The 70,952-nt window shown below is 34.1% G+C and overlaps 8 protein-coding genes and 1 non-coding gene across 9 annotated transcripts in view; 7 read left to right on the forward strand and 2 right to left on the reverse strand.

Annotated features, from left to right (window-relative positions):
* Positions 1 to 1,166: 1,166 nt before the first annotated feature.
* LOC125220255 (subtilisin-like protease) lies at positions 1,167 to 16,996 on the forward strand. The gene is made up of 5 exons (XM_048122414.2): positions 1,167 to 3,285; positions 4,741 to 4,827; positions 7,554 to 7,813; positions 8,889 to 8,968; positions 16,618 to 16,996. Exons 1-5 carry the CDS (start codon positions 1,167 to 1,169, stop codon positions 16,994 to 16,996), a joined length of 2,925 nt encoding a protein of 974 aa, XP_047978371.2.
* Positions 16,997 to 21,050: 4,054 nt separating this feature from the next.
* Positions 21,051 to 25,864, forward strand: LOC125222474 (uncharacterized). The gene is made up of 10 exons (XM_048125113.2): positions 21,051 to 21,599; positions 21,690 to 21,827; positions 23,026 to 23,214; positions 23,540 to 23,677; positions 23,769 to 23,890; positions 23,986 to 24,118; positions 24,211 to 24,340; positions 24,419 to 24,498; positions 24,944 to 25,075; positions 25,250 to 25,864. Exons 1-10 carry the CDS (start codon positions 21,144 to 21,146, stop codon positions 25,475 to 25,477), a joined length of 1,746 nt encoding a protein of 581 aa, XP_047981070.1. The 5' UTR covers positions 21,051 to 21,143; the 3' UTR covers positions 25,478 to 25,864.
* Positions 25,865 to 32,573: 6,709 nt separating this feature from the next.
* On the forward strand, positions 32,574 to 39,072 carry LOC148934337 (putative clathrin assembly protein At2g01600). The gene is made up of 15 exons (XM_089069051.1): positions 32,574 to 32,819; positions 33,091 to 33,160; positions 33,576 to 33,673; positions 34,681 to 34,819; positions 34,981 to 35,108; positions 35,676 to 35,768; positions 35,907 to 35,957; positions 36,063 to 36,128; positions 36,220 to 36,285; positions 36,422 to 36,502; positions 36,605 to 36,685; positions 37,058 to 37,237; positions 37,331 to 37,406; positions 37,501 to 37,619; positions 38,519 to 39,072. The coding sequence occupies exons 1-15, from the start codon at positions 32,730 to 32,732 to the stop codon at positions 38,867 to 38,869; spliced, it is 1,689 nt and encodes a 562-aa protein (XP_088925177.1). The 5' UTR covers positions 32,574 to 32,729; the 3' UTR covers positions 38,870 to 39,072.
* Positions 39,073 to 41,387: 2,315 nt separating this feature from the next.
* Positions 41,388 to 41,487, reverse strand: LOC148934338 (U6 spliceosomal RNA). Its single transcript, XR_016134832.1, has one exon. It is a non-coding gene; the product is annotated as a U6 spliceosomal RNA (small nuclear RNA).
* Positions 41,488 to 42,665: 1,178 nt separating this feature from the next.
* LOC125208951 (myosin-binding protein 2) lies at positions 42,666 to 46,262 on the forward strand. Its single transcript, XM_048108492.2, has 4 exons — positions 42,666 to 43,922; positions 44,027 to 44,224; positions 44,320 to 45,737; positions 45,832 to 46,262. The coding sequence occupies exons 1-3, from the start codon at positions 42,803 to 42,805 to the stop codon at positions 45,705 to 45,707; spliced, it is 2,706 nt and encodes a 901-aa protein (XP_047964449.1). The 5' UTR covers positions 42,666 to 42,802; the 3' UTR covers positions 45,708 to 45,737; positions 45,832 to 46,262.
* An 8,829-nt stretch (positions 46,263 to 55,091) lies between these two features.
* On the forward strand, positions 55,092 to 55,967 carry LOC125195063 (uncharacterized). Its single transcript, XM_089062273.1, has 2 exons — positions 55,092 to 55,417; positions 55,616 to 55,967. Exons 1-2 carry the CDS (start codon positions 55,092 to 55,094, stop codon positions 55,965 to 55,967), a joined length of 678 nt encoding a protein of 225 aa, XP_088918399.1.
* A 4,012-nt stretch (positions 55,968 to 59,979) lies between these two features.
* Positions 59,980 to 62,547, forward strand: LOC125206624 (cysteine-rich receptor-like protein kinase 43). Its single transcript, XM_089069056.1, has 6 exons — positions 59,980 to 60,123; positions 60,207 to 60,343; positions 60,532 to 60,742; positions 61,350 to 61,584; positions 61,673 to 61,823; positions 61,983 to 62,547. The coding sequence occupies exons 1-6, from the start codon at positions 60,060 to 60,062 to the stop codon at positions 62,364 to 62,366; spliced, it is 1,182 nt and encodes a 393-aa protein (XP_088925182.1). The 5' UTR covers positions 59,980 to 60,059; the 3' UTR covers positions 62,367 to 62,547.
* A 2,093-nt stretch (positions 62,548 to 64,640) lies between these two features.
* On the reverse strand, positions 64,641 to 66,220 carry LOC148934339 (lignin-forming anionic peroxidase-like). Its single transcript, XM_089069068.1, has 3 exons — positions 65,783 to 66,220; positions 65,365 to 65,530; positions 64,641 to 65,144 (listed from the first exon to the last, which is right to left on the reverse strand). The coding sequence occupies exons 1-3, from the start codon at positions 66,170 to 66,172 to the stop codon at positions 64,756 to 64,758; spliced, it is 945 nt and encodes a 314-aa protein (XP_088925194.1). The 5' UTR covers positions 66,173 to 66,220; the 3' UTR covers positions 64,641 to 64,755.
* A 4,415-nt stretch (positions 66,221 to 70,635) lies between these two features.
* The window catches only part of LOC148934340 (lignin-forming anionic peroxidase-like), a 1,391-nt gene continuing 1,074 nt past the window's right edge, over positions 70,636 to 70,952 (forward strand). Inside the window, exon 1 of the mRNA XM_089069066.1 lies at positions 70,636 to 70,952. This exon is cut by the window's right edge and continues 304 nt beyond it. Within this exon, the coding sequence (XP_088925192.1) occupies positions 70,689 to 70,952 (264 nt within the window). The 5' untranslated portion in view covers positions 70,636 to 70,688.

Consider the following 70,952-nt stretch of genomic DNA (forward strand, 5'->3'; position numbering starts at 1 on the left):
GCGGCCGCACAGGGGCAGGAGGTTGCCCACAACTAGGCTCCATGTCCTCAACCCGATACTCCTCGGTGCCGAAGAACGGATCGAACTCAGAGTCGGAGACGAAAGTGGATCCCACAGATCCAGGCGTCTCAACCCGGTAGTCTTCGTGGCCGGGCCACTGGGCGCCGCGGCCGCCGCTTCCTCCTCCAAACATCGGCATATCGTCGTCGACATTATTCGGGCTCGGGTATTGACTCGGATCCATTGTTGGAAGTGTGGATATTGAGAGAATATAGAAGAGAAAGTGAAAGGTTTGGTGTGTGAAAAGTGAAGAAAATGGAGTATTTATAGTGGTTTAAATTAGGGTTAAATAATTATAAAAAAAAAATATGGCTCGGGCTCGGGCTCGGGCGCGGCTCTGCAATGGGCGCCCGAGCTCACGCCCGATCGGTCGGGCTCGGGATCGGGCGCGACCGAGGGCTGCAATGGATGCCCGACCGCGCCCGAGCCCGATCTCGGCCGATCGGGCGCGCGATCGGGCATCCATTGTGGATGCTCTTACATTCTAACATAGTAACATTTATATTCAAGTAAAAATATAATTAACATTCCAAATCCTCCAAAGAAATTGCATTTGCTGTTTTTGCTTCAATTTAATGCACACATTATATATCGTACTCCCTATTTAAAATAATTAATTAGTTAAGTTTAATTATGTATTGAATTTTTATTTCATATAGTACTAATATAGTATCAAAATAATGCATTGAACAAGAGATAATTGTCTATTAAAATGGGATATATGGGGAGTACATTTTTTCTCAGAAATAGCATTAGGTTATCATGTTCAATAAAGCTAACTTTGGCGTATATGGGAAATAAGCAATAAAAGTCATACCATGCGTATTTGACTTTTAAACGATCGTTATCTACGGAAAAAAACTTATTACATCAAACAAAAATGCAAATGGGATCTTCTTAATCAGAATCTAAATAAATTCAAAACAACCGAAATGATTAATTCATATGCAATCATAATAAACCCCAAATTTCATGATTAATTCAAATGCAAGCATAATAAGACCCAAATTTCGGCAATTTACCACTTCACCGTCACAAATTTATGAGTTAACTAGTAGTATATAAATCAATAAATGATAAACAAAGAAAATAACACACATTTAACAATGGCATTTGCTTGGTGTGTAGCTCTCATTTGCATAGTCTATTTTAACCAAGTAATAAGCGCTAATCAAACCACCTTACAAACATATATCGTCCATGTAGAGTCGCTACAACTCACCGATCTCGGTTCTTTTTTGGAGGCGCCGCGCATCTTGCATCGCTACCGCAACGTGCTCACGGGTTTCGCCGCGAAGCTATCGGCCGACGACTTAGAAGCGCTTCGCGGCATCAAAGGTTTCATCTCCGCGCGGCCCGAGCAAGTGTATGAGCTCCACACCACCCACTCCCCCAATTTCTTAGGCCTCAACCAAAATGTAGGATTTTGGAAGGGATCCAACTACGGCAAAGGCGTGATAATCGGGTTGCTCGACACCGGAATCACGGCGGGCCACCCCTCGTTCCACGACCAAGGGGTCCCGCCCCCGCCCGCCAAGTGGAAGGGCAAGTGCCAGTTTGGCCCCAAGGGGTGCAATAACAAGCTGATCGGGGCAAGGGGCTTTGACGGCCGCGTGCCTGCGGACGAGTTAGGCCACGGCACGCACACGTCAGGCACGGCCGGGGGCAATTTCGTCCGCGGCGCGGCCATCTTCGGCAACGCCAACGGCACAGCGGCCGGCATTGCCCCTCTTGCACATGTTGCCATGTACAGAGTATGCAGCCCCGATAGCTGCACCGAGAGCAGCGTCCTTGCAGGACTCGAGGCCGCCATCGAAGACGGCGTCGATGTCCTGTCGCTGTCGCTGGGAGGGGATTCAGCCCCCTTCTACCGCGACAGCATCGCCATCGGCGCGTTCAGGGCCACGGAGAAGGGGATCTCCGTGGTCTGCTCGGCCGGGAACAGCGGCCCGGACCCCCGCTCCCTGTCGAACGAGGCCCCGTGGATCCTCACCGTTGGCGCCTCCACGATGGACAGGAAACTAACTGCCACCGTCGTCCTCGGCAACGGCGTCGAATTCGACGGAGAATCGGCGCATGGTTTCCCTCCCACAAGTGAAGCGGAAATCTTTTACAACAATCCAACACTCTGCGCGGAAGAAGAGTTGAAGAGTTATGGTGTGAAAGGAAAGATAGTAGTGTGTGACGAAGGGCTTATTACAAGAATAAGTAAAGGGGAGGCTGTGAAGAAGGCCGGCGGCGTGGGGATGATACTCATAAACGGCATCTCTCCAGCCTACACGCTTTCCGCGGAAAGGCATGTTCTCCCGGCATCACACATCAGCTACGCCGACGCAATCGAATTGAAATCATATCTTAATTCCACCAAACACCCCAAAGCCAAAATCATATACAAAGGAACCCAAATTGGGAAACAAATCCAAGCACCAGCGATGACATCTTTCTCATCCAGAGGCCCCAGCATTGCAAGCCCCGGAATCCTGAAACCCGACATCACCGGTCCCGGAAACAACATCCTCGCCGCCTGGAACGCCTCCATCGACGACGACACCACCACGTCCGGCTTCAACATGATCTCGGGGACCTCAATGTCGTGCCCGCATCTCAGCGGCGTGGCGGCGCTGCTGAAGAGCGCGCACCCAGAATGGTCCCCGACGGCCATAAAGTCGGCCATCATGACCACCGCGGACCGGGTGGACCGCGGGGGGAAGCCTATCAGCGACCAGAGGCTTCTCCCCGCGGACGTGTTTGCCACTGGGGCAGGGCATGTCAACCCCACCAAGGCCAATGATCCCGGGCTTATCTACGACATCCGACCAGACGACTACATCCCCTACTTGTGCGGGTTGAATTTCAGCAACGCACAAGTGGGCGCTGTTGTGCATCGCAGAGTGGATTGCGAGAGAGAATCGAGCATTCGAGAGGCGCAGCTCAACTACCCGTCGTTCTCGATCAAACTTGGATCAACGGCGCAGAAGTATACAAGAACTGTTACCAACGTTGGGAGAGCCAAGTCTGTGTACAAAGTGAGCGTGGCTGCTCCTGCCGGTGTGGATGTGAAGGTCAAACCGGGTAAGCTTCGATTTAAGAAGGTGGGTCAGAAATTGAGGTACAGTGTGATGTTTAGGCGGTCGGGGAGTGGGGGAGCCGATAATAAAATAGTTCAAGGAGAGATTAAATGGAGGTCGGGCAAACATTCTGTTAGAAGCCCTGTTGCAGTTATATTTGGATGATATGCTACATACCTTATACGAGTCTCTTATGTGAGAACCGCTCTCGTTCGATACATGTTTAACATTGTTCATTTTTATTTATATATTTACTTTGATTCTAATGCATTGAAAAATGTTATTGAAATTTTTAATTTCACAAAATTTATAAAAATCAAAGCTCGATTTGCTCGTTTCTCTATAATTTTCTTTTCCTTCATCAACACTTTATAGTTTATACCATGTGAAATAATTCTAAATATTTACAGATGACAATACTCATAAATTTGAAAACACCAAGCGCAAATAAAAGAAAATTAAACAAACAAATATTCACCGAATTCGTCATATTCTTCTAAGTTCAAAAAATTATGAAAAATAATAATATGGGTGAAGTCTTGCATTGTTGCTTGATTCGAGTGCATAACTAGGGTCTAGCCGTCTAGGGATGTAAATTGGTTACCCGATTAAAAAAACTCAAAATTTTGGCACCCGATACCCGCATCCAATATTCCATCGGATACCCAAAATGGTGTATGAGTTCGAGTATTATAGACAAAAATTTATGTGATGGAAGAAGTATGGCGGTTTTAGTTTAAAATATTCACTTTATTAACAAAAGTTGTAGTAATATTCACTAGAGCATTTTTTTATTGAAGCAATAATTATAATAATACAAGCAATTACATAATTTTACACGTATCATTTTTCGGTTTCGATTTCACGTATAATTTTAATGAAGTGGGAGTCTCGATTTCATGGATAAAAAGAATCATAAATGGATTCGTGAGATAAAAATATAATACTGAATTAGGTAAATTAAAATAAAAGTAATTGATACAATCGATTATCGAGGAATGAAACTGTTTAGGTCGTATTTACAATCACTGGTCGTTCTCTTGGAAAAGGAACTGCTATGAGATTAGATGACGAAATATTGACGAAAGCACATCAATATGTATTGTTCAATTATGAGGCCGTAAGACCATATATTGAGTAAGTTATCTTGCCTACTTTTATTTATCGTAATATATGTAATTTTTTGTTTGAAAAGGTTTATGGTATAATTTCAGGCAATATCGGGCAATAGTTGAACAATCTAATCCTCGTGTAGCACGCCATCAGCGGGAACGCATCCACATTGAAAGCTTTCCTGATTGGTATGCTCAATATGTAAGTTATATACTCCAAAAATGTAGTAATGGTGAATATACTGTTGCTTTTTTTTATTAATTTAACTTCTTTCAATAGGTCGAAAGGTTAATCATCCATGGAAAAACTCCTAACATTAAGAGATTTGAAATTAGTTGCTCGCCGCCTAATTTTATCGAAGTGAAATATAAAAAGTATATTGCAAATGGTTTTAGGTTTCACACGAAAGATTTGGAGAGTACGAAGAAAACACAAAATTGTGGGGTCCGTGTAAAAGCCACAACGTCAAGTTTTTCAAGTACTAGAGATCAAAATCCAATGTTAAGTGAGTTGGACTATTATGGAATTCTAACAGATATCATTGAGCTAGATTATGGCAGTGGACGTCGAGTTGTATTGTTTGACTGTTGATGCACTTTTTATTAGCACTAAAAATACCTGCAAGTATACATGGTGGATCTAGTATAGCTAAAGGTCAGTACCGGGATATCGAACACGGGGAATATAATTGCTACTGGCTATCATGTACTAAGCGTCAAATACTATCTAGAGAAACAAAAGTTTCGGTGTGAAATTTATAAAACTAGACATAAAGTAAAACAATAAAAGCAAAGAAGATAGAATTAGGCAAATAGAGGAATTTCAAGGATAATGATTTCACTAACTCTTTAGTTATTCTAATTAGTTCTACGTTCATCCGACTCAAGTTTTACCACGATTTTTCCCTATCATGCATCAATACTCATGTCACAATTATTGTATGAACACATAAGATAAACCAATCAAAGCTATCACCGATCAAAGATTGACAATAATCAAGATAACGGCCAATTAGTCGAACAAAAGTTCAAGAAAAATCAAGTGGAAACGAGTTCTGAACATTAAACATAAAAAGAACTACTTAAAAGTCAAATACTATCAAACCTCAAAATTCTATTGTTTAGCAATCCATAGACAGATGAACTAAAATAATAATTAAAGTACGAGACATGAAATAAACAAACAAAACCCAAGGATGAATCTTGAAGTCTTCATGCTCCTCTTGCCTTGCTTCAATCTCCAAGAATGATGGAAGAATTAGGTTATGGAGTAGAGAAAGAGGATGGAGGGTGAGCCATGAAGGCTCCCCTTTTGGGGGCTATGGAAAGGTTGAATTCTATGAATGAGGTTATGGGGTATATATAGGCTTTAGAAATATTTAAATTTGGTAATAAGTTTCCTCCAAGCATTAGGAAAGATGTAATTTCCGTTACCCATAGTAGAAGGAAAAGATTTGGCTTCACAAGATAATATATTATTTCCTTCTTCAAATTTCCGCTTAGACTGCAGCTGGCAGCTTTGCGCGACTTTGGTAGAACGGTCATAAATCTCTCCATAGAACTCCGATTGAAATGATTCTATTACCATCTTGACTCTCTTTTCAAGACGAAGAGAATGGTGTGTAGAACGCCCTGATTGGAATTTAGGATTGCTGGAAAATTGAGTTTGAAGACAGCTGTCGCGCGCCGCGTTTTTGTGGCGGGCCGCCGCGCCTTGGCCGGCGGTCGCCGCGCGTAGTCCAGAAGCTTTTGACTCTTTGTGGCGGTCGCCACGCACTTCCCGGAGGTCTCCGGGCGTGTCTTTGTCAGCCTATGAGCTCCGGCGGTCGCTGGACGCCAAGCTCCAAATTTCCTACTTTCGCGTTTTGACTCCCTTTTTAGGCTCAAATATGCACATTTCTCACAAAACATGTCAAAATACCAAAATCGATAAAATATGCAAATAATGGACATGTAATGCAACTTTGACCTTAAAAACGGGTCAAATAATGGCCTTAAAACCTTGCAAAATCCGAGTGTATCAACTGTGAATGGGTGTCAAAAGGTAAACGACTGAAGACGGATGTTGATGGATTTACATTAGCCAATTTGTCAAATGTGAAACACCACAATGAACAATTTATTCTGGCATCCCAAGCTGAGCAAGTTTTCTATATTGAGACCTACCTTTGATTCTTGCAAGGTGAGTTTTTTCAATGAAATTATTTTCAAAACGAACGATGTAATATATTCACGGGAATGATAATCTATTGTTGCTAACATAGATTATATGTTTTAATCATATACTGTAGGTTTCAATTGAATTTTATTATGCGATGTGATCAAGTTTAAAGTAATTTTTGTTTTACTCCCCAAGTATTTGATGAAATGATCTCAAGTTTCAATATATCATTTTACCAGCTATTGTCTTTACTTACTTTCACTCCAATGTATGTAGTTACATATGGCTTCTAAAGGAGGGAAGCAGATTAAAAAAAAGTGCTCGTTAACAGGAGGAAAGGAATATGTCAGCTCAAAGGTTTACATCTAGTGAAGGTAAAAAAAAAAGCTCGGCTTCTAGGTGATAGTAGGGAAGGAAAATCATTTTATTTTTCGATTAAATAGTGAAACTAAATAGAATCTGATGGATTTATTCTAACAACAATATAACATCCAGATTCAAATAATTCCACCCCTAAACGCCATTTTTGCTGCATTGTAATCTCAATAATCTCATGAAAGAATTATTAAATTCTAAATTTTCTTCCTATTTTTAGGTACTTTATCTAGTTAAATTCTAAACCCGTCATATTAGGATTTAGTAGATCCATTGCTATCTCTTGTAGTGGTTAACTTGAGAGGCCTTTCACCATTAACTAAGTTTCAATAATAGACTTATAATCACCACTCATCCGTTCCAATGATATAATATAATATTTTATTTTGGATGTCTCAAAAATATATTACATGTTAAGAACTTCATTCTAGACTAGTAATTTTTGTAATCCTTGTGAAAATTTAAATCAGCTAGATTAAGTTGATCTTTTTTGTTTAGCGTACTATACTGTTAGGTAGTTAACATATATTTTTAATATAAATTGTTATAATGATTAGCAGGGTTTATAACTAAGAAAACAATGAGCAGAAATAAAGAAGTTGTGAATATGGTCACATATTCAAACCATATCCATAGGAGTGTGCCACCATTGCCAAATTAGGATATAAGTGTTGATATCGAAGAAGAAGAAGAGGATGGTAATGGGCAATCACACACTCTAATAAGCTCCTTAATCTTTCGGAGAATAGACTAATCATATATTTTTTGTGCTTAAAGGTAGTTCATCGGGACATGAAACTATTGGAAAGAAAAGCAGAGGCCCTACCTATATGTCAGATATTTGGGGCTGCCCTCCAAACCTACCACTCATTTCTGTCGAGTATAATGAGTTTGGTCAGCCTATAGGTGGTGAAAAGAGCAAGCTTTGCCATTTCTTAGGTTCAATTGCAAGAAATGGCAGATATTGTCCATTAGATGTTAATAATTGGCGTGCCATGCCGAAGGGGAAAAAAGATGGCATGCTCAAATTCGTAAAGGTAATAAAATTTCAAAAGAGTGTAGTTTATTTAATTTATCATGCTCTTTAATCCTTCTATGCTTTTGGACTAAGTTAGATTTTTAGTTTACTACATTTGTTAAGCATTTGTTATGTTATTTAACATGTGGCTTACGTTTTGACATGCATTGACCTGACTTTTTAATGCTCACTTTTCATGGTAATCCTATTATCACATATATTTAGTGCTTAATACTTGCTGTGAAGCTGTGTGTGTTCTTGCGTGTGGTTTAAATCATTGGATCTAGTTTTGCTAAAGAGTACTTTTTTGAACAGATTATCACACTATATTATTCTCAATTCTTAATTATTATTTAAGTTCTATTTTACTTAACTCTTAAAATTAATAAGATCTATTTTTTATTCTAGACCATTGGCAATTATATATACATAGTTATAACAATAATGTATGTCATTATCTAATACACGATTCACTATCCCTATCATTGCTGAGAAATGGGTTCTGGCCTCCATCGGAGTTAAATGGAAAAGTTGGGGCATTATTTGAAAACAAGGTATTGGGCTGTCGTACCTATCGAGCATTAAATAAGGATGAAAAAGTTTTAGAAGATCAATGGATCAATTGTCTTGCTTACTGGAGAACGGAAAATGCAAAGGTTTATTCTAGTTTTTCTCTATGTAATGATATTTCATTTAAGCTATGAATCTAATCATTTTGATTTTTGACTTGCTATTAGAATATAAGTAAGAGAAACCAAAAAGCTCGAGCAAAGAAGTTAATGAATCAAAGAACAGGAAAGACGTCATTTGCACAAGTTAAAGAAAAATTAATAATGTTTTCTTTTTTCTATGTTTAATTTCATCATTATTTTTATGGCATATTAGTATCCTAACAATATACATATTCCTAGACAAAGGAACACGGATGATGCCCAACTCGTGTTCAACTTTTTAGTTCCTGTTTTGTTCCTTCGAGTGGAAACACGAGTGATGACGTATCAACTAAAATTGTATGTTTCATTACATTTTCTCATTGTATGGAATATATTATGCAATTTCATTGTGTACATTCATTCTTATAATTTTGTGAACAGGAAGCAATGGTCGACGTAGTAATCAACTTCCCAAAGGTGCCAAAGATCAAAGGACAAACCAGGTCATGTAAGGAAGATGGGTAAGGGAGTGTGTCCCACATACGAGTGGAATGGAACACCAAGAAGCACATCGGACCGTTTGCTAATAGAGTATAAAGATAAAATTGCATAACCAGAAGCCATGGTTGCGGCAAAACAAAGACCTCAAGCTTCGCAAGCAAACGTAAGGCGGCGAGATGTGACAAATTCTGAATCTCTCTCATCACAGGCTACGACTCAAGCTGATCTGGTATCTTTGTTTTTTTTCTATAGTTTTGAAATATATTACATATTAAAAATAGTTATTAATCTATTTATTTTCTTGGAGGTTGGGACATATGTTTCAATAAGGAGTTTTCTCACCTAAAAAATTGTTGCTAAGGGATATATTCATAGCATCGATCCAACTACAAGAGTTGGCGGACAAATGTTAGGATTGAATTGGTGTGAGATATGTGTCGTAGCCGTGATTGAACCCAAGGAGCAATTGATCAAGCCCTATGATAACTTTCAAGAGCTTTCCCAAATACTTGGTTATATGATTGTTTGGCCTATAGCTGTGGTATATTTTATCATTTATAACTTATAATTAACAAATGCATTTCAGTTTGATTCATAATTCACATCCGTCCTATACATGCAGGTGACACCCACTGAGTGACATCCATTGGACGTTTATATTTCTCGATCCACATTTAGATGGCAGGTACTCTAAATTTGATTAGTAATTATATTGTTTGATATACTTGGCTTGATTTATACTACAGTGGACATTTGCATTCTCTTTGTGTGTAGACTTACTATTATTGCATTCAATTTCAATTGGATATTTGTATTTTAATTCACTAGATAAGAGCTCTACATGTATTGTTTTTGCCTGGCCTTTGTATGCAGATATTACAGTATACTATTTTCTGTAGTTATTTTATAGATTTGCATTAGTGCCTATGATTAGTTTTCAGTTCTTATAATATATATTCTAATGGATGGTGACACAACGGTGAAAAAAGTGAGAACAAATGCATTGTTTATTTGGTCTAATAACCCTCTTTAAATCTTCAATTTAGTCACATCTATGAAACTTTGATAATCCTGATTCTTTGCCTTATGTTATTGACACACTTGGATTTTGCATGGTTTTAGAGGGTAGTTTTGTATGAATCTAACCATATTCTATCTATTATTAGACGTGTTTGTATCTACTTCTCTATTATGTTGGTATTTTGACCATTTGTGAAGAATGTGTAGAAAAATGTACAAAATATGTGGATATGCAGTAGCTCTGGTTCGAGACAGTTTTATGGAGATTTTGATGTTCGACTAGTCCATAAAGCATACCATTGTATTCGTCTTTGAAAGAGCTTTGCGTGGATATCCTAAACGTTTCAATCGGAGTTTGGTAGAAGAAGTTATGGCTGTTTTTTTACAAAGACTGCGCAGAGTAGTGACATAGCTGGCGACCCGCCGGGTTCGTGTGTAGACGAACCTGACGACCCGCCAGTAAAACACGGGAAAAATGCCGTAGGCAGCTGGCGACTTCGTCCAACAGTTTATTTCGCGCCCAAAGTCAACCCTGGGTATATATATACCTAGGGAACGCCTCCTACATCATTCTACACACCTCCTACCCCAAAAATACTAGTTTTTCACCTAGAAATAAGAGAAGAATGAGCAGAGGACGAGTATTCATCGCAAGATTGAAGACGAGGCCTCCAATCCGCCCAATCCAATCCTAGAAGTTCATATTTTAGTTTTATTTTTGTTGTTTTTGACTTTTGTGATAAACATGAGTAGCTAAATCCTCTGTAGAGTTCTACGGGAGAGATACAATGATTCTTATGTTTAATTGATTTCCTTTTTCTATGCCTTGGCTCATGTAGTTGTGTTGCTTTCTTTTGTGCTTGTACATTTATTTGACTGATCACTTTATAAATGCATGTGGATTTTACTACAAGAATTGAGAAGTGAGTAGTTTAATTTGAAAGACAAGGAATTGACGTCTTTGTCAATATAATCGAGAGATTTGAGCCTTTGAATGAAGCTAAGTATCATAAGAGCTATTAGGAGTTGTTGCCTTAGTTCTAGGAAGGAGTCTTCGATTCTAGGTAGCAATCTACAAATTATATGCTTCGAGAAAAGATATAGTTTTACCTTTGTGATAGCTTAATTAGGGGTGGCAAATCGTGCGTATTGTGTCGTTATCATGTCGACACGATAACAACAAACACGAACACGGCCAGGGGCGGAGCCACGGTGGGGGAGGGGGGCCCTTGGGCCCCTCACCCATTTTTAGGATTACTATATATATATTTGTATGCAGTGTTTAACATATAAACAACATAGTGCAGTTGGTCTAATTTTCAGTCACTTGCTTCCGCTGTGCTGGGTTCTAATCTCTCCAGCACCATTTTTCATATTTAATATATGCTCCTTCCATTTTTGAATCATCATTTAGTAAGGTTTATGCTTGTAGTTCATTTGCTTTTCTTTCTTCTCAGTATTTTTGTTTACTTTCTCATATTCATTTATACCTATAGTACATTTTCTTACATTAGAAATTTTTGTTAATTCTTTTTAATCTGTAATTTTGTATAAATCATTTTAAATTGTAATAGTAAGAGATGGTTTTTAAAATTTAAGAGTAGAAAATAATTTTTTGACTATAAATATTTTAAATATTAGTACATATACTATTAATAAAATCAATTTCAATGTTATTTCCTTTATTATAAAAAATTTGGAATAATAACTCTTTGATCTAATAAATATATAAAATCATACTATTTCATTAGTAAAATTGATATTATATTCTAAAAAAATGCATCATCCATTTTTCACGCTTGGCTTTTTATATTGCTTATGTCTGAGTTGTTTTCGTGTCATTAGCACTGAAAACAATCAACAAATTTTAATGCTCGTTTGGGCTCCCCACAGTAAAATTTCTGGCTCCGCCACTGAACACGACCCGTTAAGAAAACTCCAAACACGAACACGAACACGACCCGCTACCCTCAGACACGAACACGACACGAACCCATTAACGACACGAACAACTTCGGGTCAACACGACACGATAACAACACATATATGACACGACACAATAACGACACTATAATAATTATATTATAATATATAAACATTATTTATAATATTAAATTTTAAATTTTAATTTTAAAATTTTAAAATTTTAAAATAAATAAAATAATAATAATAATAATATAATATATTAATCTTATTTCTTAATGTGTAACACGAACACGACACGAAATTTTCGTGTCCTTATCGTGTCGACACGGTAAAGACACGAACCCAATAAGCTCTGACACATACCCATTAATTTCGTGCGGGTTCGTTTCGTGTTATCGTGTCGTGCCAAAAATTGTCAGCCCCAAGCTTAATAACCCTTGAGACCCTTTGTTGGCATAGTTTGGAATTTAGTTGAGCATAGGATAGTTCTTATCGATCCTGTAGGATTCTACCTTCCTCATCTTTAATCTACATCCATTATCTTTTACCTGCTTTCAACTCTCTAGGTTGTTTCCAATTGTTTCAATTATTGTTTTTGTCACACCTCAACCCTTATGACGTATGCACTTACTATAAATAAATTCAATATTGAAAATAAATAATCCACACGTATTGTAAATAAAACGCACATATTATATAATTTCAAAAACCAATATTTATCAAGTACATATTTCAAAACATTATGAACAGTAGTGGACCATCACACCACTCTATATACTATACATTTATCTATATTTAAAAAATTATGAGAAGGAGAAGGTTGTCCAAAACGCATCAGCCACCGACCCTGATAACATGTGGAGTTCCTATGACCCATGTCAATCAAAAACTTTACTAATATCTTATTCATGAAAAATATTAGTGGTTTATATGAGCCACAACTCAGTGCATATAAATTTTCACCTTTAATTTCACATCCCAAAAAAATCAAACACATTCTTTAACCAATATATATAACAATAACCAACAAATATTAAAATTAATTCCATATACATATGCATATGCCACTCTGTTCAGTTTATTATTCTGTGACAAATAAAGTCTGGTATCTGCCCGGAATTCCTCTATGACCCGAAGGTCCCTCTGTAATTGGACTCATAGGTCCATCTATGACCCGAAGGTCCCTCTAAAATTTCAGATCCATTGCAAAGCTGTCACAGATCCTCTTTAATCACATGATTCATGTACTTTCAAAACCACATGTAACATATATCAATGTCATCAACTATATATCTATATTATATTCAATCAAATAATTCCAACATAATATATAAAACATATCCATACAAATTTCACACCATATGATTTAATTACTCATTGAAATCCAACAATTAGCAATCACTCAAATATCACATATAAAATTAAAAGTGTGATTTATACATATCTGACGACAACAAGTAATCAAACACCCGAATTCTCTTTTTTATCTGCAACTTTGTATAGCAGGAGGGGTCAAAAACTATTTTTCATTCTTTTTTTCTTCCCTTAATTTTATTTCTTTCTAATTCCTCTATTCTCTCCCTCCCTTTTTGTTTCACTACGCAAATATATATGTAGACGAGTTCTCAAAGTCGGTTAAGCCGACAATGGTTACATTTTCTATACTATTTATGTAATTTCAGATCCTTATAATGACATGTCCTGCATGCAACATATATAAGAAATTAAGTTAACACGTATAGTACATATCCCAAAAAAAATATACCATCACTTTTCTACTTTTACTAATAACTTACGTGTATGCATATATTTCTTCACAAAAATACTCTCAAGCATACACACACTTTATTACACATACATATACTAATACACGTGTAGAAGAGTGATCAATTGCTAACTCATCATTTAATTATTAACCTCAATTAATTTAAGACTACATGATTTTAAAAAACGTGTGGTCTACAATTTGCCACGTGTAATTTTCGTTTTTATTACTTAAATCGAAAAAAATTTAAAAAAAACGCCAAATTAGGATTTTGGATGAAAATGTCAATATAGTGTTTCGAAAATATCAACACAATGCTTTGAGAATGTCAACACAAATTTAGGATTGACATTGTATATGCTTTATATTACATATTATCTTAATTGTATTGCCATTAGCCTATATATGAAAAATACGAAAATTCTAGATTTTTTTTTTCAAATTTTGACGTCGGAACATATGCATGTAGTATATCGTTGGAATCCTTATAAAATTATCTTTAATTTGATATATGTTATATGAATTTAAAGTTTTGGGATTTCTTTTAAAAGTTAGTTATAACTAACTTGACATTAATACCCTATTGAATTTTATTGGAATTAATCCTATAGCCTTATTGACGTTTTTTTTTGATTGTATTGACATTTTGTGGTTAATGATCTAGGCCTTTAATTTGAATATATAATAGCTATTATTGAGTTGTAGTTAGCAATTAAACATTGAGTTAGAAATATAACACTCTCCTACACTACACGTGTGTGTGTGTGTGTGTATATATATATATAATAGTTTCATGCACACACATTCACATTATTTTATATGCATACACCTAAATTAATTAACTATTTAATACTTAAGGTTACATATATTGATATAATATTTATTATTTAAATAACATTATATAAAAAATGCAATAATAAAAATATTTTAATATGCAAAATGATGCATGTTTTGGATCATGGATGTCACAGTTTTTACTTAGCTTTCAAGTAGATTTAGAAAACCAAAACTTTTCGATTCTTCTAGATACTAGTTAAGATTGGTTCATGGTACTTAGGTTAACACTCATGGTCTCTGTAGATACCATACTCTTACTTACTATTTGCTACAGTAGCCCCGTACACTTGTAGGTATATTTGTGTTTAAAATAAGTTGAGTCAGTTATGACATTAATATTTGGACCTCAGTTATTAGTACTACTACTATTTATGCACGTAGGTTTTTGGTGTAAGATCATTATGACATTGGATTTTTGCTATTTAAATTTAGCATTTTATTTGAATTAGTTGTTTATAAAAAATTTGTTGGATAGTTAATAGCAATTTAATATGATTTTTTTACATTGAAAGTGGAAATGTAGTTATATATTTAATAAATATGTAAATATAAAAATTTAAAGGATTAAATGTAATTTTTATAAATATTTATAGGATGAAAATACAAATTACGGCAATCTGTAGGTCAAAAGTATAAATCAAATATATATAGGTGGGGAGTTGTAATAATATATATACGTGGGGGTTAATTTGTAAATTCTCGTGCATTTGTATAGTGTAGTTTAAAAGAATAGTTTATGAAACTATACATTATGATGACAAGAATTTTTCTTGACACTTTTTGTGTAACGACCCACAAATTTATGATATTATTATTATTAAAATTTTTATTAAACTTAGCTTCATTATGATCAACTCTAAATTAGTGTAGTTAGGATATAATAAACATCCCCTCTCGTATCGAATAATCGACCGTCGTGCTGGTTAGGAATCAGCACAAGGCATACATGAGAAGTTACAAGGTAAAAGAATAAATTCAAATAAAAGTTTATAATGTCCGGTACACATGCGGGGAGTTCAAAATCTAATCTATTACAATGGAGTGACATGCAAATCACGGACAGCTATCTCACACAGTCGCGCCGCAACTCGAGGGAGCTTGATACGTCCACACGATTGTAAAATGCTATTCAATGAGAAATCCCTGCATGAAGAAAATAGGTTAGAAGGAAGAGAAATCATTATTAACGTATTGTAGAGAAAAAAGCCGAAATAAGAGAATTTCAAGGGACTAGAGAGAGAAATGAGATCAAAAGTAGATATTATAAAATCTTTGAGAATTTTCAAAGGCTGCAACCGGAGATGTGTAATAAATGCACATGATCAAAATCTACGGTGGCAACTATACTCATTCCTTCACAGCATTAAATGCAAATCTTTATTTAAGATTTTGCAAATAAAAGAAAGATACACCTCCACTCACAAGAATTTATTTACGTATCAAATATCTGTCATAACATAATCACTATAGGATTTTTGATAAGAAAGCCTACTGATATGCAATTATGAAACTAGTAAACCTATCCAACTTCTCCCCCTTATCACATATATATATATACCTCAAACTTTCCATTTACAGCCACCCATCACTATCATACCCCAAACATTTTCCACATAGCAACAACTTTCAGGAGACATAAGGAATAACAGTAGGTGTTCCAGATCAGCCAAGTCGTACCAACACTTTCTGGTCGTACCAACACTTTCTGCTTCCTACCTACTAAGGTAATCTCCAAACCTTTTTACCTTCTTTAATGCACATACATTCACACTTGAAACCTAGGACTTTAATAGATGCATTAGTCAACACCAGGATCCACATGACTCCTTATAACAAATATTTAGAACCTCAGACTAATGGAACATAAGGACTAAGAGTCTTAAAACAACTAACTAAAGCATAAACTGGAACTCATCTCTAGGAAGTGATCTGCCAAATCTCCTCTAGCAAGCTTCGACACTCCGTCGCTGATAATGACACCTTCACACAAAAATCCCTCACTAAAGTCGAAATGTTTACGAATTTATATAGTCAAATACCATAAATACCCGATTTTTTAAGCGAAGAAAAAAATAAAAAAAAATCTAGATAAGATAAGGGAAAGAACTCTTTCTGCTGGAGGACGGCGAACGGTGTAGGTAGGCGTAGGGCCGAGAGGGGCAGCGATGGCGTAGATTATGGCCGAGCCACCACCGGTGCATGCACCGTGGCGGCGGCGGAAATCCCGAGAGAGGAGATCTGGGGTTGTGGCGACGGTGGCAAATCGGGGAGGAGGGGGAAGATCCGGAGGCAGCGGCGGACGGCGGTGCTGGCGGGCGTGATGGTGGCCCGGCGCGCGCGCAGCGACAGCAGCGGCGATGGTGGTGTGAGCGTGGTCGAGAGAAAGAGAGAAGAAACGAGAGTGAGAGGGCCGCCGCCGGCGACGGCGGCGGACAGCGATGCTGAAAATGGTGGTGGTGACGGCGGAAGTGAGAAGAAGAGGGAGCCGCTCATTGTGTGAGGAGAATTAGGGATTTAGTGGTGAAGGAGGTTAGGTGTGATTGTTTATATGTGGGTCTTTTCTTTTATTTATTTGGACTATAGAATAATAAAACACCCCAACCCATCCCACAGAATAAGTTAAGTTCTAGTAAAGTGATTAGAAGCCCATTTTCGAAAATTTATTTAATTAGGCTCCAGTTTTTCTTAAAAGAGATCTTGGCCTACCTTTGGAGATAACTCTTTTCGGAAGAAATATTAACCTTTCATCAGCCTATGTTAAGTTTTAATTAATATTTTGTTGCATATTAACTAATTAGTGTAGTTCCCTCTTCTGGCGAAAGGAGAAAAAAAAAGAGACAGGGAGAGAAATTTGAATTTAATATCAGTAAACTAACATGTACTGAATTGATGCATTTGTGGAATTTAAAAGAAGGAATAAATAGTGTTAAGTGCATCCTTAGATTGCTACATCTTTTTATTTGAAATTTAAAATAGCCCAGCATTTATTTTCTTCTTTCATAAAAAAAAAGGGGGGGGGAACTTACAAGGAGTATAACACCGAGTAGCAAGGAGTTAACACCTAAAAATCTTGAAGACGTACAAGGTGAACTTTTCTATCCTACATACTAATGTGGATAAAAATAAAGTTATTTTCAAATGATTGTGAAAACTCGAACTCATGTTCGTTGCTCTTTTTTTCAAATAATATTGTCTTGCCATAAATGTTTTGTATGATGCCTATCTGTTGTTTATTTTGGCGTGAGGCCAAGTGATTTGTGAATCGAATTCGGGTCCAAGTAAGGGTGGTGTCCCTACTCGGACTAGTGTACACAGGAGACCTATGGCCAGAGGGCAGGTCCGGTGACCGAGGAAGGTGGCCACCTTCCCGGCACAAGAATGTTGATGTGACCGTGAGAGAACACCATCTCTACGGCACAAGATGATCAGATATGGCTAAGTACAGGAAAAGGGCCCAAATGTGAATATTTTTAGTAAGCTCGGATCTTTTCAATAAAACCCCGAGTGTTACTGTGATAATGGTTTGACAATAATTTTTAAATGTATATGTGTATGTTTCGGCAATGTGTTCACTGAGTACTTTTGTACTCAGCCCTGCATGTATTTCTAAATGTGCAGGTTGAGCAGTGGCAGGGTGAAGTGAGTGATGTTGATCCACCAAGAATAAACTCTCGGAGGTTCATGTCTCCAAACATGGAACCGAGTTCTTTTGCTTCCGCGGTGCCTTTTTAAAGGCAACGTTTCTCCTATCTAAGACTCTGATATATTCTATTTTGTTTAAGACCTCGTTAATTTGAATAGAACAATCGCTCGAGTCTACACGTTGTGTTAAGTACCGTTTCCTCCATTTCATATTGGATATTAAATCGTCAACTGTCTTTTACTTTTGTTATTTCCCCCACTTCTTTCCCCCTCTTCTTCTATCCCCCCCTTAGTCACGGTCCCCCAAGCTAGATCATCCTTAATCAGCTACGGACGTGACATTTTGAATGTAATAAAGAAGGATTTATCTTTGCACTTTGCTTGTTATCACACTTTTTTTCCTTACACGTGCAATAAGTGTCATTACACCTAAAGTGTCAAGATAATAGTTTTCTAGTTGCATTTATACATGTCATAATATGTGGATTTTCTAGTAGTGGCTCACCATTATAACTCATTAAACACTAATAATAATAATAATGTGGTTTCATTACCCTGTAACACTACTTTAACTACCTTTTTTTCTCTTTTTTCTTACTTTACCAATTGTACATTCATATTCGTGTCATTTCAAATGCACATATTTTTATTGGACAAATAGAGTACATTTATACAAAGACCTAATAAACAAAAATTTGTAGAAGAACTAAGAGCATGCACAACGGCAGCTCTTGACGTAAAGCAACTCGTGTCGTCGGCACGGCCAAGTGGGAGCTCGCCGTTGTGCTCATGCCGACGGCATTCCGAAACAACCATCAACTATAACCCCAAAAGAACTAGATTCCGTAAACAACACAGAGGAAGAATGAAAGGAATATCTTATCGAGGTAATCATATGTGTTGGGCGTAACGCCCCCTCGCGGTTGGGGTCGATTTAATACTTTTTTTAAAAAAAAAATTAATTCATAAAAAATCGGAAAAAAAATCAATTTATTCCCAAACTTCCCAAAATAGAACTGTTTATGACCGTCTTTTTTTATAAAAAAATTATTTATTTCTATTTTTTTAATCTCAAATTCATCGAAATCTTTTATAAATACCCTAATTTATCACCTAATTTTTCACATCAAACCAAACTATCTTTCAAATATTTTTTCAATGGGCCAAACCAAGCGAGATGAAGGGGATTAGACGGGTCAAACCAAATTTCCCCCGATTCTTCCACAACTATTTTATTTGGAATGTTGCACGTCGCTACAGTGGCCGACCCTTCTCGTATGTCACCATCATAACGAGCGACACATCAACAAACAATTGCACTCCTCATGTTTCATTTGAACATGCCTTCACGCCACTGTCGTCGTCGCCAGAAGAGTAACTTTATACTCTTTTTTCACAATGATTTGAAATTATATAATTTTTAATGTGCTTTTTAATTTTTAGGATTTAAATTATGAAAGTTTTAATTTTTTTAGGAATTTGTAATGCCAATTTTGGGTTTATTAATGGAGTTTTATTATTAGTGAAATGTTTTTAGTAATTGTAGTTTAAATTGAATAATAAAATAGTATTATTCATGAATAGTAAATAGCATGCTCTTGGGGAAAGATAAGAGCATGGTAGTGGGTGTCGTGACTTAGCTATGACTTAGCTAAAAGTAGAGAATAAAATATGAATAAAAGTGGGGTCAGACCCATGAACAGTGAAGAGCATGCTCTCTATGGAGAGCGTTGTTGTGCATGCTCTAATGAAACCAAATGTATTCCAAAGGTCTGAAGATGTGTTTTATTCCCTCCTTCAACCATTCAAAGAGCCCGTTTGACTCGACATGAGTTTTAAGAAAATTGTTTGACTTTATGAAGAAAAGTAAAGGGAGAAAATTAGTGGAATGTGAAACCTGGTTTTAGTATATTAGTTTTATAATGTATTTTAGTGAAAAAAATTAGTGGAATGTGAAGTCCGCATAATAAAAGTGGAATAAAATAAATAGTTCTATAATGATGGAAATTTAAAATAACAAAATGATTTTTAAAGGGATATTGGCACCTAATATCATGGAACTTTTAAAAAGTTGGGTTTTCCCACGAACTTTGAAATTAGCAAATAATATCACAAACTTTACCCCGAGTTTGTTATTTCCCACCAATGAAAAAATTCTGGCAAATAATATCATGATACTGATTTTTTTTGTAATTTCTCGACAACAACTTCAAGAGTTTCAAGATTTTCAATCTTTGAGAATAGTTTTTCTTAAAGCGCATCCTTCAAATTTGTTCTTCAATCTATTAATATAGTCCGAATTTTTTCACTGGTGGGAAATAACAAACTATGGGTAAAGTTCGTGATATTATTTGTCAATTTCAAAGTTCGTGGAAAAAATCCAACTTCTTTAAAGTGCCATAATATTAGGTGACAGTATCCCTTTTTCAAATGGTGAATGAATAGAGTACTACCTCCGTCCCGCTAATAGTTAGAGTCGAGATAAAGTAAAGTAAATATGATAATAATGTATATACGATTCTCTTCTAAATTATTCTCTATCTTACTTTACTTTCTCTTCACTTTAACTATTTATTATCATTTTCGCCAAACAATGGCAAAAAAGAAACGCCTCACTTGTAATGAGAACGGGGGGAGTATTATTTAAAAATCCACAATTCCATTTTACATGTAAATTGTAACTGAAAAGATAAAAATCAATGCCTCGAGATATTCTCCATAATTAAAATTATCAAAGTGAAATAGATAAAATTGGAATGATATCCAGGAAATTGCGCAGAACTTTCTAATTATTAGCCAAAATAAGTAGGTGAGTGAGTTTAGGGATCTGACTTCTGACTACTACGATCCACGTTTGGATATTCAACTGTGGCAATATCGTAATTAGATAGAACAGAGAGCCCAATTAAAGCCAACCACCATTATTTACTCAGACTCTTCTCATTTCCATTCTCCGATCCGCCACCGTCTGATTTCCCTCAATTCGATCGCCTCTCTCTCTACCAATGGAAGAAGACAAATCATTCTCCGAGCCAATCAGCCACTCCGACGACACCAACCACGGCTGGCAGAAGGTCACCGCCAAGAGGCAGCGGAAAAATCAGAACAACAAAGCCGCCGCCGATTCCTCCAAGCTGCCTAACGGATCCGCAATCGCGCCGGATAAAAACAGCGTTTTCAAGGGCTTGGAGAAGCACGCCGAGGACCGCCGCCGGAAATTGGAGGCGCAGCGCGCCGCCGCGGTTTATGATGACGACGACGACAATGTGAGATCGAGGAATAATCGCCGACGGGATGAGGACGAAGACGATCTCAGCAGCGATGCTGATGTTAAGAGCAATGCGGTGGAGGTGAAGAAGAAGGAGAAGCAGAAGAAGGTTAAGAAGCCTAAAGTTACTGTGGCCGAGGCTGCAGCTAAGATCGATGCCGATGACCTCGTCGCCTTTCTTTCTAGCGTTTCGGTATTTTTCTGCTCTTATTGGATCTGATTGTGTTTTCAGTTTTATTGGATTTTAGAAAAATTGACTATTTTTTTTGTGTGTATGTGATAGGAATCCTATGAAGGGCAGCAGGATATTCAGTTGATGAGGTTTGCAGATTACTTTGGGCGAGCATTTTCTGCCGTCAGCGCTGCGCAGTTCCCGTGGCTTAAGTTGTTCAGGGAGTCTCCCGTGGCGAAGATTGCCGATGTGAGTTGGTCAGGGTTTTATATTATGTGTTTTTATTATCAGTTATGCTTGAAATTCGGAGTCTTGAGACAGTCAGATGGTTTAAAAAAAGATAATACTAGCATACATTGCATGCAGCCATAAGTATGTATTCTGGTCCAATTAATTGACATATCTTTGTGGAGCTTGAAAGCAAATGCATTTGTTAACTTACAGGCTGAAAATTCGAAATTTGAGAATCATCCTGTTTTTATCACTTATATGTTAAATTGTACTATCATAGACGGAGCCAGAATTAAGAATATTCATTTGATTTTGATGACAAAGAGATCTTTAATGGCTGTATCTGCTATTTGAATTTTCAGTGCTATCATTTTCTCTTGGTTGATCTGAAAAGACTGGACCTTGTAATTGTATCATAAATGGAGAAGGGTTGATTTCCACCCCTGTCGTGGACAGAGCCACAATTTAGAATCTTCATTCGCTTAGATAACAAAGAGGTCTTCAATGGCTGTATCTTGAATTTTCAGTGCTACCATTTTTCTCTTCGTTCATCTAAAAAAACTGGAATTTGTAATTTTAGATGTACTCATTTATATGTTTAATCAGTTATGAATCTAATGCTTGGTTAAAGAATCTATTTCTATTTTCACTAATTTTTATTTTTCATTGGTGTTAGACCAAACCATGTTAGTCATGTTGATATTATACACTTGCATTTTGTAACAGTTAACTCTCTCTATTGCTGTGTGAGGGCCAGCTTGGTCATTTATAGTCCAGCATTTTTACTTGTTCATGGGTTTGCTAAGAGGACTTGTTCAGCTGTTCAATATGGTTGAAAGTTGTACCCTTTTGCAAGCAGTTGTTTGTGTCAAGGGCATGCTTGCATACTCTGTTTATGCTATTTTTTTTCTTCTTCTACTAGGATGATTTGAACCCTAAACCCTAAACCCTGCTTATATAAAAAAATTTCTGGTGGAAGGATTCAGGTGCTTTATTGAAAATTTATTTAAGCTTGTATGATGATATTCCTTTAATCACCATATCATTATTTATAATTCCTTAATTTGGTATTCCTAAGATCTTAATGATAGTATCATTTACTTGTGCTCAATGTGTTTTTATGGGCTTTTATGAATGTTTTGAGGATATAACGGATTACAGCCTTACAGGAGCCTACTAATTTTTATCTCCTCCTCCTCCAATTTTCTGCAAGCAGGTCCCGGTTTCTTACATCTCTGAAGCTGTTTACAAGGCATCAGTTGACTGGATCAATCAACGTTCTTATGAGGCACTAGGAACCTTTGTGGTCTGGTCATTAGATAGCATTCTGGCAGACTTCGCTGCTCAACAATCTGGGAATAAGGTTTCAAAGAAAGGAGTGAATGCAACATCTTCAAAGTCTCAGGTAAACTTAAAAAACTTTTTGTTGATTGCTAGAGCAACAATTTACTGAAGACTGTTTTGGCATCTCCATCCTGTATTAAATATCTAGTTTGCCTGGGATATTTTCTGGACATTGATACATTTAGTTTTCTGACCTTCTATGCATTTATACGTGCAAGCTTGGTTTTCAATTTATGATTATGCCTGTATTAGAATTTCAGGATAATTGTACTGGTAGTATCATTTTATGTCTTGTCACCTTACCTATGCTATGCAGATTATCATCAATTCAGCAGTTTTTCTCTTATCATATAGCCTGTCTATTTACGATATATTTGATATTTCAGGTTGCTATATTTTTGGTTCTAGGAATGGTATTACGCCGGAAACCCGATGTACTGATTAATCTGTTACCAACATTAAGAGAAAACTCGAAATATCAAGGGCAAGATAAGCTGCCAGTTCTAATATGGATGACAGTGCAGGTCAGTTGTTAAATAGTTATCCAGTTAAAAATGCTTTTGTCATTGTCTCCTGTGGTTCCATATTCCAAACTGAAATGGACCCTTTTTGTAGGCAAGCCAAATAGATATATCTGTTGGATTGTATCTGTGGTCACATCTGATTTTGCCAATACTTGGAGGCAAATCTGGATCTAATCCACATACTAGGGACTTGGTTTTGCAGTTAGTAGAAAGGTGTGAATCTTGAATACCCTCTCAACACTTACAGCTTATGTTGCTTCACTCTGATTTATTTTTCAAGTGATAACATCCACATGTCTGTATATCAGAATTGTAGCTGCACCTAAAGCTCGTAGCATATTAGTAAACAATGCTGTTAGAAAGGGTGAGCGCCTAATGCCACCTGTTGCTCTTGACCTGTTGTTACGTGTAACATTTCCTGCACCTCATGCCCGAGTTAAGGTAATAGAACTTACTCCGGAACTTTTTCCATAATAAATTAGTTGTTGGGTTGTGTTATCTTGTCATGTTTTTTGATAATTTCTGTGTAATAGGCTACTGAACGATTTGAGGCAGTCTACCCACTTTTAAAAGATGTTGCTCTTGCTGGTTCACCTGGAAGCAAAGCAATGAAGCAAGTGTCACTCCAGATACAATCTTTAATTGTGAAAACAGCTGGAGAAGGTAGAACTACTTTATGAATGTGTTACTGAGAGGTAATTAAGAATCTATGAAGAGGATTGACGAAATAGTGCTTTGTAGGAGTTCCTGCACTATCCGAGGAAGCAAGTAGCATCTTTATATGGTGTTTGAGGCAGAATCCTGATTGTTTCAAGCAGTGGGTAAGACTTAATTGCTTTTAAGGATTCTAATATACTCATGCAAGACTTAAGCTAGAAACTCACCGCAACAATGTTATACTCCCTCTGTCCAAGCTACTTACACCATATTCAATTTCGGGCTGTCCCAAGCTACTTGCACCATTCCCTTTTCTGCAAAAACTTTATTCTCCCTCCTGCTTTATTCTCTTCCATACTTTATTCTCTCTCCACTTGGCCTTTAACCATCAACTTCTTTTTCTTAAATCCTGTGCCCAAAAGAAATGCCTCAAATAGCTTGGGACGGAGGGAGTATGAGATAGTTTATCTTTTCTTGGAAACATGTTCTTACAGGGTTTCTTCCTTTACCATGCCCTCAATTTCCTTTGATTGTATGCTAACCACTTATATATTTTCCTCGCACTGGGCAGAGACCTGAGTCACTGATTCTACAATTTGATTTTCTCAGGAGAAGATTTATGATGATAATATAGAGGCTAGTGTTGCTGCCTTGAGGAAACTTGGTGAGAATTGGAAGGAGTTTTCTTCAAAACAATCTTCTCTTCAAGTCAGGGATACGTTGAAGAGTTTCATGCAAAAGGTTTGCAACACATTTATCTTCTGCTGAGCTGTTTTGACTTGTTATGTTTATGTGTGAGCCTTCTCAAGTTAGTCCAAATGTAATTTCTTTGACTTAGTCAAGACATTCATTGCATACGTCATTGACTAGGAAGCTGAAAGGTGTCTATCTTATTTCTATTGCTTCAATTTACAGAATGAGAAAGCCTTAAATGGCGGAGCTGATGCTAAACGCCAAACTTCATTCAAAGATGCTGATAAATACTGTAAGATAGTATCTGGAAAGCTTTCCAGTGGGCATGGCTGCTTGAAAGCTACGTTCTTTACTCTTACGGTGCTGGCTGTGGGTGCTGCCGTTGTGTTCCCAAACACTGATGAATGGGACTTCAACAAATTGCTTGCTGAAGCCCAGAAATCATTCTGATCAAACTTTTACTCCTTACTCTGAGTTGGATATATAGATTTTCTGGATCTCCCAGGTTAAAACTAATTCAAGGTGGGCAAAATAAAGTGGCGGGAGAGAGAGAGAGAGAGAGAGAGAGAGAGAGGTGTTTGTGCAATAGCAAGCCTGATGATGAGTTTTACGAAAATATAATATTCGGCGTGTAAAAGAGGGAAAGTTTGATTTGAACATATGGACTAATTTTAGTTTTGTTTCCTGGCTAGAGTTAGAGATATAGTCCTTGATGTAATCAGCACTAATCTCAGCTGTTTGCTTCATGAGCACACAGAAACCATATACTTTCCTTTTCTCCCTTTTTGGATAGAGATTTTATTCAAGTGTTTATCCAGAAGTGAGCGTTTTTTCTTCTTTTTGTGCTTATTTTGTTTCTTGCTCGATTTTTTAGCCGTGAGAGGCGAACTATGCTTTTGAATGTGGCTTCGAAGATGTAGAGAGCTCATTGGTCTTGAATTTGTTATGCTACAAATTTGTGTATGGGCAATGTTATATTTTGATTTGAACTAGTATGTGTATGAATTAGGTTTAGTAGACCTAATTTCGAAGAATGCATTTATAAACAGGAAGCGAGCAGTGTTGTATATCTAGACTAATTTTGTGGCATTGTAATTAGGTGGTGGTTGCACCCAATCCATATTGGTAGGTAGGTTGTGCAAAGCTCTGGTTTTGTTCTGATAGTACTAGTATTTTCACTCTGTAAAACACTTTTTTTTTTGTTTTTTGGGAACTACTCCCTCCGTCCGCGAATAGAAGTCCCGTTTTTCCATTTTGGTCCGTCCACGAATAGGAGTCCCGGTTCATAATTACTATAAATGGTAAAGAGGTCCCACATTCCACCAACTCATTCTACTCACATATCATTTAAAACTAATATATACAAGTGGGACCCCTATTCCACTAACTTTCTTCCACTTACTTTTCTTAACATTTCTTAAAATCCGCACCAATAAAAAATGTGACTCCTATTGTTGGACGGGGGGAGTATTCTATAGTTGTACTTCTGTTGATAGTGAAATTAAATCAAACATATTAGCTGGGGTGGGCCGATCTGTTTTAGGAAGAATAAATCTACTTTTTTGTATTCATGTTCATGGCATGTGGGGTAGTAGGAATCTTGAACATGCAGAGGAATAAAATGAAAAGGTGTTTCTAAGCTTGTTATAGTTTAAGCAAAGTAAATTCTTTCCTTATTCTTGTGGCTCAAGTTATCTAATTGATTGAAATTCTGGACTCCAGTTTGCGCATTAAAGACTTATGAACACTACTATGTTCATACGAAGAATATTATCATCACACAAATAACACACAAAAGTAATGATCTATAAATAGACACCAACAAAACAAAATGTAATGGCCAAGGGGGAATATCTGTAGAAACTATACGTATTAAGATTTAAAAATAAAAATCATGGGAAAATTATAAATTATTGAAAGTTAATATATTTACTAACCTTATACTCCCTCCGTTCCTTATTAATAGAGACATTTTTATTCGGTACGGAGTTTAAGTATAGTGTGTTAAATGGATGGTGAAAAAAGTAAGAGAAAATAAAGTAACAGAGATGAAGAGAGAAAAAGTAAAAGTAAAAGGAAGGATTACTTTTTGGCAAAATAGAAACGATTCAATTAACTTGTAACTTCCCAAAATATAAAAGACTCTATTAACATGGAACAAATAAAGTATTAAAATATGTTGAATGATGCCTGAAATGGTAAAATATGAAATATGACGAAGGAAAGTATGTCCTTCTGAATTTTTGTGTCGGTGCTGTTGATTTTCGCCATGAGTCAGTTGACAGTCGTTCGGTACGACTCCTCCAGTAAATCGTTGGAGTGTTTTTCAATGATTGCTAGTAGATGCCGAATCGAGACTTGTGCATTTTCTTCTTACTATAAATTTCATTGTGGTCGGTATTGACATGTAGGATGAGACGTTGTCTATATTCTCATCCGATTAATAAGTTCTTTAAAAGATCCATCGAACTATGGAGTGAATGAGTTGACATTGTATGGAGAATGGGTAGTAAAGATACATGTCGATTGTGTTGAAGGACAGTGTACAAGTAGTGACATTTTCCTTTGGAATTATGATTAAGAATGGTTTAGGATAGTAGATACTCCGAAGTAGGATAGCTGACATTTATAAAATGTAGTACTATGTGCAAACAAAAGAGTTTGCGATGTGTCAGATACTCCAAAATCGTTGATGTAAAAAGCAGTAAAAAATCGCACATTCTATATCACAATGTAAACCACTTTTACAGAAACAACTAGAAGGTATCTTGTAGATTATGATTTTTTTTGTGTGTATTTACTTAAAATATTTTTATATAGTATTGTAAGTAGGGATGTATTATATTCCTAATTTTTTAAATTGTTAACTCTGCTAATTCATTAACACGTTTAAATACCAAGGTATTTAAGGTCGATTTCGTAAGATACCAATGTTTAAATGTAACTATGCTAGAACATAGACTAAAATTATAAGTTTTTAGTATTTTTGCACTATAATTTTTTAATTTTTTTTATGTGACTTCAAATCTCAAAAGTAGCTAAATTTTTCATGCTACCTCCGTCTCTTAAATTTTGACACACTTTGATCCGGCATGGATTTTAAGAAATGTAATAGAAAGTGAGTTGAAAAAGTTGGTGGGATGTGGGTCCTATTTTTAAAGTATTAGTTTTATAATAAAATGTGAGTATGAATGAGTTAGTGGAATATAGGGTCCACTACCAAAAATGGTAAAAAGTGAAGTGTGTCAAAATTTGGGAGATGGACCGAAATAGTAAACTGTGTCAAAATTTGAGGTCAGAGGTAGTACTTAACAACATCCATACAGGGATATACTCAGTGGCGGATGTGGGGAGAGGGGGGGGATCGCCCCCTCCGTGCGACTATTTTCCCCTTATCGGGACGTAAAATTACCATGTCCGCCCTCCGTTTGCCTCCGGCGTCGCCCCGAACAATGAAAAAATAGCCATGTTTACACTAAGTCAAGCTAATACTCCCTCTGTCCTACTTTAGCAGTCCCATTGACTTTTCTGCCCTCTTTTTATAAAAATGATAAAAAATAGTTAAAGATGAGAAATGGTAAATTAAGAGAGAGAATAATATAGAGAAGAGTCTTATCTACATTATTGTCTCTCTTACTTTACCATTTCTCCACTTTAACTATTTTTTATCATTTTTCCAAAAAGAGGGCAGAAAAGTCAATGGGACTGCTAAAGCGGGACGAAGGGAGTACTATATATTCCGCCCCCTCCGTTTCCGGATCCTGGATCCGCCACTGGATATACTAATATGCTAACTAATTTTAAAGTGCTAACGTACATCTAATCACGTGCTGCCACGTGGTACGAAAAATGCAATATGCATTTGTAGAAGGTATAAATGAATTTTGACAGATTGCATTTTTGTTATATGCATATTGCATTTTTTATTGTTGAGTTTTGCATTTTCGATATAGGCTGTTTATTTGCATTTTATATATAGACGTATTGCATTTATATATAATTTATTTTGCATTATAGACAATTTATGTTAACATGCAAAATTCAACAATATAAAATGCAATTTGTTTCAAACAAAAATGCAATCTGCAAAAATGCATATTCACAAATGTATGTTGCATTTTTGTGTATACAATATTACATTTTTTGTGACACGTGGCAGCACATGATTGGATGTATATTAACATTCTAATTAAGGATTCACCCTAATGCTCCCCCACCCATACATATATAAGTATTGTTTCACTAGAAAATTATATTCTAATCTTTTCAGTTTTACTATACATCTCGATTTTTTGTATACAATAATCAGATATTTTTGTTACAAAATATAGATATTTTCAAATATCTATTTATATATTTTACTATATCAAACTTATTTTTTTATTCTAACAAAGTCAACATATATAATAATTTATTTTATAATTAAATTGGTCGTTAATAACTAGTTAAGTTATCAATAGATTAATACTTATATAGTAAGAGTTTATATTTAAAAATAGTCTTAAGTATTTTCAAAATAGGCGGGGCTTGTTGGCTAAGTCCATTATGACTTGGTCAATGCATCAAAATCAAACATTCACATTAACTTGTATCTCCATTACTATTCTCTCCTTCTTATCTCCTTCTATAAATAAGAGTTCCATCTCTTTGAAAAAAAATGGAATATGAATCCCAATTATATTGAGTATTAGGGGTCCTATTCTAATGCTTATAGCACTCTAATTCAAAATCAAGACTAAATCTCTACCATTGGATTTAAAAATGAGTGGATGAGATTAAAGCTCACAAATCTCAATAAATAGTAGACAAAATATCAACAAAAGGGTAATATCGTCGTTATGTTATCATATGATAATTTTCGTGGGTGTTTTTTTATATCAACATTGTGTATTACAAATATCAACAATATGACATTAGAAAATTGGTCTCAATTTGGGATTGGTATTAGTTAGCAATTGATTACATCCCTGAGTACTAGTATATTAATTTTAAATGAAATGTGAATATAATGAGTTAGTGAAATGTGAAGTCTTATATACTACACATTATTATAAAATTAAAATGAGACTTATATTCATGGACAAATGGAGTACAACATAAATATATAATCTTTTCATAAGAAGTTTATTCATTTTTCCATGCTTCTAGCAGTTTAGGTGTATAACCACGTTCATTTACTTTTCAATAAAATATAAAAATATTTTTAAATTTAAATTTAGTGCAAATGATCGAACTAAAATTATTATTAGATGTGATAGATGTTAGAAGAATTGAATTTAGAAGCAATTAACACAGTCACATACATATTTATGAAATATACTGTCATGCTATTTGCCGCAAGTAATTGAATCATCAATATTTCGTGGATTATTATTAGATGTGATAGATGTTAGAAGAATTGAATTTAGAAGCAATTAACACAGTCACATACATATTTATGAAATATACTGTCATGCTATTTGCCGCAAGTAATTGAATCATCAATATTTCCACGATATAGACAAAAGTATTGCACATTTTAGTAATGTAGAAGAATTGAATTTATAAGCAATTAACACAAAGGCACATACATATTCATGAAAGAGTAGTGATTTAGAGACATAATGTCTCTATGACATAATGTCCCTATACATACGACAAGATTGGAATATTAAAAAATATTTAGTTATCTAATATTAATAATTTTAACTTGTGTATAAAATAAATGCGTTATCAATTTTTGAAAGCAAAACGTTTTCTTTCAATAAAAAGTTTTTTGTCAAAAATTTAATATTAAATTTAAATTTTATTTATCAATACCAAATTTATAACATAATTTTCAATAAACAAATATGAAATAGTTTTAATACTCCATAGAGTTTCTTTTTATAATTTTCTTATTAATCATTATCTATAATATATTATTACAACTTTTCTTCCTATTAAATTCAAATAAACTTAATAATTCTATCTTTTTGGCATTTTCAAACCTTTTATATTCCTTTTAATTTAACGATGATAAAACTTGTAAATTTTTACAACTCTTTATATTTTAGTTATTATTATAAGAAATTGAAATTATGAATGTGCAAAAACGCATTATGCATTGGAGTTATAGTTTGGTTTATATAGGGTTTTGTGATTTATTCTAAAATAATTGTAGTCTTTCTTTTAATTTTGAGTTTAAGATATTGGAGTTAGATTGATTGTAACTTTAAAATTAAAAATTGTTAAAAATTTTAAAAGTGAAATTAATCTTATGATATTCTTAAAATAAAATAGTAAACTCAATTAGTATTAATATGTCATATATCAAATTTAGTATATTCAATGAAATAGTGAATCAAGCCTTAGAAATATTTTAGAACAAAAGAGAAAATATTAATTATATGACTTTAAAATGCTAAATACATTAGTTAAGAATATGTAACTTTTTGTTGGAGGTTCGATGCAACGTTCCAAAGGATTTAGTTGAATTACAATTTTGAAAAGTAATGAATTGAAATTAAAATCATAAACTTCATTAGTATGAAAAAGTATAATATCAAATTTTTTATTTTGCAAAGTTTATCTAATATCATAAAAAGAAAAACAGAAAATATTAAATAATATTTAAAATATTAAATAACTGAGTTAAAAACACGTGATAAATTTTAAATAACTGATTTAAAATATTTAAATAACTGTTATTGAAGTACTTTTTTATTGAGATTCAACATAACATATCAAATATTAATGAAAAATTAGTGAGATAAAGAGAGAATAAGTTATGAATAAATTTCCAAAAGAATACGTTAATTTAGTTGACGGATATGGTGAACATAGTTTTAAATTTAATACTACTATTTTATAAGATTACATAACCATTCAAAAATTTAATATATTTTAAATTATCAGTTTTATTAATTTTTCATTATTAATTAACGAAAAAAAGATGGTCAAAGTGATAAATTTTTCCTTATCCTTCTTTTCTTTCATTTTTCATATTTTCAAGCATACAAGTGAATTTTTTAAAAAAGGTTAAGACTCAAGAGTGGTAAAATTGATAGTGGGTCCCAACTACTTGCATTTATATCTTGTGTAATTAAGCATTGAGATCTTAATTAATACTCTCCTATATATAAATAATCATAAATACAAGAACAATGGAGTATATAAACATACAATAATTTTAATTAAAAATAAAATATAATACATATTTACTTCTTTAATCTCGTTATGTCCTAGTCAGTATGTCTCCAGGACATTTTTCTTTATGAAATATATTGTCATGCTATTTGCCGCGAGTTATTGAATCATCAAGATTTCCACAATATAGAAAATATTATTGCACATTACATAGCAGTTTTGAATAATTTAAGCAATACTAATATGGTGGCCAGGTACTCAGAATAAATAATAATGATAGCTAGCTAGCCAATCAAGTAATTATAGGCGAAGAAAATAATAAGCAAAAAAAACACGAAAAGATGATTTTGATGATGACACATCATCATGGGCCCACCCAACCCAAAAAGAAAAAAAAGTTCTAGAAAAGTAAAAAACAAAAAAAAACACAGCCAAACCGCTCAACATCGATTAGCAACCCATTTTTTTTTCCTCTCTGTTTTCTCTCTCAATTAACAGCAAGGGAGAGAGAGAGGCGCGAATCCGCTTGTCTGGATTTTAACATTAACACTACAAGTAGGAGAAGAAGGCGAAATTGAAGGCGATCTGAACGGAAATGGGGACACTTCAGTCATGGAGAAAAGCCTATGGCGCTCTTAAAGACCAGACCAAAGTAGGTCTTGCCCATGTCAACTCCGACTTCAAGGTCTGTAATCTCTATTTTGATTACTAATTTGATTGATGGTGGTGCTTCAGCGACGGGATTTTGTACCAAATATAGTAAGGATCGAGGAAATTGCGTGAAATTGTGGTGATCGGATTTTGGGTTTTGATTCGTTCTATTCTGTGTGTGTCTATCTATTACTGGAAATAGAGCGATGGTGAAGGAGAACTCATGTGGTTTTGATGATTTATCAAATTGATAGTATTAATTTTCTATTCGTCTCTAATTTTCTATTTTTGGTGGCTGGAAAAAGGATGTTGATGTGGCGATCGTGAAGGCTACGAATCATGTGGAGTGCCCTCCCAAGGAGAGACACCTAAGAAGTGAGTGTTTCATTTACTCGTGTCGTTAGATCCATTAATTTTTGTTGTTAAGGTTGTTGAGTTTTCTGTATTTATAGAGGGTGATTGGCCCAATTTGCATTGTTGTTGTTGATTACTTGATAGAGTATCAACTGTTTGAGAGATTTTTGTTTATAACTGTACAAGGGCTTTCATTTTGGGTTAGAGTGAAATTCTGTGGACATTTTTTAATTGGGATTGATTTTACCTAATACAAGGGTTTGGGATTTCAGGATTTAGTGAAAATTTCATTTCTGTATTGTATTATATGATGCTGAAATACAATGTTGACTGGCATTATCTGTTTAATTTTTTGAGAGGGAACCGACTCCTTCGGATTTAGTGTAGAATGAGTTCCCTTGCAATTATGGTTTTAGTGATTGGATGTTGTTTTCAGAAATTTTGGTTGCGACGTCAGCAATTCGCCCTCGTGCTGATGTTGCGTACTGCATACATGCACTTGCAAGAAGATTGGCAAAGACACATAACTGGACGGTATGGATCCTGACTATTGCTGCTTCAAATGAGACATGAATTTGAGTTTAATGTCAACTGTCAAGAGCATTACGTGACATCCTCTTTTTCCGACCACCCCAACATATTTGAGAGTATCTACCTTTTTGGCTTGCTTGTATAGACACTCATAATGTGGTTTAGAACTCACGGAAAATGTACTATTTGACCTTGAAGAAAATTGCCTCACAGTGATAATTGCATTTAGGAGTTCTATATGTCTTATGGCAATTTTACTAGTCCGCAAATTAGGTTTGGTTCGGATGTTCTATATATCTATGGTAATTCCATCTATGAATTTACAATTTGAAACCTATTTTGTGATCTTTGCTTCCCTTATCAGTTGTACTACCTGAAATTTCATGTACCCCCATGGGATACTATTTGCTTAATGTGCTGCATTACAGCTATTTTGATACTCTGGCTGGTTGTGATTGATAATTTGGTGGAATATTTATTAAATAGGGATGCAGTTTTAAATGTTGTGTACCAGTTGTATTATTGGTCATGCAGTCTGTTCTTTGCTCTTGGGATGTCAATTACTTAGTAACTAATTTGAACTTAGAAGAGGGAAGCATATCCTCTGCCTGATATGATCTTTCCAATGAGGGATGGTACGTGGCCTATTTTTCAAACACAATTATACATCTTACGTAATAATAAAATCACAATATAGAAGTTTTTATTTGGCTGACTGAACAGCAAATGAATCACAAGAAATTCCAGATTTTTAATTGCTGACTGATAACAAACCAGTTTGATCACGACTCTGTTTCCAGAAACACTAAATATGATACTTAATATTTTAAAGGTCTTGTATGTTTTTTCCTTTTCTAATTTCTATGCTATTTACTTTGTTTGCCTTTTGTTTTCTAAATGATACTTTTTATATCTTTTCTTCCATACGTTGATAATGGAGTGTAATTGTACATTTAACATATGTAATTTGTATATCTCTTTTTACGTTCTTCAGCTTCTATTTATCACAGGTTGCATTGAAAACACTAATTGTTATTCATAGAACACTGAGAGAAGGTGACCCAACATTCAGGGAAGAACTCTTGAATTTTCATCAGAGGGGCCGGGTCCTCCAATTGTCCAACTTTAAGGATGATTCTAGCCCCATTGGCAAGTGACTACTCTTTGTATATGCTGTCTAGTATTGTGAAATGCTCTTACTGTCTCATACAGTCTAGACAGTAATTCTTTTGATCGATTTAAGAAGAGCGTAGAACAAGTTAGTGATGATCTTTTCTGAAATGAAATAATGTGTCACTCTCTTTCTCCAGCTTGGGATTGCTCTGCTTGGGTGCGAACATATGCCCTCTTCTTGGAAGAAAGATTAGAATGCTTTAGGATACTTAAGTACGACATTGAAGCTGAGCGCCTTCCTCGACCGGCACAAGGTGAAGATAAGGTATGGTCATGATAGGATTTATTGATTTCTCTTCTCCATCTCAGTTAGTGGGTGTATATATTCCCTCGAATGTGCTCCTTTTTCAATTTGCAGATTTTGTCCTTCCTTTTCAAATTTCTATTTCTGCCAAAATTGCCTCGACTTGAAATAAAATTATGAGCCATGTTTAACTAATAACAAAAGCTCCCTCAGTGTGCTACTTTTTTCATTTAAATGATACAGTCCTTTCTGAACAACCATTTTGAAATGCTAACACGTAAATATTTAAAAAGAAAAGAAAGTACAGTGGAACTTTTTTCCCATTTTCAAACTAATCAGGAAAAAAGAGATGTAAGAAAATGTGTGTTGGATAACAACATATATTTGTCATATATCATTAGGATTCTTGGTATAAGTTTAAAAAACCTAGTAACTAGTTAAAGAAGAATCCACATTAAAGATATTGTTGTAGAGCTCAGCGTGTGTAAAAGTGCATTTCTATGTCTTGGTGGACCTTTGGTTATACTGGTTCATGGTATGTGGGTTCTAATGTTGCGAGGCGTGTTCTTGTTCTGATAATTTTCCCAGGGCTACAGTAAAACCAGGGACTTGGTTAGTGAAGAACTTTTGGATCAGTTGCCTTCTTTGCAGCAGCTTCTGTACCGTCTTATTGGATGTCGGGTATTCTTCGACTATCTGTTTCTATCTTTCTTCTGTTATTAACCAATTTTCTGTTCTTTACATACGTTTAAATGTTTTCATATCTGATTTTTAGCAGAGTCATGGAAATATCTCTACTAATCTTCTATAAATTGGCAGCCTGAGGGAGCAGCTGTGAACAATTATGTAATTCAGTATGCCCTGGCTCTGGTACTCTCTCTGTCATTCTCATTCCTTGGTCCTGTTGTTGAGTTGATACGCTGCACATGATTAAGAGGTTTTTGTTCTTTTCTTGCTAATATTTGTGACTTTCAGGTGCTTAAGGAAAGCTTTAAAATATATTGTGCCATAAATGATGGAATAATCAACCTTGTTGACAAGGTGAGTGAAACACTCTTCCAAGCGTACCATTTTATCAGTTACTGGGTTTTATTATTTCTTAATGAAAAAAATGATGCCTTTTGTATTTTAGTTTTTTGAGATGCCAAGACATGAAGCCATTAAAGCCCTTGATATTTACAAAAGAGCTGGCCAGCAGGTAAACTTTTACTCTACAAAATTGATGTATGAGTTATTCTTTTTTGATTGGTAATATATCGAGAGTCTCAGTAATTTTAAAATTATCGTGGATTGGAGCATGTTTGTTGTGTCATCGTGTCATGCTCATATTACAGGCCAATAGTCTTTCCGATTTCTACGAAATCTGCAAAGGGCTTGAACTTGCTAGGAATTTCCAATTCCCTGTGCTGAGAGAGGTAAGCTGTCAGTTGAGAATTTCCCGGTTTTGATTTCCTGGTTTTGTTCTTCATTGTTTTGTTAACTTCATAAAATTGTTTGCTGCATTTTGGTTTCAACAGCCTCCACAGTCCTTTTTGGTGACCATGGAAGAGTATATACGTGAAGCGCCAACAATGGTTGCTGTTCCAAATGTGGCCTTGGTTAGTTAACTTTTACTCGAATCAATCATTATTTGGTACTACCTCCGACCCCCAAAATTTGCTACACTTTGACCCGACACGGGTTTTAAGAAATGTAATGGAAAGTGAGTTGAAAAAGTTGGTGGGATGTGGGTCCTACTTTTAAAGTATTAGTTTTATAATAAAATGTGAGTAGGAATGAGTTAGTGGAATATGGGGCCCACTACCAAAAATGGTAAAAGTGAAGTGTATCAAATTTTCAGGGACGGACCAAAATAGTAAACTGTATCAAATTTTCAGGACAGAGGTAGTAGCATTTTTCTTGCTTTTGGGCATACTGAGTTTCTTGTTTGCCAAGGTAGATTCTCATTTAGAATGCTTTTACTATTTCAGGAATACCCAGAAAGGTTGATGCTGACTTACAAGGAAGAGGATGTTCCTTCACCTTCTGAAGAGACAAAAATTCCACATGAAGAACCTGCACCTGAACCAACTAATGAAGTTTCTAGCTCATCTCCTGAGGCATCAATTCCTCCATCTCTTCCAACTAAAGTGGACACTGATGATCTGCTGGTCAGGAACTGAAGTACTTGATATCTTGTATCTGAAACAATAAATGGAGGGGTGTAACTCTTACCTGTGCATTTTCCTGTTCGATCTATTTAGGGTTTGAATGCAGATACGCAAGATGCAGCTGCGATTGAGGATAGCAATGCTTTGGCTCTAGCCTTAATTCCTTCTGGTAAGCATTCAAGTCAACTCAGTTGCATTATAGGGAGTACATCTTTTGATCATCTTTGAAGACCAAAGATGATATCATGTTGTGCGTATTGCAGGCACTACACCTTTTGACTCTGATGCTTCTCAATCCACAAGTTTTGACCCTTCTGGGTGGGAACTTGCTCTGGTCACTGCTCCAAGCACCAACTTATCATCGGTTCAGGAGAGACAATTGGTATGCCATGTGTTATTATGTAGTTAACAAAATTGGATGCCTCACCCTTTGCTTCCTCCTATTTTCATCCTTGTGCCTGACTAAATGGATTGTTAGTATTTTCTGGTATAGCTGAAGTCTGCTTGTTTGAGAATCTCTTAACAAGAAGTTTGGCTGCACCTAATAGAGTCAATTGTCTTTGTGCCCTCTAAGGTGATGATGAAATGCATGTAGAATGAAACAACGAGATAACCATTATGATGCTTTTACTTGCTGGTCTTGTGTTGGGTCTTTATCTTTTTTTTTTGGGAGGGTGGGAGCCAATGGCACCAGCTTCACTTTGTTAGAGAGTATTACGGTGGGTAATCTGAAGCATGTCAGGGGTTGGTATATTATGCAAGGAATGAATAGTGTTATTGCAAGAGGGGAAATGTGGTCAAGGCCCTGCTGCAGCTGTGATTTCGTATTAAGAGTCAAGTAGAGTCTCCTGCTACAAGGACACTTAGGTTTGAAATGCTGAAGCAGCTGACTAGCTAGGATATTCATGTGGATCCTTGAGTTGATGGAGTGAAATCTCTTTTCGTTTTCAATTTTTGACCTTGAAATAGGCAAGTAAAAGTCGTAGTTATATATTAAATCTTGCAATTGCTCTCTCCCCTCGCCGTTTCAGAATAATCTGTCTAGCCCATCTTAATTTTTGGATTTGATAAGCGAAATGCTAATGGGATCAGGGTTTGTTAAATATGAGATGGATGATCATCTTTCTGCACTGTAATATTGTACTGGGATGTTTACTTGTTATAAGTGATGGACATTTAAATCTGTAATTGTACAATCTAATCTGCCATGTATACTGCCACGCTGACAGATGCTGCTGTATTATTTTGCCGAAATGATGTTTGCATTATGGACGTGTGTAGGGTGGGGGACTGGATTTGCTTACTCTCGAGAGTCTGTACGATGAAGGATCATATAGAGCATCCCAGCAGCCAGTATATGGAGCACCTGCCCCCAATCCCTTCGAAGTCAGTGACCCGTTTGCTGTTTATAACAATGTTGCGATTCCAACAGTTCCTCCAGTGGCTGGCATGACACAACATCAAGTCAACCAGTACATGCCATTTCAACTGCCGCCGCAGCAGCAGCCCACCCATTTAATGATGAGCTCACAGAATCCTTTCGGTGATACAGGGTTTGGAGCATTCCCTGCTGCGCCCGCACCTACTCATCCCCAAACTACCAACCCTTTTGGTAGCACAGACTTCCTATGAAAAGGTGCATATATGTAGAATGCCATTTACCCGGCCTTAGTTGATTTTGGTATATTTGAAATGAATGGAAGTTTGCTGCTGGTATAAATGTCCCAAGGGGAGTTACTTTTTGAGCTCAGTTGATGTATACTCGAGTGTTGTAAAGATATTTTGTGCTTGAAAATGCACTTCTTTAAATGATGCTTCATTGGTATTGGCAATCATCTATCGCATCTATTTTCTTTAAACAGATTTTACCCTATTTGTTGAGATAGAAAGTTTGTATAACATCAAGAATAAAGAGATACGAAACACTTGGTAAAAAAAAAATTCTTATTTCCCGGATGATTTCTAGAATTTTGCTTAGCTAAAATTCCACCAAAAAAGAAAAAAAAAACATTAATAAATAAAAGGTTAATGATCCAATGTATCTCAATTTTTAGCATTTTTATAGTAACATTTTTTTCTCAAACTGATTTACTCCATAGTAAATTTGGGTTGAAATAATGAACAAGTAATCATACGACGCACTGAGTCATAGTTCAATTTCAGTTAGAAACTGTGATGACGAAATTATGGATAAATAATACTCTTTGCGTTCCTCATTGTTTACTAACTTTGATGAATACAGTCGAACTCAACCTTTCCATCTCGATTTTTTCATGTAAAAGTCTAAAATTCACCAGAATAATAGCTAATAGAGGATGGTAGATGGCAGATGAACAATGTAGATGTTTTCTAGAGTAGAGGAATTTAAAAGGCAGTTACTGGTTAGGCTGGGATGAGAGTTACTGAAGTAGACATATGTACTTTTTGCGAGAAAGAGAAGGATACTCATACTATCGAACACATCATTTTCACTTGCTTCCCAAAGGACCCATTGACTTGTCTTATGTCCTATAGTAAACATCTTCATTGAAGAAGTTCCGATAGACTAATTTGTATATAAATACTTTATGTTTTCTCTTGTTCCATTGAGATATTCGCAATAGTATATTTTTCAGAATTTGAAGCTAAATTGGGATTTTGAGAAAAAACAATTACTGTAGAGACGTGATACATGGATTAAAAGTTGATGCCCAAACTCTTCATTATCATTGATTCACATGATTCATAGTTTAGACGAAATTGGAAGCGGCCGAAGGTTTTAGTATCCCCAAAGAAGTGAAGATTGCTGAATGGGTATGTTTTGCTCGTCTCATTATTTTACTTGCTTGGTTTATGTTTGCTGGGAGAAAGTAGTTGGTGACTGTGGCTAGAGTTGTCAACTAGGTCGGGCTAGCCCAGCCCAGGCACGGCCCATCAATGAAACAAAGCGGGTCTAGGTTGGGCTCAGTGGTTGAAAACGGCCTCAATTGGGTCATTTTTGTAAACCCAGACCCCACCCAAGCCCAGAACCAGCCCAAGCTCAGCCCTTCAGTGGCCCACATTACATAATTAGTTTTTTTTTAAGAGTGAACGTAAATGGTACCTGATCTTTCACTTTCGCACGCAAATGGTACCTGATCTTTATTTTATATCGTTTTTGGTACCCAATGACAAAAACAACCTTTGGTACCAAACTTGTGATTTTTTTGTTATTTTTTGTTATGGAGGATATTTTTGGAAATTTCCATTAAATAGTATACCAAACACGTGATTATTTTTTTCTTCATTTCTTATTTCTTTTTTTCTTCTTTGATTTCTCCTTCTTTCTTTTTTCTTCATTTTCTTCTTTATTTTTAGTATTATATCTTCCTTTCTTCTTTCTTTTTCTTAGTTTATGTTTCCTCTTTTTTCTTTTCTCTTCTTTCTTCTTCTTTCTTTTTAGTGTTTTATACATACATCTAATTGCATTCATAATATAAATCAAGAACAAAACACCTAATTGAATTAATTATTTAAAATATTTAAATCAATTAAATATTTTGTATTGAATTATTTTATATTCATTTTAGGGTTAAAACTCCAAACAAAAAATATGCAACTCTTAATATCATTATGAATACAATTCACAATTCACAATTTTAAATATTTATTAAGACTAGATTGATTAGTTATTACTTTAATGTAAAATAACAATAATAATAATAATAATAATAATTAGATAATAGTGTGCTATCCATAATTTAAATAATTATATTATTATTTATTAATTACAATTAGTTTTAGTATTATAACAATAATATTATTACAATAATTAAATATAATTATAATTAAGTATATTTGAATGATAATAAAAGATAAATTAATTATTAATTTATAACATTAAAATAATAATACTAACATTGATTAATAATAATAGTATAAAGACTGTGAAGAATGAGAGAAAAAATTATAATATCACTTTTGGTACTTAGTTTGTTGCCCAAAATAACCTCAATAACATAAATGAAAATATGTATTTGTTTAGAGGTCATTTTGGAATGAAAAATTGCATCAGGTACAAAAAATGTGATTTATAAGTACCAAAAACGATATATAATAAAGATCAGATACCATTTATTTGCGAAAGTGAAAGATCAGGTACCATTTATGTAGTTCACTCTTTTTTTAATGTAATAATAGTATATTATTCGATTAATGTATGTTATCTTGTGCATGAATCATGTTAATTTTCTCTATATCGTTCCAATTTTATTGGATGTCATCGATGGGACTCACTACTTACAGTCGAATGTCCACACAAGTTCTCAACCAAATCATGAATGCAACGTAGAATGATACAATATTAACATCGTGGTTCTTCTTTTATTTATACACTTAATTCTAGGTAAAAAAAACAAGATAAAAAAAAACAAGAAAAATGATGTTATTATAAAGTCATTAAATGAAGTTAAACATTAATTTAAATTTAGATATGTGTATGTTTAGATCTATATAAATCCCATCAAAAAAAGAGAAAAAAAATAAATTGAGAAAGAAAGTTAGACAAGTATGATGATGTGCAACACTACTGGGCCCGAAACTGCTTTTGGTGGGTCCATTAACTCATTTTCTACGATGGTGGGGGCCCATGGGCCGCCGGTCAAGGGACAGATTAAAGCTGTTTTGGATCCGAAGCTGACATCACCTCTCTCTGTCTCTCAACACTAAATATCATTCCTTTCTTATGGGTACACGTATAAAGAATAATAAAAATTAATTTTTAATTAAATTCAACTAAATATAAAATTACCGTATATACAATTTATATATAGTATTTATCTTTATTCTCTTTATTCATTATTAAATTAGATGATTTTTTTTTATATTATTGGTCTTAATAATTAATATTCCCTATGAAAAATACTCCTAGACAACATTTGAAATGACACAAATTCTAATGTATAATTGATAAAGGAAAAGTTTCTTGAATAGAGCTGGTCTATTTTAAAAAAATATCTAAAAATGGGTGGAGAGCGCTACCGGCCATTCACTTTACTACTTACTAGGATAACACAATTTAACGCACCCTATTATATTAATCCACAATTATTCCTTAGATATTTAATCAAGTCATATCTGGCAAGCTCCCAAATAAAAGATTTCAGACATTTTCCAATAAGAGCTGAAAACAGCATATGACCAGAAAAGGTAAGAAAACTATCATGTATCCAATTAAATACATAATTAAATACTAGGAGTAACATAAATTCCTTTCAGATTCAGCCCTGACGTAATACTCTACCTCAGAAAAAGAAACAAAAAATTATTGCAATATAATATTTCCTGTTAAACTACGATTTCTTCCCTTTTTTAATTTATCACAAATTGGAGTAATATTTTAAAAATGTGATCAACATTCTATTAATCCGTCAAAATGAAAAAAAAAAAATCAAAATGTGATCAACATTCCTTTGCTTCTATTGATTTTTTCCTAATGCTGAAAGACTTAATTTAGCTGTCGCATTGTTCATTTTCTCAATCTCATATTAATCCCCTCTCTTTCTCCACCTGAATCTCGCTTCTGCTTCAATAACTGTAAATACAAACATGGCTGCAAACAGATTTGCAACGATGTTACACAGAAACACCAACAAAATCACACTGATTCTCATCTACGCCGTGCTGGAATGGATTCTGATCTTCCTCCTCCTCCTCAACTCCCTCTTCTCCTACATCATCATCAAATTCGCCCACTTTTTCGGCCTCAAGCCTCCGTGCTTCTGGTGCACGAGAATCGATCACGTTTTCGATCCCGCAAAAGGGGGCAAAAACATGCACAAGGATCTTCTCTGCGAAGCCCACTGCAAGGAGATTTCGGGGCTGGGTTACTGCTCTAACCATCGGAAGTTGGTGGAATCCGAGGGTATGTGCAAGGATTGCTTTTCCTCGTCGAAGAATTTCGCTGTGTTCCCATGGATGAAAGGGTTTGGGGTGAGTTTGAAGTGTTGTTGTTGTGGGGTGTGTGTAGATGATGATGGTGGGAAACCTTCTTCTTGTATTCTGCTCAAGACTTCATCTTGGGATGTTTTGGAATGTACCCAGAAAGAGAATTTGATTGTTGATTGTGATCGAGTTGAGGAAGGATTTGATGATTTTACGGAGAAGATTCTAGATTCTTCTGCTGATTTTGGTGGCGGTGGAATGGTTGAGATTGATGGCAATTCGGTGGAAGCAGGGGAAGATGAAGTTGAGAGAGGAAAGGAAACTCTCGAGGAAGAGAAGTCTGTTTTGATCATGAAGGATAAGTCTGTGCAGGTGTGTGTTGAAGAAGATGAAGTTCCGCCTCAGCATTTGGAGTTTTTCCTGGATTACAGTGGTCACACGTTGGTTCCGATTGAACTGGTCGATTCGATGACGGATGAGCATCTTGGCGAGGGGAATGGTAGGATTGAAGATGATGGTGAAAGCAATGAGAGAGAGCCATTGGTTTTGGGGAGAGAGGAGAAAAGGGCTGATGCATTTCTTGATGTTGATATCAATGAGGAACCAACATACACGATGCTTGAGGCCATGGAAATGGAAGAAGATGAAAACTCTCTTGTGTTTCATGCGAAAGGCTCTTATTTTGAGACCGTGTTTCCACTGGCACGGTGGCCTTCTGTGGAGGCAAATGGAGATCTAGAAATGGCTGGAGCATCGATCGAGGAACAATCAGATGATCTTGCAGGTATATTGCAATTTCTTTGTTTAGTTTCTGAGATTGCTTTGCTGAGAATTGTGTGATATCTTGATTGTTTGAATATGCAATTGAAACAATGCTGTTGTGTTTAGATAATAATGTAGCATGTGAGGAGGTTGATCATGGAAACAATGAAAATGAAGCAGATGTCTCAATTGGAACTGAAATTCCTGACTTAGATGTAGCAGATGAGATGATACAAATTCAAGATTCTGTTCATACGTATGAGTGCAGTCGCGAAGATCCTTCAACGAGTTGTGCTGATCTTTTTGCACCATATGATGATCATGGTAATTCTGGAATTCTTGCTTGCATGAGTTATGTGTTAGTTGCTTGGATTTTTTGTTTTTGTTTTTATTTGAGCTCTAAAAATTTGTTCTATTAGGTCCTAGGGAAGTTGAGGAGAAGACGGTGGAGTTAGAATCGTTGTCCTTTGAGGATAAGGAGCATGTGAAGGAGAACGAGCCTTTGTTTCAGTCTGAGGTGAATGAGACTGAGGAAGAGGATAAGTTTCCTGATACACCGACGTCTGTGGATAGCCACAACCAGTTGCACAAGAAGTTATCACAGCTCGAGAAGAGGGATTTGGGGACTGAAGAGTCATTGGATGGGAGTGTGACGAATGAGTTAGAAGGTGGTGATGGAGTTGTGACTGTTGAGCGGTTACAGGCAGCACTGAGATCAGAACGCAAGGCGTTGCAATCCTTGTACATGGAGTTGGAAGAGGAGCGGAATGCCTCTGCTGTGGCGGCCAATCAGACAATGGCAATGATAAACAGGCTGCAGGAAGAGAAGGCTGCGATGCGGATGGAGGCTCTGCAGTATCAGAGGATGATGGAGGAGCAGTCGGAATACGATCAAGAAGCTCTGCAGCTCATGAATGAGCTAATGGTGAAGAGAGAGAGGGAGAAGCAGGAGGTGGAGAAGGAGTTGGAAGGGTATAGGAAGAAGCTATTCGAGTATGAGAGTAGGGAGAAGGTGAGGACGTTGAGGAAGATCAAAGACGGGAGCACGAGGAGTGGATTCTCATCGGCTTCTTGTAGCAATGCTGACGATAGTGATGGATTGTCCATTGATCTGAATCAAGATGCCAAGGAAGAAGATGGATTTTACAGCCATCAAGAAAAATACGAAAACCAGAGCACGCCTGTGGATGCAGTCATCAACTTGGAGCAATCATTAGCCGATTTTGAGGAAGAAAGGATGTCCATACTCGAGCAGCTCAAGGTCCTAGAAGAGAAGCTCTTGACATTGGATGATTATGATGACGATGACAAGGAGCAAAATTTCGAGGAAGAAAATGGTCATCATCATCTTAATGGTGAAACAAATGGACATGCAAATGGCGTTGCTAAAGAAACAACGAATGGGAAGCATCATCATCAACACAGGCGAGTCGCGGGCCACCAGGGCAAATCATTGCTCCCCCTCTTCGATGCAATCTGTGATGAAAACGGAGATGCCATGCTGAATGGAGACGGAGATGACATGCTGAATGGAAATGGAGTGCATGACTCTTCTCACGATGAATCAGAGTTCGAAATGGAGAATAAGAAGCTTGCCATCACAGAGGAGGTCGACCATCTCTACGAGAGACTGCAAGCTCTCGAGGCAGATAGGTTGTTTCTCAAGCACTGCATTAGCTTTCTAAAGAAAGGTGACAAGGGCATGGATCTCCTTCAAGAAATCCTGCAGCATCTGCATGATCTCCGCAACGTGGAGGTTCAAACCAGAAGCATGGACGACGCTATAAATGAAACAAGTCATCACTAAGTATTCATCCATCTCCACAAAATATCATTGGTATAAATTTGAATCCTAAATATTTTCTATTGTCTTGCACTATGCTACAAAACTGTAAAGATCATATTTTTCTTACACCATTTTCCTCACTAAGGTAATCCAAAGCTACAAACCTTTGATGCAAAAGGAACAGCTAATGTGGAGAGGGAATTAAAGGCTCTTGTTTTGTGGTAAAATTTGCAGACAAGAATTTGAAACCTGGTGGAGTTTTGCCCTTTGTTTCCTTGTAATTTTGTCATGGTAGACCCAATTTTTTTGTGGGAAAAAGGGGGTGATGAGTGCATGTGTGTGTGTGTAGTGAGTTAAAATTTCATTAGGCATTTAGGAGTAGCTTAATTAGTTCCATTTTTCATCTTTTGAAGAGAGAGACAGAGAAGGGAGAGAGGGGTAAGTAACTTCCTATTTCCTAGTCTCATTATATTTGCATTATTCTAATTAATCAGAGTTTGTTTATTTATTTGGAAGGTCTAGTTGTAAACTACCTGTACCCATCTGTAATTATATAAAAATGAGTGTGTTTGTCTACTGTTTTTTTCCTATAGTAGTAGTTTAGTTTCAGCTTTCTATTGTATGCAAGATTGCAAGTTGAGATGGACAGTGATTTTTAATTATTACTAAAATCAAATTAATATTGGTACAAAAGAATGCCTTTGGCAAAGAATTGTGCTTTAAGCACAAACTTTGCTTTTTAGTGGGACCATGCTTTGAAAACACACACGAGAGCCGCTTAAGGTCATGATTATATGCAACTTAATCCTTCCTAATCACCATGGTAATGAACTAATGACAGTTATTTAATCAAGAATCTTAGTTGGCATTGTTATAATAATTCACATAATATATAGAGCATATTAAAAAAATTTATACCAAGTTATGAAGAAAATTCAGTCTAACCAAGCAATGAAATTTAGCATTTTCCCATGTACTATGGCTATCATATTAGATCTTTGCAAATAGTGTAATCTCAATTGATATACGTAATAGACATCCTAAACCCTACAATATAGTATGCTGGAGTATTAGTTAGATTTGATCTAATAACAGGTTTTGTTTTATAAACTACATCCTTGAAATTAACTGTAATTGTCAAGCCAGCTATGTAATAAATAAGCACTGAATATTTATTATTAGTACTACTAAACTAATGTGTTATTTGCTTAAATCGCACTTCCCCAGCTACGCAACATAGGAGATTAATTTAAATAGAGAAATACTTAAATCAGTGGATCATGTTTGCTCATGATTATCGAATATTCTCTAGATCTGTTGCTGACATTAATCATGAACATAACTTACGATATATACTGTTTATTTTATTCAATTAGTCTTCTATTGCAAAACCAAGATTCTCAAGTAAATCTTAATAATAGTAAAAAATGGGGTATTTGTAAACTAACGAATTGTATTTTCTTCCATTTAAAGTTTTACTCTCCGTAAAACAATTCCCATTTTATAAAAAAAGAATCACAATTGAATAATTGCCATTAATCTTTACCTTGCAAATTATATAAAACAACTCAAGAATACGGGATTTTAAAAATATCTCAGTAATTTGTGATTATCTTTAACGCTAATCAATTTGTGATTGCTTCTAGTTAGAGAGAAAAAACGAATACGAAATTATCAAATTACTATGTATTCAAATATTAATACAAGTCTCGTTTTGAATGATGGAATAAAATTACCCACATGCCACATAATATGAATAAACATTAATAATTGAAACAAAACTATTAAGAGCATTTTTAATGGTACATTAAAACTTAAAATAGAGTAATTAATTAGCTTTAATGTTATTCTAAAACTAATTTCATTTGTGGTTTTTGAGTAAGATATATCTATCTTTAGTTTTACACTAAAACAAACTCAAAAATCTTTTCAAATTATGTGAGTACAAAGGCATAATATAGATAATTTTCTTTTAAGTTTGAGTTTTAGTTTAAATGGTTGGAGTTTGATGTGACATTTACAATAAAATGAGTTGGAGTTTAGTGTAAATGATTGGAAATGCTCTAACTATGAAACTGTTGTTTCAACAGATATGTTTTGTACATATACCATGAAGAAATCGTTAAAATCTCGCACAACAAAAAAGGAACGTAAAAGTGGTGGCAGAGCTGATATGGGGTTAGATGCCGAGTAGAGAAAATTTTCAACGATACTCATGGATGGGCATACAAGAAAACAAATCAGCGTGCTCGAAAATAATAAAGTGCAACTCAGTTGGTTAAACGCTTCTTCTCCATCTAATAGGTTGAAGGATTAAGTCATCACATAAATAAATGAGAACCATTATTGATTCTCCTTAAAAAAAACACATCGTTCTTTGAAGAAAAAACTTACAATGTTCAAGTAAGTAGGTTTACTCGACTTGATGCTTTGCATATTAGAGCTATATGATTAAAAGAATTTATTTCTATACAAATTGAATTGCTTAAATGATGAGCTCAAGAAACTATATTTTGTAGTAATACATAATTTAAGTAAATGAGGTTGAATCAATTATATTTATAAGAATTAAGAAATCATACGTATCTTTGGAGAATTGGGTTTTAGTCAAGTCTAGATTTGGGGCTTAAAAGTGGGCAGAGTTGTTAATTGGCCCAACCATATATTTTGCAATATTTTCATCTTGCAGGCCGACGACACCATGTTTGTCCTAAAATCCTCATGTTTTAAATTAGAAGTTATAACGAAAGGAAGGTGTAAAACATGGAGTTTTAAGATAGTAATTAGCAATAAATGGAATGGGATAGAGATGGACATGGAGAGGGAACATAGGTTTAGCAAAGTCATTCTTTCATACAGAATTAAATTTTGCTTAAATGATCTACAATGTATAGTTTCTTGCAGCATGCGGTACTAGACTACTACTCCTAGTATCTAGTCTTACATGAATTGTCCGCTCTATTTTCCGTTGTTTTTTTTATAATAATAATAATAATAATAATTATTATTATTATTATATTGAAGATTATATTTAGCCAATGTTTGGCAGGCAATATTATATCCATGTTTCACAATAATACAAGATTGAAACAATGATGCATAGTCGGGAGATACTCCATCATGGCCAAACCCCTGTGACAAAAGTTATCATTGTGTATAATTAATTATTTTTCCATATCTACCCTTCACTTTTGTTGTAAATATCAAAGCCGCCTCCTCTATTATAAAATGATTTGTGATATTTCAGATTTGTATTTATTTATTCAATAAGTTAGTGAAGCTTTATATTAAGCAGCTAATTATTTCTCATTTAATATGATTGAATTAGAGCTTGGGTCCATACAATTGAAGATTCAATATGGTGTTTGAATTTGATTATTGTTTAGACTCACGTCACTCACTATGTTTAACATGTAAATAATAACAATAATTATTTATTTATTATTATCATTGATATTATTATTGTTATTATTTACTAATTTTTTTTTATCATATTCCTATATTTTCTTATCAGTTTTTTCTTTTTGAAAAAAATTTCTGTTCATTTTCAAATATTTTGAATATTTTAGGAGCTAATGTTGAGTTTAATTAAAATTATATTTTCATTTACAAATTGAAACATAAGAATAATAACGTGCCCCTTCATATCTTTTGAGGACCTGCCAAAATGCAGCCAAAAAAGTGAATAGTTACTAAAATAAAATGATAAGATGTAGCAAGATTAAAAAATACAACTAATCAGCGCGGAAATAGTCACTGGGTCCGCCGGTGAATATCCTTGGTAATTACCATAAAAAAGAAAAGGAAAATGTTTTAGAGACATAATGTCTCCAAGCCATAATGCAATATTGAGGTTAAAATAGTCATTTTAGATTGTTTTAGATTTTTATTTAAATTCATGTTATATTTATTTACTTTTGTACCCTTTATATTAAAGTATTAATTAAATATACTTTTTTAAGGACATTGACACTAATTATGCGATTACAATTTTATTAGCATACAATCCTCATATTTATGATGGCAGTTTATTTTATATCTTATTACATTTATTTAAGGACACATATTTAAAATAATAAAATATTATATTTTATTGAATCTATATATTTAGTGTACATTTATTTACCTATGAAATAATAATATATTTTATTAGAAAATGAACCATATAACAGATTTCTTATCAAACTAATTTTTACAAATTTTAATTTATATAATTTAATAAAATAATTAGCTCTACAAAGTATTAAAATTTGTTATCTTATTTTATAAATAGTAAAGATTAGATTTACTATGGCCAAAAATAATTATTTTATAATTAAACTGTAATTTTTAATATTGATAAATTTAATTTTATAACTTTTTAATTTAGAAGATTCTTTATAAGGAGTATTAAAGCTTTTAGCTCAATTCACATGGTATGCATTAAAATTTGATATATAATGTATTAATATTAATTGAGTTTAATATTTTGAATTTAAAAAAATTTAGTAGTATTAATAAAAAAATTTTATTTTCTTTATATTCTTAAAATTTGGAACATTAAATTCGAGCCTTAATCAAAAAATGTTTACACGTTCTAAACTCATCTCTTTAATATGTTAAAGACATGTGAATTATATTTTCTGTTTTTCTTAATAAAACATTAGAGTTCTTAAATCAATTCACTACTATATGTGTTAATACTAATTGGGTATACTATTTTGAATTGTACCGTTTCAATAAAAATAATCACATAATTAATAAAAAAAAATCACGTATTCTTAATTCATCTATTTAATATTATAAAAATATAGAGTTAATGTTTTCTCTTTTTCTTTATAAATTATTAGAGTTATAAGATCATTTATTATATTATGCAATAAATTAAAATTTGATACATAGTATATAATAATCATACTGATCGAGTTTTTGGATATGATTTTAATTCTTTACGTTCAAAATTTAATTTATTTAATTCTTAATATTTAGAATGCTATAATCGAACATTTATAAGAAAACAATCACATGTTCTTAACTCATATAGTTACTATTTGAGTTATTCTCTTTTTTCTAGTATAAAATATTATAATTCTTCGCTCGGTTCACTATATCATGCAAACAACTAAATTTTGATATATATGATAGTACTAATATTAGTTGAGTTCACGGTTTTGATTTAAAAATTTTCATAATTTTAATTTTAATTCTTTTGCATTCCAAAATTTTAATTACTTCAAATTATTAATTTTTTTACCTAAATTCCACAACTAAATCAATCAATCACTTATTTTTAAATTTTTTAAAACGTGTGATTGTTTATATTCTTAAATTTTAACATCAATTAGTAGTTGATATATAATAGTAGTACACTAAAATGAATTAAAATGTGAATAGAAGTCTCATCAATTATTTTTATTTTAAACAATTCCTAAAATTATGGAATCTAATCTTCTTCTTTATTTTGGAAAACAATAGTAACATATATCTTGATATATACATGTGGCTATTTATACAACTTAAAAATTTAATAGCTTTTAAATGATAACACTAAGAAATTTGAATGCAAATTTATTATTTCGTTGAATGATAACACTAGGAAATTGAGTGCAAATACATGTAGTTATTTCCATAACTTATAGTTTAAATGATTATTTACGACTAATAAAATAATTTGATTTGAATGACTATTTTTGTTGAATGATAACACTAAATATATATAGTCATTTATATAACATAAAATTTAAATATTACTATTTAATATCATTTTAATTTATTTAATATTAGACATCAAGTATTTTTTGTAACTTACAAATTTTATAATTATTGATAATAAAATAAGTAGATGACAATGACTATTATAATTATAATTTACTTTTTATTTTTATAAATTAAATTTAGTTGTTTAGAATTTATGAATTATTTAATAATAAAATAATTATATATAAATACTCATCAGGTAGCGAAAATAGTTGAGAATTGGTTAAAATTTTGACTAAAAAATGTGAATCTTAATTAATAGTACTTACCATGTAATTAGTTATAGATAGTTAATTTGATTAGCTTTCCTTCCTTAATAAAAATAGTAGTTATTTCCTTTTATCTAAAATAAGGGTATATTAGTACATATTTAAATAAGATTATGGAAAAAGTGATATAAGGGTATTATGGCTTAGAGACATTATGTCTCTAAATCACTACTCAAAAAAAAAATACAACTAATCAAGATGTAAAAACATACGTACCATTTATATTCTGGAGTAAATTTGTAAACTATATTAGACCTAATATTTGGGAAGAGTAATGTTAAGGGTATCTTAATAAATACACATTATCTTGATATTATATAATTTTTCAAACTAAACACATCTTCAATTATATTAAAATTAACATTCCAACCAAACACTTTTTTAAATCCAAGGTTCAATCTTGACTCGTCCAAGATATAATCTTGGTATTATTTTATCTTGTCAACCAAACACCCACTAATAGTATATCTCTTGCAACGCTATGAGTCTATTGTTATACGAGTACTATTTAAATTCTCTTATTATGATAAAAGTTAATGAAGTTTCAATTTAAAATTTATAATGATTTTACATAAATTAAATAATACTCCTAATTTATTTTTTCTATACAGAGATGTGATAGTAATTATTTTTATTTGCAAACAATCTGATTAATCTACTGTCCACACCAGTAATAAACTTTTATAGTCGTACGAAAAGAAAAAATCAATTTACATTTTTTATTCAATTTAAACAAAATAAGAGAAATCAATTTATATTTTTTACAGTATTTTTTAATAGAGTTTAATTTTTGGACTTTGGTACAAATTAGACTATTCAGTTTATTCAATTTTTGAGTAAGAAAAAAGGATGAACTATGATCAAATTCTAATATTCTTTTATACTATTCCTAATCCATAAAATAAATTCACCTTCTCAAAACTAGTACTCTCTCCGTCCTATTAAATATGCAATATTTGATTTTCGGAACGAGATTTTATATAGTGTTGTTTTGTGAGTTAATGAAGAGAGAATAAAGTAAGAGAGAAGAAAAAGTAGAGAGAGTATTATTTCCATTTTTAGAAATGTTTCATTTTAATAGAACAAACCAAGGAAAACGTTTCATTTCTAACGAGACAGATGAAGTATTACACATAAGAGTAGTGATTTAGAGACATAATGTCTCTATGTCATAATGCCTTTATGTCACTTTTCCATAATCTTAATATAAATATGTACTAATATACCCTTATTTTAAATAAAATGAAAATAACTGTTTATTATGAAAGGAAAGCTAATCAAATTAACTATCTATAACTATTTAATACATGGTTAATACTATCAATTAAGATTCACGTTTTTTTTCAAAACTTTAACCAAATCTCAACTATTTTCACTGCTTAGTTTCTTATTGATATCCAACAAAATAATAATGAGTATTTATATTTAATTATTTTATTATTACATAACATCTAAATTTAATTTATAAAAATCAAAATTAAATTATAATTATAATAGTCATTGTCATCTAACTATTTTATTATCAAATAGTTACAAAATTTGTAAGATATAAAAAATACTTGATGTCTAATATTAAATAAATTAAAATTATATTAAATAATAATGTTTAAATTTTAAGTTATATAAACAATTATATATATTTAGTGTTATCATTCAACAAAAGATAGTCATTCACGTCAAATTATTTTAATAGTAATAAGTAATCATTTAAATTATAAGTTGTGGAAACAACTATATGTATTTGCACTCAATTTCTTAGTGTTATCATTCAATAAAATAATATATTTGCATTCAATTATTTTATTATTAAAAAACTATTAAGTTGTAAAAATGACCACATATATATATCAAGATATATACGTTACTGTTATTTCCAAAATAATGAATAAGATTAGATTCCATAATTTTAGGAATTGTTTAAAATAAAAATAATTGATGAGACTTCTATTCACATTTTAATTCATTTTAGTGTACTACTATTATATATCAACTACTAATTGATATTAAAAATTAAGAATATAAACAATCACATGTTTAAATTTTTTAAAAATAAGTGATTGACTGATTTAGTTTTGACATTTCAAAAATTAAGAATTTAAAATAACTAAAATTTTGGAATGCACAAGAATTAAATTTAAAATTAAAATTATGAAATTTTTAAAATCAAAACCGCGAACTCAACTAGTATTAGTACTATCATATATCAAATTTTAGTTTGTTACATTATATAGTGAATTGAGCGAAGAATTATAATATTTTATACTAGAAAAAAGAGAATATAACTCAAAATATTAAATAGACGAGTTAAGAATATGTGATTATTTTTTTTAGATGTTCGATTATAGCATTTCAATTATTAAGAATTAAATAAATTAAATTTTAAACATAAAGAATCATTTCTAGAAACTCAATCAATCAGTATGATTATTACTCTATACTATGTATCAAATTTTAATTTATTGCATAATATAGTAAATGATCCTATAACTCTAATAATTTACAAAGAAAGAGAGAAAATATTAACTCTATATTATAGAATATTAAATAGATGAATTAAGAATATGTGATTATTTTTTTATTAAGATTTGACGTAATATTTCAAAATTAAGATTTTAAAAGAAATTAAATATTTTGAAAATAAAGATTAAAATTATAAAATTCTTAAATAAAAGCTCTAAACTAAAATCTGATATGGCTCATTTCCAATAAATATGTCATTATTTTATTGGGTAGATAAATGTAAACTAAATAGATTCAATGAAATAGAACATTTTAAAATTTTAAACATGTGTCCTTAAATAAATGCAATAAGATATAAAAAACATTCATCACAAATATGAGTATTGCATGCTAAGAGCATCCACAATGGATGCCCGATCTCACGCCCTATCGCCTGAGATTGGGCTCGGGCATGATCGGGCATCCATTGCAGGTCTCGGGCATGCCCGAGGACGACCGAGAGTTCGGTCGGCCATTGCAGGGGCGCGCCCGATCACGCGTTGGCCCGATCGACGCATTTTTGATTTTTTTTTTTCTTTTTCAATTCTATAAATATACCTTAATTTCACTCATTTTCCACACAACTCTCACACATCTCTCTCAAATCTCTCTCAATTGCAATATCTCTTTCACTCACTTTTCCAAAATATTTCCCGGAGAAGATATCGGCCGGTCTATGGAACGCGCAATGTTTGCTTTCGGGAACCAGATTCTCGCCGGGATTCGTGCAATACAAGAGCAAGAGCAAGCCGAACAGCAGGCCCAAGAGCAGGTCCCGAGGCCCATCCGCTGACAGACATACGTCCGTCGAGAGCATGTCCTAGCTCATTAACGTCTGTTCGAGGACTACTTCGCTGAACATCCCCGATGGGGCGCGCCGGTTTTTCGCCGACGGTGTAGGATGCGGCGAGAGTTGTTTCTCCAGTTTGTTCACGCGTTGGAGGCGCGCGACGAGTACTTCCAGCAGCGGGAAGATGCGGCCCACAGAAAGGATCCATCCCCGCTGACGAAGTGCACGGTTGCGCTTCGTCAGTTGGCATATGGCACTACGGCGGACATGTTCGACGAGTATCTTCACGTTGGGGATACAACTGACCGGGAGTGTCTGGTAAATTTTTGTGCGGGCGTTATTGACGCCTTCGGCGCCACATATTTGCGCAAGCCGAATGCCCAAGACTGCCAGGACCTGCTGCGGATGCACGATACGGTGCACGACTTTCCTGGAATGTTAGGGAATATTGATTGTATGCACTGGGAGTGGAAGAATTGTCCTGCAGCGTGGAGAGGCCAATTCACCAGTGGGTATAAGGGTACCCACCCGACGATGATCCTTGAAGCAACCGTTGACCACAGTCTTTGGATTTGACATGCTCACTTTGGCGTGGCGGGGTCCAACAACGACATCAATATGTTGAACTCGTCCAGTCTCTTCACCGAGCATTCGTCCAGTCTCTTCACCGAGCAATGCAATGGCAATGGTCCGGTTATCAGCTTCACTGGCAACGGACGACAACATCATATGGGGTACTACTTAGCCAACGACATTTACCTGAGATGGTCAGTTTTCTTGAAGACGATCTCCTGCTCAACGGGTGCGAGGAGAGAGTTTTTTGCGGCAAAGCAGGAGGCTGCACGGAAGGACGTGGAGCGAGGATTCGGTGTGCTTCAAGCGCGTTGGGGAATAGTGAAAGGCCCGACTCGTTCCTGGTACAGGCATCATATCGCCAATGTCATGTACGCGTGCATCATCTTGCACAACATGATTATTCACCGATGAAGGTCGTGCAGCTAGCCAGTGGTCCGACGATGAAGCCGGAGCGTAGGTCATGCAGCCCCGCCGGTCGTTCGAGGTTTACCCTATGGACTCAGCGAGAGATTACAAGCTCAGGAGAGCATGCGTAACCAACAAGCTCATCTTGATCTCATGAATGACATGATTGAAGAAGTTTGGACACGTAGTGGTCGTTGAAATTGTACCTCTTTATTGTAACTTTAAAAAAAAAAAATTAAGTAATGTATGTTTTTTGCTAGTTCTTTAATTTAGAAGTCTAATTTTGCTATTTATAATTGGTAAACATAAAAAAAATTAAAATTAAAATTGAAATGAGAAATAGATAATAGATAGGAAATACACTATGACTCCACCATTTCAGAAAGATAGGGCACGCTGACGTGGCAACCACTAGGGCTCTCGATAGGGCATGCACTAAGGCATCCATTGTGTATGTTCTAATAAAATTGTAAGCGCATAATTCGTGTGCAATGTCCTTAAATAAGTATATTTAATGAATACTTTAATGTAATGGCTAAAAATGTAACTTAATATAACATGAGTTTAAATAAAAATACAATATAAGGGTCATATTCTAATGCTTATAGCACCCTAATCCAAAATCAAGACTAAATCTCCACCCTTAAATTTTAAAATGAGTGGATGAGATTAAATCTTACGAATCTCAATAAATAGTAGACAAAATATCAACAAAAGGGTAATATCGTCATTATGTTATCATATGATAATTTTCGTGAATGTTTTTTTATATCAACACTATTACAAATATCAACAATATTACATAAGAATATCAACACATATTTATTGAGATTTTTACATGGTTTTATTGAGATTTTTTGATGTATTTGTTGATAAAAATCTGGTTATCAACATTTACGAAAACTAAAATAAAAAATATCAAATTTCATCATCCGAACGTCGTCGGAACATATGCAATGAGATCTCGTTGGAATCCTTATAAAATTATCTTTAATTTGATATATTTTTTGCGAAAAAATAATTTAAATCGAGAGAGTTACGTAAATTTAAAATTTTAAGATGATTTTAATGAGAGGGAATTGACATTAATACCCACTAATTTTATTTATTAAAAATATAATTCATGTGGTATTATTTCAATCACTAGATCTTCTAATCTAATAGCTAAGATTTAGTCTTAATTTGGGATTGCTAATTAGTTAGCAATTGATCTCTCCCCTACAGTATATACATTACATAATTATTATTTTATCATCTTTATGGCAATGCCATTATGTCTCTAAATTTTTTTTCTACACATAAATATTTGAATGCTAGAAATTTACGCATGATGACGCCATGTGATTGACGATGTATTTTACACTTAAATGATGTCTTATGACTTTACGATAACGTTAGTATTATTATTTCACGATAACGTTAGTATTATTATTTCGACGGGCCCACAACATGTACACTGTTCACAGCTTGATCACTAGGTCAACTCAGAGTAAATCCTTTGCACCATATTTTACCTTAAAAAGCAACATTAGAAAAAGTGTTTTTTCCCATTATATGTCTATTTTTTAAGAAAACTGATGGTTTTATTAGAAGATTGGTAAGAACAAAGTTTTATATGAATTCATAAATTTAAGTTTCGATTGAATGTTTCCTTATTGTACACGATAAAGTAGTATTTAATATTATATTCAGCAAAACTACGAAAAATGAGTTTTCGTTCAGAAAGTATTGCATATAGTATGTTTTTATATACCTCAGGAAATATTAAAGTATGAAAGCCCTTGAAAGTTGAAACTCTGCGTTGATTTATTCCAAGAGTTGAATTTTCTGCGCGTTTTGATTAAACATATCCGTGTGCATTCAACTTTTTAACTTTATTTAGTAGTAGTAGTATATAAAGTGGATATAGAGTTATCAACTTTGTTCATTATAGTTTCAACTTTTATTTATTAGTATTTCAGTTCACATTATTTGCAAGTACTTGATTATACCATCATATTAGATGTTTCAAAAAATCAACTTTGATTTCTCTATCAATATAAATCATTGTATGAAATACAGAAATTGAAGAAAATTCAAGTGTTTCCATCTTAAGGAAAATAACTGTTCATGGAGTCACTAGTCATCAATTAATAGAAAATTTCAGCATTAAACAATATACACACATTGCTGAGAAATTATACTATTTCATTACTTTAGATCAGAGAGAGAAAAAAACATTCATTGAAATATCTAATTATTTTTTAACGAAAATGAACATTTTCCACTTTTTACGTAATTTTTAAAGAGATATATTCAAATCGTTATTCAAGTACTACTAATGTAAAATAAGGTTAGATGTGTCACATAATACACTTGAATTTAAAAACGCGTAGTGGTGACATTTTCAACTACGTTCGTTAATTCGTCGCAAATGAAAATTTATTTTGACATAGATAATTAAATGGTCCAATTAAAGAGATTGACTCAAGTCACTCAACGAAGATAGTATTTGGCCTATACATAACTTCCCTTTTTTTACAGTGTTTTGATTTTAGTTGTACACTAATATACAAATATAATAATTATGAGAGAGATAGAGATAAAAAGTAATTAAAATATTATTAGTGGAGAATAGGTTCCATTTCATTAGAGAGAAAATAGATTCAAAATTTAAAAATGCATATTCTTGTGGGACAGACTAAAAAGAAAATAATGCATATTTTTGTGGGACGAGAAAGTATATAAAGTGAATATAAATTTATCATTTTTGTTCATTATAGTTTCAACTTTTCTATTTATTAGTATTTCAGTTCACATTATTTGCAAGTACTTGATTATACCATCATATACAGATGTTTCAAAAAAAACAACTTTGATTTCTCAATCAATATAAATCATCGTATGAAATCAGAAATTGAAGAGAATTGAAGTGTTTCCATCTTAAGAAAAATAACTGTTCATGGAGTCACTTTCATCAATTAATAGAAAATTTCAGCATTAAACAATATACATACACATTGCTTAGAAGTTATACCATTTCATTGCATTAGATCAGAGAGAAAAAAAACATTCATTGAAATATCTGCTTACTTTTAACGAAAATGAACGTTTTCCACTTTTTAATTATTTATAAAGACAGATATTCAAATCGTTATTTTGTACTAAGGTAAACTTAAGGTTAGAGGTATTTACATAATAATACTACAGTACAAGGAAGTATTTTCCTGTTCAAGTCTCCTCATTTATTTAAATGAAAATCTAATTTGACATAGATAGAGATTAGGTTAGTTAGGTGCGGCTATCGAGTGGAATTTAATGATCATAAATCTGTAACCATAATTCTGTAGCGATGTAGACTATATCCTATCAATTAAAATTGACATGGGTTTTTTTTCTTAAAAGATCCTAATAATAAAAAAGTGAAAAAGTAAAAATTATACTACGTACATAAAATTCAAATAATAAAAATTATTCCAAACACTTCAAAATTACAGAGCACAAAATTAAAAACAAATAATTCAACAACAGTTTAGTCTCGCAATCAAAATGTAAGAAATGAATCTAAAATCTGAACACTTAATATTTGGAGCTTCAAATTGATCATTAAATCCAAGTTCATAGTCTTCAAATTCTTCACCATCTATTAAACAAGTACGGAGTATTATGTTTCGTCAAATATCGATTTGCCCCGCAAGTTTAAAAATCACTAAGAAAAACTATGAAACTGAATTTGATCGCAATTGTCTCATATCATTTTTTTGACGAGGTTGTTTTCATACAATAGTCAAGAAATCATCGGTAGACGACACAACTATTGAGTTAAACGATATTGTCTATTTATGAAGAAAACAACGTCGTTTGATTGAATAACATCATCGATATTTTACATTGACTGATATTTTTTCATCGTGGGATAACCGTGAACAAATTCAAAATTTATAGTTTGATAATTTAGAACTTTATAACAAAAGTGAATATACAGTGAATTAGTGATTGAGACAGAAGTGGATTTGGCCAAAACACATTCAGTCCGTACGGGTTAGGCGCCATAAATGAGTTTTATTTTAAAACCCAGAAATCCCCAACCGCGTCACAGTATTTCTTCATCAAGATGAGATGAACAAAACCAAAAACTTCTTCGAAAACCTCCTGAAGCCCTTCACATCCGGCTCCAATAGAGGTAATATCGTCAATTTCGGCTGAGGTTGATGAACTCTGTTGAAGTTTTTTTATTTTTTTATTTTTTTTGAAATGTGATAATAGATCAAGACGAAGATGATTTGGGGAGAATTGCAGCGCGAGAGCAGAGAAACATTCCCTTCGAAGCCCTTGCTGTAGCAACTAAGAATTTTCACCCATCTCATAAGCTTGGAGAAGGGGGTTTTGGCTCCGTTTATCATGTACGCAATTACAAATGCTGCTATTAAAATCAATTAAGTAATTTACTTTTGGGATGTTTCAGTATTCAATTTTTGACTATCTTAAAGCGTGTATACTGAATTGATCTGAAAAAATTGTGATTTTGATTGAGGAATATTTAGTGGTTGAGTGAATGTTTATTTTTTTAGGGTTGATTGATTTTGAGTAGGGAAAATTGAGTGATGGGAGAGAAGTAGCGGTGAAGAGGTTGTCACAGAGATCTTCTCAGGGTAATAAGGAGTTTTTGAATGAGGCAAAGCTGTTGTCGCGTGTGCAGCATAAGAATGTCGTGAATTTGTTGGGATATTCAATTCATGATGCAGAAAAGCTGCTTGTTTACGAATATGTTGCGAATCAGAGCCTCGATAAGTTTCTTTTCAGTAAGTTTTTCTGCACTCCCTGTTTTATGTGATGAAGAAAGGTTATTGTGGATATTTGGCCTAGTGTTGATTGAGATGTAAGTTGTGATTATATAGTAATTTGAGTTTATTGGTGATGGATATGATTTCAGTTGGAATCTTCAATATTCAATTCCTACTTGAAGTTGAAAGCAATTGTTTATGATTACTTCTTTATTGTAACTTTGAGTATGATTTCTTTAAGGCTTCAGCTTAATATTGCCAAATGCTAGTGACCACCACTGGTTCTTTAGTTCTGAAGTACCTCCAATATTAGGTTTTCGAGAAGACTGATTAAGGACTTATGCAACTTGGGAAGGCAAAAACTTCAATAATGAGAGAATTCCTAGTCATATGGGTTGGTTATTTGGTCAACTTGTTGTCAAAGGCTAATCTCCATTAGTTTCACTAATTTTTGGCTCTCTGTTGTATGACTGGAAGTCAGTATGAGGTTAACTTTCCAAATTTGGTTTCCCCTGGAGCATTTCAATATGACAAACCATTTTAAACTGTAGATTAATGATTTGTGGCATTTAGCTAGGCAAGAAAGTGAAATTAACATTACATTTTGGTGGTTCTTGTTATTTAGAGCCTGACAAAAAAGAGTTGCTGGACTGGAATCGAAGGCATGATGTGATAGTAGGTGTTGCGAAGGGCCTGCTCTATCTTCACGAACAAGCTCATTGTACCATCATTCACAGGGACATCAAAGGCAGCAATATCCTACTAGATGAGAAATGGGCTCCCAAGATTGCTGATTTTGGCATGGCACGCCTTTTCCCAGAAGATCAAACTCATGTTCATACCCGTGTAGCTGGTACCAAGTATGGTTTTTCTTAAGATTATTTTGTTGCTACGTGGCTATTCAAGTGTAGTTAATGAACAAATGTGGATGCATTTATTTGATTGCAGTGGTTACATTGCACCAGAGTGTCTCTTGCACGGCAATGTTTCTAAAAAAGCAGACGTTTTCAGTTTCGGGGTTGTGGTTCTCGAGCTTATCAGCGGGCAGAAAAACTCCAGTTTTAGTCGGGATCCTGATTCGGAGAGCCTGCTTGAATGGGTAAGAACTTAAAGTTTGGGTTTTGAAGTAACTTTTTAAATGGGGCGGATACCAAAGCGTGCCTCCTTACATGATCAGCAATCTCAAAATTATTTATTGCATCAAAGTATGTGGTAGATTTACGTGTATTATTGACGATCAGACAATTGCTGTCCGCAGGCGTATAAGCTTTACAGAAAGCAAAGGAGCTTTGAGATCATGGATCCAGTACTGATGTCATCGGCAGATATGGAGCAGATACCAACAATCGTTCAAATCGGGTTGCTCTGTGTCCAGTCTGATCCCCAAGCACGGCCAGATATGGACCGTGTGGTGATGCTGCTGTCACGAAAGCTGAGACATATTGAAGAACCAAGCAGACCGGGAGTGCCTGGGTCCAGGTTCAGGCGATACCGTACGGGAACCACCTCATCAGCCACCGGGAACTCGAATTCAGGATCCTTTGGCTCCACGAACTTGCTTAGTGCCTCATCAAGTGCTACTTCATCTAGCCTAGCGAATACCCAGTTACAGCGGCATGGAAAGCGTCCTATCAAAGATTAGATCATGACATTCTTTGTACATAAATTAGATTGCATTAGTGTCTTTCTTTTTCTTTTATAGTTTTGAGGTAATATAATTAATCTTTTTATCCTTCTTGCTTCGTAGTCTAATTGACGTTATACTCGTGTACATATAATTTTTCGAGCTACATACTAACTATTCTAGATGATTTGAACTTCCATTCTATTGCTCGAAGAGGAAATGTCCAGCAAAATTAACTGTGATTTTTACCATATATAAGAGTCGCCTTGAGAGAAACGGTCACGAAGATCGGCTCAAATTGCATAAGCATCAGTCGATTAAATAGTACTAATACTAGAATAAATTTGAGAAGAAACGGAGTTTTGAAGCCAAGAAATCACCATACTGTTGCATCGAAGCCAAGCTGGATATATGAGATCAGTATACGGACTCAGTACGTGGAAGAGATCCATCGGCAAACACCAATTTATTCTTAGCCGAAAGTGCAGTGATGATGGATCTACTCTAGTTAATATAATTGGATCCAACCAAAGTCTGAGAGACAAGTTGAATGGCAGGATTGTCGCTCGGATGAAGATAGTAAGGACTCATGTGATAATCACAATTATAAACAAGGAAATCACAATTGTTACGTCGAGCCATTGAAGATAGAAGCAAGAAGAGAGATTTAAAAAGGATAGAGAAAGAATTGCGAAGCGGATGTTAATCAACTGAACCATATCAAGATATGGGAAAGATATTCAAAGATGAAGAAGACATTTAAAGAAGCAGATCATGAAAAGAAGTATACACTCTTCTTGAGCTCGCATGCACGGTGCAGCTGCATGTAGATGATACAATATCCATCAACAACCTAACTAATTAACTGACTATATAACAGCTGCCATTTAACTGATTTACATTAACTTTGAATGCCAGCTCATAGTTTCAACATTTACTGTCAAATATTTTAATAACCGATTCAACTACACGTCGTAAGTTTTACAGCTTTACTGCCATTGCCTTAAGCAAAAAATAACAAGAATCTGGCCAATTAAAGTCAATGTTATCGTCACATAATTATTTTACATAGTAGTACATAATACTATACATAGAATACGCGACATCCTCAAAATTCAGCAATTCCAGAAGCTGTGAATACGCGGTATTGCCGTATTTGGGTTAGACACGAAATACAAAATCAATTAATTAAGGGAAGCACCGTACGTCGATTTATTTCTTACCTGTCTCTCAATTCTCAAATTTTAATATACGGCCTTCGGTCTCAATTATTGTCTCGTAGTTATAACCGTTCAAATTTAAAATATTGTTTCACTTCGTAAAAAATTGAGTGAAAAAAAGTTGTGGGTCATATTACTTTCACATCAGTTCTATAATAGTCATGGTTGTAATGAGTTCATATAGCGTGAGATCTGTTTCATCAAAATAATAAAGTGAAATAAGATATTTATTCACATCCAACTAAAAATGAAATATGAGGTTTTTAATGGGGACATAATAAGTATTAATCCCTCCGCCGGTGTTCGGTTTGCAAGATTGTAGCCCGGATTAAATATGTAGTGTATTTGGTTCATGAGATTCAATCCCACAGTTCAATCCTAGATGGATTATCATGTGATAATTAGTCATAACTAACCCCATGTGACTAAAATAATCTCACAACTCAATCCTAGATTGTATCATGATATTATTTTATCTAGCAAACCGAACACCACCAAAGAGTGTGAACTACTCCCCCCGTCCACGAAAAATATGACACATTGTGAATGACATGAGTTAATGTGGAATTGGTAAAGTAAGAGAGAAGGGAAAAAAGTAAGAGAGAAATAGTGTTAGTGGAATGTGGAGTCCATATTATTAGTAAGAGATAAGTTGTTGAACACTTTTCTTTTTCAAATGTGCTCTATTTTTCGTGGACAACAAAAAATGACAAATGTGTTCTATCTTTCGTGGACGGAGGGAGTATTTTCTTTTTTGCATGTCTCTCAAAAGTAATAACTTTCTAATTTTGAAAAAGTCAAACAACCTATTAACCCTACACATCATTTTATTTACAACTTATACCATTACTATAAACAACTTATACCAATACAATATTGTGTACTCCACTTTCCACTAACAATATTTCCAATACACTCTCTCTTTGTTTCTCTCTTACTTTTCCCCTTATTTATTATAACCCGTGTCGAACTCATTGTTCATATCCTTTGGGGACTGAAGGAGAAATAATTTTATATGATGAGAAGCTATAGAAGAATCTGATCAAGTGAAATACACATCGGAAAAGGTAAATAAGGTAAAATACTTGTATTTGTTGTTGATAGTTTTGTTTCAAAATTATTTTGATCCACGACACAAAAGAGTTATGCGAATTTAATTAGAAATGAATTAATTGATGTGATATAAACTAGTTGACAGCACTGCATGTCCTTCTAATGATTCCACTCTCTCCGACGAGGAGCGGCTGAATCTCCGACATCTTGATCATCGCAGCCGCAAAGTCGGCAGCGAAAGTTCTCGGATTTCCGCTGTACTGCGACACGATGCTGGCCGTGGATCCGGTGAAGAGGACTTGATCCGACTGCAAAAGTCCCTTCCTCTGCACCAAATTCCTGAAGTAGTTGTTGTCGAATGAATTCGGCGTCACCAAATCCAGCGCCGCCAAGTTGCTGTCGCCGCCGCTCTGTGGGCAGCCCCGTCTCCTGGTGCTGGCAAAGCCGGCATCAATGTCGGTACCGTTGCTGTAAATCCTCCCACGGAACAAGAAGCATTGGGATTGACCTAATGTGTGCGCTCCTGTATAGATCAAATAATCCATTATTAACCTAGCCATTTTAGTATTGACAAATAGACAAGTTTGAATGCAAAACTGGTAAACGGGTGAGAGATGATTATAGAGAAAAAGTATTTGTAGTATTGCCAGTATAAAAAAAAGGTCACACTTCAACAAAGAGAAACTTACTAAAAATAAGACTGACTAAGTATTATTGTTATAAAAAAAGGACAATATAATTACCTGAAAGGGCAACCATGTCTCTTGCATTAAGACCATTCTTGTCGAAAGCGTCGATAAGAATGTCGAGGCCGGCAAATGGACTCGGGAGATCAGTGTTGGCTGCGTCACGGTTAGCAGTGGTTGAATCCCTTCTTCCTAGTCGCACATTCCATGTAGGCCCACCAACCTGCAATAGGTAATTCGGTTTAAATTAACTTTTTTGTTACTGTATACAATAGGGTTCTCAGTAAAAATTAATCGTAGTCTATTTCCGTTCAGTTCCCAAGATTAAATATGTAGTGTGTTTAGTTTATGAGATTGAATCTAATAACTTAATCTAGATGGATAATCATATGATAATTAGTCATAGTAGCCCCTCCAATTAAAATAAGCTCATAACTCAATTATAGATTATATCTTAGTCACTACAATAACTTACAGCCACAGAGGCGTCACGTGCGGCTAAGGTAAGTACATCGGCGCATGAAACGACACCGGGGCATGCGCGTTCTACATCGCGCTTAGCCGCCTCGATCACGTTGTATCCTCTAACGGAGTTAGCGTTAGGGATTGCCGTCTTCTCGCTCTGGATAGTAGCGGTCTCGTCGAGCAAGATGGAGGCATCGCATCCCTGAACGAAGCAGTCGTGGAAGTGGAGACGGATGAGGGACGCCGCCATCCGCCGCTCCGCGGAAATGGCGCGGCGGATAGAGTTGCGGATGATGGTAGATGCATTAGGACATGTAGCATCGTAGAATGTGGTTGAAAGCTGTGCTTGGCAAATGGGTAGAAAAATAAGAAGAGTGAAGAATAATTTGAAGCTATTCATTGTAGCGAATACAATTCAAGTACTTCAATTGAAAGTGGATTTTAATGATTTTACTTGAAGATGATTGAGATGGTGAGAGTAGTGAGCATATTTATAGGGTTTTAAAACGCGTAATTGCTTTGAAAGAGAATAATAGTAGAATTCAACTGTTTGATCATGCACGTTGGAGTTAGTTTACCTCGTTTTTATAATGAAAATTTGGTCAAAAATGGATGTGGGTTGTTTTATTTGTATCAAGGTTGTCGAGAGAGTGATGGGAAGCATAAAAGTCAATTTTGCGTTCAAGTGGTGGTAGTAACTTTTTTATAGAGGTAGCATCGAATATGACATTTCGAGAAACCAAACCCTTTTTCTTTTGTTTTTATGTATTGCCAAGGGTTAGGTGAATCCTTCGAATATAACGAGATTTTATTTTACTTTTTAAGTTTTTGGTTGTTGAAGTATATTGAGTACCAATGGTGTAAATGGAACTTAGAAGAAATATTCTTTTTGAGTTTGGGGTCCTTTTTAACTATAGGTAATATGGGCGGGTTACTTTGGATGATAGTGATGACAAGTCATGATAGGATTAAGTTTTAGAATTACTTTTGTATGTATTTATAATTTTTTTATAGAATGCTTGGTTGCAGTTTTATTATTATATGAAAAAAGCTCAGATCATTTGAGAACCCATAAATAATTATAGTTTGCAAAATAAACTCATAGTATAAAATTCATATAAAAGTTTTTTCATGATATAACTTACGAAGTAAAGAGACCTGTATACAGCCCACGTGGGGCCATCACATCGCTTTTAGCTAGGATTATGTTAGTTAACTTCCGTACTCCCTCCGTCCCAAGATGAGCGAAACATTTTTTTTAGATACGAGATTTAAGGAATTGATGTTTAAATAGTTAAAATGGAGAGAGTAAAGTATAAGAGGGAAAAGTAGAGAAGTGAAGAGAGAATAAAGTAACAGAGATAATTTTTTGCTAAATATAAAAATGACTTACTTATAATGAGACATCACATAAAGGAATACGACGGGCTTATCTTTAGACGGAGGGAGTATATATTTATAACTTTTTTTTATAGAATGCTTGGTTTTCATGATATAACTTGTTTTATTTCATATTTTTCTTTCAGTTTTTACTAATTTTCTCAATGTGTTTATCTTTTTATGTTTTTTTTATATATTTTTTTTTTCTTCTCTTTGTGTTCATCTTTGTTTGTTTTATGTTTTTTATATTCTTTTTATTCTTGTTTTATTATATTTTTGTTCTACTATTGTTATTCATAAAACTCTATTATTTAATACTTTCTTCACTAATCTATTTCAAATACCAGTCACTATTGGTATTAATTAACATTATAATATTAGATGTGTGAAAATAATAATATATCTCTGATTTATATTTTTATCCTCAGTATTGTGTTTTACTACGAAGTTCTATAAGTACATGTGTAGAAAATATTATTGGAAGATAATGGTAAGACTTTTCAAATTACTTATATCTTTAGTACTCCCTCCGTCCCATAAAAGCTGAGACAAAACTTATAGGTACGGAAGTTAAGAATTTATATTAAATAAATAGGAGAGATAAAAAAAGTAAGATAAGAGAGAGTAAAGTAAATGATGGAATAAAAAAAGAGTGATTATATATTTTATCTTTTGTTAACAAAGGAAATGACTCAACTTTATTGGGACGGACTAAAAAGGAATACGACTCAACTTTTTTTGGAACGGAGAGAGTATATTCTACTGTCAATATCGCAACTGTTTTAGGTGACACTGATACCATAAAATTGTCCAAATTGTTAACACTGACTTGGGCTCTGTTTGTCAAAATCCTAGCTTTGTCACTGGTTGCAACAATTCCCTAAATTTATACTCCATCCGTCCACAAAAAATAGAGTACATTTACCATTTTTGGTTGTCCACAAAAAATAGTGCACATTCATTTATGGAAAGTTTTCCACAAATAATAACTCTACACATCATTCCACTAACACTACTTCTCACTTACTTTTTCTCCTTCTCTCTTACTTTTTCCCCTTCTCTCTTACTTTACCAATTCTACATTAAGACCCGTGCCCCACACCAATTGCTCTATTTTTTGTGGACGGGGGAAGTACTAGTATAGTATAGTTAAACATATTTAAAACTCTTAGGGCTTGCTTGGTATGGTGGAATGGAATGAGGGTGGAATGGAATGGAGGTTGGAATGAAATGTCAATTTCCGTGGATTTCCTTTGCATTTTCATCCATTCACTCATTCATTCCATTACACCAAACAAATGAATAGAATGGAAGTAGGAATCACATTCCATTCCATCATACCAAGAAGCCCCTTAGTTGAATTTTTCTTTGTCATTTATTTCTCATGCGATAAATGAGAATCTAATAGCATAGAAATTTTAGGTAATTAACTATTTAAACAGTTGTAGTTTTTTCGTTACGTAGAGTTAAACCTAATTCTGCACTTTTCTCTGTAAACAAAACATGCACGTACTACCCGAACCCTAAACCAGTCGTCGTGCCAGCCCTTTGGCGTCAATTGCCCAACAATTTTCACCTATAATATATAGCAGTATCAAATACTCCATCCGTCTCATGGTAGTTGAGGCATTTCTTTTGAACACGAGATTAAATAATTGATATTATAAAGGTTAAAGTGGAGAGAGTTAAGATAGATGAAGAGAGTAAATTAAGTACTATGAGGGAAGATAGACTCTTTACTAGAAATAAAAAAGAAGAAATTAATGACTTACTCAAAAAGGACTACGACTCGACTTGAGACGGGAGAAGTACTAACTTCTTAAAAACAGAATGACAAAAGCTTGAAATCTAATAAGTTGATCCTTCTCCAACGAAACACCAATATAAATAGGAAGTTTTGTGCTTTCTTTTTATGTAGTCTTTTATTCTTTGATTTTTAACTACTATATTTCTTCAGTCTCATTATATATCAGGGTTTTTAGAAAAATGAATGATTGATATATAGAGGGTAGCTATGGCGGTGATTTTTGAAATTCATGATCCTAACTTACTAAAAAAAAAAAGTCACGGTTACTAATCTTAGCATATAACGTCAGGCAGTCACTTAAGTCTTTTTGTACAGCTTGAGACAGCATATTTAAGGAGTGGAATTTCAATTTGTCTTACTTAGACATATTCCGAACTCCTTATATAAAAGTCAGACGCGCGGCAATATACGACTATAGATTAATTTTATACTTTACTTAATTAAATCTCTAACTTATGTGGCTTATGTTCGTTCTGGATAATAAGGAGAGAAGGGGGGGGGGGGGGGGGGGGGGGGGACGGATTGAATAAAAAAAGAAAATTTATAGTATAAATTACTTCTGCACAATACAATATTATGTTTTTTTAAATTGGAACAATGTTTCATTTAGTACTTCATTTAATTATTTTCAATTCCGATACAACTATTTTGCCGGATCCATTGTCCCATTTAGAAGTGGACGCAAAAAAATTGATAGAGATTATGCCTATTAAAGTCTATTCGGGAATATATTTTTAGCTATTCAAATTATTGAGGTTTTTCATAACAATTTACATAAATCTAAAGACTCTATAAAAAAAATTAAATAAGAGGTTTGGTAGAGGAGGCTTAAGTCCCTCATCCATCCTACATGTGTCTGTCTATGGTCCCATTTGTGTACAATTTATGGTGTTTCACTCCTAAATTAATTGTTTCACTCCTAATGTAACTTACAAAATGGAAATTAAAAAAAATTATACACTCTACTTTTCAATTGTCAACTCTAATTATTTTTTATATAACAATAATGATAATAGATTCTGAATAAAATAACCATATTAATTCCTTAATTATTAATGCAGCAAATCATTATTAATAATAATTTTAACTAAAGCATACAAAATTAAAATTAGAAAAATGAAAATGGGAGGGAAAAAATGCAGACCATTAAATATGATGGGGTGTTAATGTAATCACTGCTCATTTCTAAATTCTAATCCCACCAAGATAATGCATGCGAAATATGTATGTATCAATATATTCTGTTCGTTGAGGAATGGTTTTGATAATGACATGCTACGTAAATTGACTTTCTAAATTATTGGCTGTACGCATACATGTCGCCTCACAGAATCTTCCTACAATAGTTACCTAAACCTAACCTCATCCCATTATTGACCAAATCATGCGGGTTGACATTCTTCATATAATTAATTTATTTACAATTGAAATTGACAATTTCCCTGAAACAAACAAGGTACCGAATCCAAGTTGAGTAATATTAGTACTTGAATTTCAAAGGTTACACAAATACCCTTCTAATTAGCTAAGTAGCAAATTTGTTAACAAAATAGTCTACACGCGCTTATAGCAGTCATTAGAGACCCCAACAACAACATCCCTTGCTACGTCCAACTTTTTTTGCTCTATAAATACTACTCATCCCAACTTATTCTCTTCACTCATCTCCTCTCCAATTCAATCACTACATTGTATAATTAATTAGTTCATCACTTCAAATACTTCAAAAATGGTTGGTAGGTTTGTTATTCCTTTAATCTCTCTAGTGGTGGTGCTGAGTAGCATCACTTGCTCGGCACAGCTATCAGCCACTTTCTACGACGCCACGTGTCCCAACGCATCTACCATCATCCGCAACTCCATCCGCCGCGCCATTTCCGCGGAGCGGCGGATGGCGGCCTCCCTCATCCGCCTCCACTTCCACGACTGCTTCGTTCAGGGCTGCGATGCCTCCATCTTGCTAGACGAGACCTCCACCATCCAGAGCGAGAAG

This window comes from Salvia hispanica, chromosome 1 (assembly GCF_029641045.1).
Source record: "Salvia hispanica isolate PSC_SH4W2 chromosome 1, Shi_PSC_v1, whole genome shotgun sequence".
Classification (NCBI taxonomy): domain Eukaryota; kingdom Viridiplantae; phylum Streptophyta; class Magnoliopsida; order Lamiales; family Lamiaceae; genus Salvia; species Salvia hispanica.

Coding starts and splice junctions, on each gene's coding strand:
- LOC125220255 (XM_048122414.2), top strand. CDS start 1,167: ATGGCATTTGCTTGGTGTGTAGCTCTCATTTGCATAGTCTATTTTAAC. Junction 7,814..8,888: donor GCATGCTCAAATTCGTAAAG/GTAATAAAATTT, acceptor TTTTGTGAACAG/GAAGCAATGGTCGACGTAGT. Junction 8,969..16,617: donor AGGTCATGTAAGGAAGATGG/GTAAGGGAGTGT, acceptor TTTCTGCTGGAG/GACGGCGAACGGTGTAGGTA.
- LOC125222474 (XM_048125113.2), top strand. CDS start 21,144: ATGGAAGAAGACAAATCATTCTCCGAGCCAATCAGCCACTCCGACGAC. Junction 23,678..23,768: donor TAATATGGATGACAGTGCAG/GTCAGTTGTTAA, acceptor CCCTTTTTGTAG/GCAAGCCAAATAGATATATC. Junction 23,891..23,985: donor GTTTTGCAGTTAGTAGAAAG/GTGTGAATCTTG, acceptor TCTGTATATCAG/AATTGTAGCTGCACCTAAAG.
- LOC148934337 (XM_089069051.1), top strand. CDS start 32,730: ATGGGGACACTTCAGTCATGGAGAAAAGCCTATGGCGCTCTTAAAGAC. Junction 35,109..35,675: donor CGGCACAAGGTGAAGATAAG/GTATGGTCATGA, acceptor TAATTTTCCCAG/GGCTACAGTAAAACCAGGGA. Junction 36,686..37,057: donor CTGTTCCAAATGTGGCCTTG/GTTAGTTAACTT, acceptor TTACTATTTCAG/GAATACCCAGAAAGGTTGAT.
- LOC125208951 (XM_048108492.2), top strand. CDS start 42,803: ATGGCTGCAAACAGATTTGCAACGATGTTACACAGAAACACCAACAAA. Junction 43,923..44,026: donor ACAATCAGATGATCTTGCAG/GTATATTGCAAT, acceptor TGTTGTGTTTAG/ATAATAATGTAGCATGTGAG. Junction 44,225..44,319: donor TGCACCATATGATGATCATG/GTAATTCTGGAA, acceptor TTGTTCTATTAG/GTCCTAGGGAAGTTGAGGAG.
- LOC125195063 (XM_089062273.1), top strand. CDS start 55,092: ATGCGGCGAGAGTTGTTTCTCCAGTTTGTTCACGCGTTGGAGGCGCGC. Junction 55,418..55,615: donor GTGCACGACTTTCCTGGAAT/GTTAGGGAATAT, acceptor GAACTCGTCCAG/TCTCTTCACCGAGCATTCGT.
- LOC125206624 (XM_089069056.1), top strand. CDS start 60,060: ATGAACAAAACCAAAAACTTCTTCGAAAACCTCCTGAAGCCCTTCACA. Junction 60,124..60,206: donor CACATCCGGCTCCAATAGAG/GTAATATCGTCA, acceptor ATGTGATAATAG/ATCAAGACGAAGATGATTTG. Junction 61,824..61,982: donor CGGAGAGCCTGCTTGAATGG/GTAAGAACTTAA, acceptor TGCTGTCCGCAG/GCGTATAAGCTTTACAGAAA.
- LOC148934339 (XM_089069068.1), bottom strand. CDS start 66,172: ATGAATAGCTTCAAATTATTCTTCACTCTTCTTATTTTTCTACCCATT. Junction 65,531..65,782: donor CACGTGACGCCTCTGTGGCT/GTAAGTTATTGT, acceptor TACCTATTGCAG/GTTGGTGGGCCTACATGGAA. Junction 65,145..65,364: donor AGACATGGTTGCCCTTTCAG/GTAATTATATTG, acceptor TGATCTATACAG/GAGCGCACACATTAGGTCAA.